The sequence below is a fragment of the Pelobates fuscus genome, chromosome 4 (assembly GCF_036172605.1).
Source record: "Pelobates fuscus isolate aPelFus1 chromosome 4, aPelFus1.pri, whole genome shotgun sequence".
In the NCBI taxonomy this organism is placed as follows: domain Eukaryota; kingdom Metazoa; phylum Chordata; class Amphibia; order Anura; family Pelobatidae; genus Pelobates; species Pelobates fuscus.
The window spans coordinates 62,092,009-62,164,097 of NC_086320.1; the positions used below are offsets into that span (position 1 = coordinate 62,092,009).

Sequence of the window (72,089 nt, forward strand, 5' to 3'; positions counted from 1 at the left end):
CCGTTATCAAGCTTTAGGGTTTCCTAATTGTTTGGCATTTTAATTAAAGAATGCTACTCACACTGCAATTCTGATGTACTTTTTCCCAATGAAAAATAAGCCATGATTACTGGCGACTATTTACAGTTCACAAGAAAACTATTGCTTTATCTGCGCAGGGTAAAAGCGCAACTTACACTAGTTAGACATTCACCCAGTCTCCACTCCTTCAAAAAAATCTTTGAAAACACACTTCTTCAGGAAAGCATATCATTTACCGTATTTTTCGCTCCATAAGACGCACCTCACCATAAGACACACCTAGTTTTTAGAGGAAGAAACCCAGAAAAAAAATATTCTGAACAAACTGTCCCATAGTGTTTCTTACTATGGGACAGTTTGTACAGAATATTTTTTTCTCCCCTGTCCCATAGTGTCCACCCCTCCCATAGTCTTCTCCTCTCTCCCATAGTCTTCACCCACCCCCTCCCCATAGTCTTCATCCACCCCCTCCCCATAGTCTTCACCCACCCCCTCCCCATAGTCTTCACCCACCCCCTCCCCATAGTCTTCACCCACCCCCTCCCCATAGACTTCACCCACCCCCTCCCCATAGACTTCACCCACCCCCTCCCCATAGACTTCACCCACCCCCTCCCCATAGACTTCACCCACCCCCTCCCCATAGACTTCACCCACCCCCTCCCCATAGACTTCACCCACCCCCTCCCCATAGACTTCACCCACCCCCTCCCCATAGACTTCACCCACCCCCTCCCCATAGACTTCACCCACCCCCTCCCCATAGTCTTCATCCACCCTCTCCCCATAGTCTTCATCCACCTTCATCCACCCTCTCCCCATAGTCTTCATCCACCCCCTCCCCATAGACTTCATCCACCCCCTCCCCATAGACTTCATCTCCCCCCTCCCCATAGACTTCATCCCCCCCTCCCCATAGACTTCATCCCCCCCTCCCCATAGACTTCATCCCCCCCCTCCCCATAGACTTCATCCCCCCCTCCCCATAGACTTCATCCCCCCCTCCCCATAGACTTCATCCCCCCCTCCCCATAGACTTCATCCCCCCCCTCCCCATAGACTTCATCCCCCCCCTCCCCATAGACTTCATCCCCCCCTCCCCATATACTTCATCCCCCCCTCCCCATATACTTCATCCCCCCTCCCCATATACTTCATCCCCCCATCCCCATATACTTCATCCCTCCCTCCCCATATACTTCATCCCCCCCTCCCCATAGACTTCATCCCCTCCCCCTCCCCCCATAGACTTCATCCCCCCCCTCCCCATAGACGTCATCCCCCCCCTCCCCATAGACGTCATCCCCCCCCTCCCCATAGACGTCATCCCCCCCTTCCCATAGACTTCATCCCCCCCCTCCCCATAGACTTCATCCCCCCCCTCCCCATAGACTTCATCCCCCTCCCCATATTCTTCTCTCCCATACTGTTCCCCTCCCCTTGTCCCATAATTACTTACCTGTCTTGCAGCGTTGGCCGGCAGCACAGGGCGCACCGCGGTAGTGGAACTTGAATTTCATGTTCCGGTTTCCGGCGGGACTGAAAGGAAGTGCGCACTCAGCTTGTGCACACTTCCTTTCAGTCCCGCCGGAAACCGGAACATGAAATTCAAGTTCCACTACCGCGGTGCGCCCTGTGCTGCCGGCCAACGCTGCAAGACAGGTAAGTAAAGCTTCATATTCGCTCCATAAGACGCACAGACATTTCCCCTCACTTTTGAGGGGAAAAAAAGTGCGTCTTATGGAGCGAAAAATACGGTAATCTGTTAGCGGGTTTTCATTCTGCGGCCCCCCACTCCCCCACCCCATGACTCCTCTCCTGCAACTGTCAAAAATAACTTCTAGTAAATACTTTTCTAGCAACCTATTTCATTACCCCTACTTATACCTTTTGTGTCACTATACCCCACTCCCTCTAGCATGTAAGCTCATTGAGGAGGGCCCTCAACCCCTCTGTTATTGTGTGTCCATTTGTCTGGTTACAATTACGTGTCTGTTAGTCCACTCATTGTACAGCGCTATGGAATTTGCTGGTGCTATATAAATAATAAAACAATAATAATAATAGAGTAGTAGTAAATATCAGTAAATATCACAGATTTTTAAACAAAATGTAAAGTCTTTTTTTATATGCAGATTTAATTTTTTTTTTAGTAAATTGACTTGACCTGACAGTATTCGCAAAAATTATATAACAGAGCAGAATGTGAATGCAGGCATTGCCCCAAAAATGTTTCTATCAAAGAAATTCAACTTATACAGGGTTTTTCACTAAAGTGAGAATTTAAAGTCAAAATTTAAAGCCACAGTAAATGAACTGGAAGATAGATGACTTCGAAGAATTTTTCTAGTTCAGTTACTCTGATCTTAAATTTGAAATTGACGTAAAATTCACTGTGAATTCTTACTGAGTTTTGCTTATTCACATATTTGAAAATGCATTTTTTATCTAGGATTGCGCTATAATTTTTTTTTAAAATCACTAGTATACAAGTGTGGATTATAGATAATATAAGGGTTGCAGAAGATCAGTGTAAGGAACTGGTAGCTGTGGAAAGATGATAAAATGTTTCCTCTTATCAGTGATGACAGGAGAGAATGCAAAAATGGATGAAAAAGTACAAACACAATAGGCATGCCTTGGATAATGCTATTCAATGCAACTCTCCTTCTGTTGCGGAGAGTGCTAGAAAATTAATATCTCTTTAATTTCTTTACATGAAATCTAACAGATATTTATTAATCTCGTTCTCTCTTTCTTTCGTTGTTTCTCAGTTCTTTAAAACAAAACTTTTTGAAAAAATTAAAGATATATACAAAGATTATTCACTAAAGGGAGAATTGTCAGGAATTTAAAGTAAATATACAGTGAATTTAGTTAATTTCAGATTTAAGATCAAAATAGCTGAACTACCATTGATTATATTACTGTCAGATAAAGCAGCATGTCTTAATTATTCCTCTTGTCCTCACCATATATGACATTGCTTATAGTATCCTGTTTATTACTTAAAAATGTGCAGTTAAACCTCATGCCACAGTACTATGTCTTTTGAAATGCCTGTGTCTGCTATTGTGGCATCACAAGCTTGTCTGTCATACTTATGCACTACAAAAATAAAGAATAAAAAAAAAAATAGCTGAACTATGCTTCCAATTTGACTACTCTGGCCTTAAAGGACCACTCTAGGCACCCAGACGACTTCAGCTTAATGAAGTGGTCTGGGTGCCAGGTACCTCTAGGATTAACCCTTTTTTTTTATAAACATAGCAGTTTCAGAGAAACTGCTATGTTTATAATGAGGGTTAATCCAGCCTCCAAATCCTCTAGTGGCTGTCTCATTGACAGCCGCTAGAGGCGCTTGCGTGCTTCTCACTGTGAAAATCACAGTGAGAGCACGCAAGCGTCCATAGGAAAGCATTGTAAATGCTTTCCTATGCGACCGGCTGAATGCGAGCGCGGCTCCTGCCGCGCATGCGCATTCAGCCGATGACGTCGCGATCAAGATGGAGAGGAGGAGGAAAGCTCCCCGCCCGGCGCTGGAAAAAGAGGTAAGTTTAACCCCTTCCTCTCTCCAGAGCCCGGCGGGAGCGGGTCCCTGAGGGTGGGGGCACCCTCAGGGTACTCTAGTGCCAGGAAAACGAGTATGTTTTCCTGGCACTAGAGTGGTCCTTTAAATTTAAAATTTGCTTTGAATTTTTGACAGTTCTCACTTTAGTGAATAATTGTTATTGTAAGAATTAAAAAACACTTTAATTGATTTTTTTTTTACAATTTAGTAGATACACCTCAAAAAATACATGCATGCATTTATTGCTGTGTTTTAATAATCATGGGTATATCTAAAGCTTGCAAAAACTGCCGATCTGCTGTCTGCAACCTGTGCAAGGTCTCCTCTTTTTCCTCAGCGCAGACTTTGATTAATCAGAGGTTTCTCATTGAGCGGCAAAGCACGCACTCGTGTGAGTGACAGCCAGGGAGGTGTTTTTAAAATTAGTTATAAAAGTGCTGATTTCAAATAGAAATCAGCACTTTTACAAACTCCACTTAAAAGGAGCAAGCTGAAGTGCTCAGTGCTCTGTACGAAGTGAGTGATATTAGAAGCTTTGCTAACTCCTTTCAATAAAAAAAATTACACTCTTATGCAATGCTTAGTCAATTTGTTACAAGATAAATAAGATACCATACTCATCAAAATGAACACTTTCCTTCTAGAAAATCTCTCCAATTTTTAATTTTACACTCGCGTGATGGTCAGATCTGTATAGCGAATATATAAATTGCAAGAAGAGTGTCTTCTTCTGTGTCTTGTAAATCAATTTAAATTCATTGATACCTGCTGTAAGTCTATTTATATACAATTGCATCAATACATACCAGCAGTCGGCACTCTGTCTTCTAATCCAAGAAAAAATAAAAGCATTTTATTGAACTTTAATTCCATCATATAGGTCAACATTTCAGTTAATTTCAGGAACTTTCATAAGGACAATAAAATATACAACATAAAAGGATCCAGCTCGCAAGATTACCAGTTTTTGTTTTTAAAAATAACCTCATCTTGGCAAAATAGTTACAGTATATGACCATACATTGCAAAAGCCTGCCACAACGTTAATGTACCCCATTCTTGGCAGGTCCTACTCTAGCAACCTAATTCTTGCTCTTATGAGATTAATCCACTTACTTGGGAAATCCTTCTTCCTGGGACTCTCTGGAGTGTAAGGTTAAATAGGGCCAGGAAAGAGGCACCTGTGACAGTTATATACATAACCTTGAACTGCAGAGAGTCCTGGGAGGAAGCATTTCTCGACTAAGTGGATTTATCTCATAAGAGTAGGCAGTAGGCTGCTAGAGTAGGACCTGCCAAGAATGGGTTACATTGATTTTGTGGCAGGCTTATGCGCCTTTACTGTGTTTAGTTTGAGTGCCTAGCCGAAAAGAGTTCCAGGCACTCAACGACCAAGTGCCGCTGCCCATGTTCGGAAGACAAGATGGCCGCCATTCTTTTGTCATCCACGTGCATTCGGTTATACGAAATGGCAGCCACCCAGGGGAAGCATTCATTAATTACTTCCCTTGCGGTTTCTCACTAAGTTGCTGGTGTGAACGTTCTAATGGGGTACAGGGGTGGTCCTCGTTCTGGAGACGAATGGAAGGAGCTCGTATATAACAATTCTCGGACGGAAAAGCTAAAAAACACACGAAAGGGGGCAAAACATACGAAAATGGTGGTAGGTCCCGCCACACAAGGGATTCTTGGTAGGCATATGCAAATGAGTTCAACAAGGAGACATATTTTTGCCTCATAATTCCACTTTTTACATGGATTCCTTGGGGTATGTGTCTGATGTATACAACAGCTTTGAAACACAACTCAGAAAGAGGAGCAAAGCCAGTGAACCACTCATGGACAGCCATTTTATTGTTAATGGAACTCATCAGCATGAGGTTGATTACTGTCTTGCTATGGAGGCTTGGCGTTACTTGTAAAGTACATACCAATAGAGTAGTGGTGGGGGAAAAAGTGTGGACAAAGGGGAATTATGTATTGTTTGCCAACACTCCCTAGTTTTTGGGGGAGCCAGGGCAAGAACCAGACCAGTTGGGAGGAGGGCAGGGGTGTCACACAACTTTGCCTTGATAATAAAGAACTGCAAACCATCAGCGTGTTTATTTCATTGTGGTGCTATTTATTGCTCTTTTATAACTGCAGAAGAAAGCATGCACTCTCTGCTGATGGTCTGAAATGAATTAGTAATATAAAATAAATAAAAGAAAACATTTTTCGAACCCTGTTGTTCTAAAATAACAATTTTTTGCTTAAGTCAGAAACTGTTAAGGTTGTTTTTTTTCCCCTGATGCATTTCTACAAGACGATGCTCCTGTCTACATTTTTCTTAAAGGGTTATTTACTAAAACATAATTTTTCAAAATCAATTATACATCTATGCCACAATAGCTAGGTTGGAAACAAATTCACCAAGTGACGTTTGTTTTCATTTCAGTTGTTTTGTCCAAAAATTAAAAAATCACATTGAATTCTAGACAATACAAGCTTGTGACTAACCGTGTCTGCACTGTTTTTAGAGCCATATCAGGTTACATAATTACATAGTAACACAGGCTGAAAAGAGACGTGTTTATCAAGTTCAGCCTTCCTCACATCTATTCTTTGCTGTTGATCCAAAAGAAGGTAAAAAAAAAGTTTATTGAACAGAAATTCCCCACTGTGGTTTCTACCATTTCCCATGGATGTATTTTCAATCCTAGTGTAGGGAAACTACACTATCTCACTATCACACAATGTCTGCCTACGAAGCAGCACAGACAATTTTTTGTTTTTTGGCCTTTTACTATGTCGAACTGATACATTACAAAACTTGGCAGGCAGATTTGCAAGCGGCTGCAGTCAGCTGATATAAACAGAACGGAAGACTGTAAGAAAGACAAAAACATAATCTGGAAAAGTCTGATACTTGATACTGTAATATTTAAATATTTGAAATCTTATTGTACCTCTCTATTTTGTATTTTTTTGCCTGTTTAGTTGGCCCCGCACGTTACGTCTGGAACAATTAATGAACAGAATTTTATGACAAAAATGGAACTTGAATAGAATAGAAATATTTCAGATACTTAATGGAATACTATAGTATCAGGACCACAAACATGTATTCCAGACACAAACTATTTAGGTCCCCGCCCCCCCTCAGATCTCGGTTAAAATGTGATTTTACTCATCTTTCCTCCTATGTCGCGACGGTCTCACCTGAGATCAGCAAATTTTATAATCTCAGCTGACTACAGCGCATGCATGGCAAAATGATGCACTGTGTCAATCAGGATCTCTGTACAACACTCGACATGGAAGCACCTCTAGTGGCCGTCTGAGTTACAGACACTTGAGGTGTAACTAGCCAGCAATGTAAACACCTCTACTTTACCAAAGAGGAACAATAATTGGAGCCCTCTGATGAAATGTATAAATTAAAGCCAGAAGTTAGAATAAAAGAAGCTGATCCCTATGACACAATGCGGGATACTTATCAAAGTTTTTGAAAAATGAAGGTTACATTGCATTATTTTCTTTGTGTGTATTAAAGTGATCTAAAAAGTGATGTTTTTTTTAATTTTATAGTGGTGAAAAATTCTATCCCAATCCTGTCTGAAAAAGTGGCATAAATATTCATAAATCTATTGCAAAAACTGGTTCATATTCAAAAATGACAAGGCACAGAAAAACAAGAGTTAAAAACAATCAGAGAGATTTCATTATTTGTGCCAATAAATTGCTAAATATTAGATGGTAAGTGTTAATAACATTAGAAATCTCACCATTTAACTCCCCCAACATAATCTAGACATTTATGATTCCCAAAAGCACCAGTAACTGATGTGTACCTATTATTAACATGAAATTTTGCCATTCGGACATTAATTTATCACAGTTGGCTGTTTAGTAGATACATCTGGGGAACAAGAATCTATTCCAGGACAAGGACAGTACTTGAGTTCATATTTGTATGCTTTCAATAAAACAAATTATACTGCTGGAATTGCAAAAAAGAACAGACAATTCTAATGTCCATATAGGCACTAGCTGGCTGGTAACATAGAACACTTGGGAGCATTGGAGTTTGTTTTAACGTCTCCATGACAGCCTTGGAGTTTGCAATCAATGTATAAATAGAGGTCAGTGGGTGTTTGACCTTTATTTATACATTGATTGCAAACTCCGAGACTGTCTTGGAGACGTTAAAACAAACTCTGATGCTCCTAAGTACTCTCCGTTACAAGCCAGTGCTTATAGTGGACATAGTTATCTGTTCTATTTTGCAGTTCCAGCAGTAGAACTTGTTTTATTGACCTAAGCATTAAAGCATACACATATGAACTCATGTACTGACCATGCCCTGGAATAGATTCTTGGCATTCTTTAAATGTCCCCCAGGTTTATTTACTAAGCAGCAAACTGTAACAAACTAATGTTCGAATTGAAACATTTAATTTTAATAATTTGAATAAGAATTTCATACAATTCGGAGTTTAGCTAATAACGCTTTCTGACTCCCTGTGAAAGACGTGACAAATGATGTCCCCTCCTCCCCCCCCCCCCACGCATGCATACAGACATTTTGATTTAGTTTGTTTAGTATTTCTGAGAGAAGTGCACAGTACTATTGTGTTATTATATATGCACATTTCTTGAATCTGGTTTTAGCTTTAATTCATGTGAAAGACATAAAAATGGTTCTAGTCAGTGGCGTACTAAGGGTGGGGCAGGGGTGTGGTCATGACCAAAGCGGCCTTAGGATGTGTGAGCTGTGCGGCAGGGACAGGTTGCCATGGCAGACGCACAGGTATCACATGCGGACTCTGTGCGTGTGTGTGTGTGTGTGACTGTCTGCCTGTGAGTTTGAGTGTGTGACTGTCTGCCTGTAACTGTGTGTGTGTGTGTGTGTGTGTGTGTGTGTGTGTGTGTGTGTGTGTGTGTGTGCGTGAGACTGGCTGCCTGTGTTTATGTGTGTGACTGTCTGCCTGTGACTGTGTGTGTGTGTGTGTTGACTGTCTGCCTGTGTTTGTGTGTGTGTGTGTGTGTGTGTGTCTGCCTGTGAGTTTGAGTGTGTGACTGTCTGCCTGTGACTGTGTGTGTGTGTGAGACTGCCTGCCTGTAACTGTGTGTGTGATTGTCTGCCAGTGACTGTGTGTGTGACTGTCTGCCTGTGACTCTGTGTGTGTGTGTGTGTGCATGTGTGTGACTGTCTGCCTTTGACTCTCTGCCTGTGACTGCGTGTGTGTGTGTGTGTGTGTGACTGCCTACCTGTAACTGTGTGTGTGATTGTCTGCCCGTGACTGTGTGTGTGAATGCCTGCCTGTGACTGTCTATGTGGGAGTGCCTGCCTGTGACTGTCTGTGTGTGACAGTGTACCTGTGAGTGTGTGTGTGACTGTCTGCACGTGATTGGGGACTGCTGCCTGTGACTGTGTGTATGTGTGTGTGTGATTATCTGCCTGTGACTGTGTGTGTGTGACTATCTGCCTGTAATTGTATGTGTGCCTGTCTGTAACTGTTTGTGTGACTGTCTGCATGTAACTGTGTGTGTGACTGTGTGCGAGTGACTATGTGCCTGGGACTGGACTCTGAAGACTGTTGCTAATATTGTTGTGTAAAAAAATGAATTCTAATGTAAGGTGCTGAGCAGGGGCTTTAGAGGGATAGAACGTTTTTTGGGGGGAATTAGAGGTGCAGGAAGTTTATGGAAGGGGGTTGCAGGGATTTGTAGAAGGGGGGCCAAATGCTCTAGGTGTGTCCCTGGTTCTAGTATTGCTTTTCCCAGATATGAAGCTTAAATTATGTTATTGTGGATTTAAAATCTAACTGCAAAATGTAGGCCAAAATGTCGGAAAAACACCTAATTTGGAAATAAAATTGCTATGCAATTATTTTTTACTTCTTTTTGAAAACTGGTGTATAACTCTAATATTAATATACAACCGCAGTTTAGGATCAGTATAAATGGAAGAGGAACATATTCAAACATGCATACCGTCCAACACTGGAAGGTATGACTTGGGGACAGAGACATAATTTGCATCAACCAAAAAGGGCAAGGGTCTGTACATGCATGCCAGATTGCCTGACGAACTCCTTGGTCGGTCCCACTCAGGGCATACCATGCCAATAGCTCTGCTGAAGAACTATTTTCATAGTCCTGGTGCCCTCAACACACCACAAGCAGATCTAATGATGTGCTCACACGTTGCTTGCTGGTGTGAGTTCCAAAATGTCCTGAGGTGCAGGACACCTGGAGCAAAAGATGGATGGTGGGACAGGAGTTGGAAATCAGGAACGCCCAGTTGAATCTTGGACTTTTGGAAGGCATGAAACGTGTAACAATATTACTGAACTAAAATACGGTATACCAATACTAAACAAAGAGAACACAAAACAAAATAACAGAAAACAGCTGATCCTTGCTTTTAAATTAGTTGTTTTCCTACCGGTATAGTACTTATGTGCACCACTGCGTGAAATCAGCAAGAGGAACACTAGATACAGAAAGATACAATCCAATATGGATCAATCATGATAATAACAAATAGCAAAGTCTGTGTTAACACACATTACAGGTGTGAGCTGGATAATATTAGTATGACAAGGCATAACCTCAACAGATTAAATATCTAGCTGTGACAAGCTCTTTCCTCCAAGATTTGTACTTTTCATATCTGAAGCCCAAGCTGCTCATAGAAAGTTAGAGACACAGTCTCAATCACCTCCATATGGTAGATAACTGACATAAAATGGTAAAGGGACACTATAGGCACCCAGACCACTTCAGCTCATTGACGTAGTCTGGGTGCAGTGTCCTAGGTCCCTTAACCCTGCAAGACTAATTATTGCAATTATTAATTAACTGCAATAATTAGCTATGTGGGGTAACTCCACCTCTAATGACTGTCTACCAGATAGTCACAAGAGGGACTTCCGGGTCATTAGGCACCTTTTGGTCACCTAACTGACGTTGGACATCCTCACACTATGCATGAGGACATCCAGCGCCACTAGAATCCCCATAGAAAAGCATTGTATAATGGGGAAAGCCACCTGCCATTGGTGTGGGAGGTGCGGAGGCGGACCTATGCCAGTGTCGAGGCACATCGGCGCAGGACCCAGGTAAGTGACAAAAGGGGAGGGAGGGGAAACTATAGGGAGCTATCATGCCAGGAAAACAAATTTGTTTTTCTGCCAATATAGTTTCCCTTTAATGTTGCAGATTTGTAAGTAGATAATGAATGAATTAATAACTGCAAGACAGTGGGGTTTATCTGTTATACCCATGCTTGCAATTAACTAAAAAAAAAAAAAATTGCAAAATTTTGGCTAAAATAACCCAGGTGTGAATTCAGTGGTTAATATTCCTGATGTAGTGTCTACATTTTGTAGTTTAGTTTTGAATTTGTAGGAGCATGTCTGTTTCATATTGATACTGATATACTACAGATTGGCTCTCATCTTTTGTCAGTTTTCCAAATAATCTGTAGTTCTTTCACATGTGTGGTTTAGATAAGCATTTATCTGGGCGTGTAGCAATGCTTTAGTTCTCAAAAACAATATGAAAATGGTGACAACAACAAAATCGTGAATGTAAAAGATCTTATAATTAACTAACCCCCAAGCACAAAGCATTACAATATCAGCCAGATAAAAACTCAATTAAATTAAAAGATACAAAATACTGTAATATTACAACACACCCAAAAACCTGCAAATAGGTTTAATACTAAAAATGACCAATCACATTTTTCAGAGCTTCAAACAGGGCCATTTTGCCTTCCCCTATCCTCATTCTTCTTGTAGGGATGGTGAATGGGGTCAAGTAAATGTCTGGTTCTAGGACCCCTGTCTAAGCCCCGGACCCTAGGTAGCTGTCTAAGGTCTAATTTTGACCAGTTATAGTGCTGCTCTAAAAATCCTATAAATTGCCTTATATGTAACAATCAAAAAGTGTTTCACAGGGAGTGCAGAACAAACTAAAAACCCTTGTTAGTTACACTTATATAAAATGTATTCCAATGTTCTCATACTGTATAAAAGAAAAAAACATATAGCCATAGTGCATACTAACATAAAAAATTAAGCCCTGTGATCAAACTACCACTGCTCTTTTGGACAGCAATGACTATAGTAGACATCAGCCCCAATACATACAATAAAAACCAAATAAAAAAGTTACTTGCGCTCTATGGTTTGGGTGTCTTTATAATGATTAATTAATTATGAATCTATAATTATTACCTTTTTTGCATTTAGCACCAATAGTAACTTAATAAACAAACAGAGTTGTTAGTAAATTTCACAACTGCACAAATATATTAGTTCTACTCTTCTATTTAGCTCATTAAAGGAAAACGATAGCGCCGTTAAGGATACAAGCACGTGTTCCTGGCGCCATTGGGTTCTTCTCACTATTTAGGTGACCAGTTCCTTTTCCCCGCCTTACGGGTTTAAAAAGTTTTAAAGGTGCAATTTACTTACCTTAAAAAGAGAGGGTCCCTTCACCCAGATCACTTTGTTGAGATTAAGTGGTTTGGATGCCTTTAGTGTCCCTTTACAATTATTAATTAATCATTAAACTATAATTATTCCTTTTTTGTTTGCATTTTGCTCCAATAGGAACTTAATAATTAAATTGGGTTGTTAGAAAATGTCATGACTGCACAAATATATCGTATATATTTTAGCACATTAGTTGACCACATGTAAAACATTTATAGTAATGTGCTCTTTTAATTTTTTGGGGGGAGGAAAGTGATCTTTAAAGGACCAGTTTGGGCAGCACAACAACTTCATTAAAGATTAATTTGTTATGGTGCCCGCAGGTTCCTATCGCTGGCTGATCTTAAAAGGTACCATAACAATGACAACAAAATTAAGCTGTTATGGTTCCTGGCGTTGAACCGTTCTTGAACAGCTTAACCCAAAAATCTGTGTTCCGGAGCCAAATCTCTCTGTCTCAAATTCTTTAAACCGGAAGGCTGTTGCAGAATCGCGCAGTGGCACCGCTGATGGGCTGAGAGTGGTCAGCTCACATGTCTTATTATATTAATAATAAGTCATTTGTACTTCATCTGTTTGCTTTCTACTGTAGTAAATTGACATTACATCTTCCGAAAAATTTGCAAATAAAACAAAGCAGATTGGTATAAATCTGAAATAAGCAAAGATATATAAAATACAAAAGAAAACACAACAGCAAAAAAATGAATATAAAGTGCTTTTTATGGCTAAAACCACAGTGCCATCTAGTAAACTGCTAGTGGCATTGCAGCTTCTATGGTTTCCTACAGAGCAGTTTTGCTCCTGTACGCAATCTCAGGAAAAGCAGTAAAAATACACCAACTAGTAAATAGAGTTTTGGCCAGAAAAAAAAAAGACATTGGACTCAATGGACTCAACTTATTATTTATTAAAGTGAAAATTCAAAGTGAAGTTCAAACCTTTCCCAGTTTGGCTATTTTGACTTTAAATTTGAAATTCACTATGAATTCTCACTTAAGTAAGTAAACCTGATGGGCAATACTCCAAGCACCAGTCAAATCCTCCACATTCCGTCTTCTCCTGCAGTAGAATCTGGATTAGAGCAAAGAAGAACTACGTTGGATCACGCACATTGGCTGAGAGGCTCACCAGAGCGCTCTCAGCCAATCAGCAAAGTCCTATTTTGTTGTGGTTATTCTATAGAAAAATCCAGCTTCTTCTGCCATAAAGGACCGTATGCAGTAGAGATGCCTGGACCAAGGTAAGTTGTCAAGCTTACTAAAATGGTTTGATTACTTACTGTGGGTTGGCGCAAGGGTACTCCAATCATCATAACCACTACAATGGACTGCAGTGGTTATGGTGCTTGGAGTGTTCCTTTAACCATTTCACAGTAAAAAATACTGAATTTTATTTGGAATTCATTGATCCTACCAACACAGTGACCTTGATGTGCCCAAGGGCACACTATGTCTAGCAGGTGATGATAACTGTTACCAACTTAATTATATAGTCAAACCATTCTAGCCATTGCGTATAAAATTAAGATGCAACTGATAAAAAAATAACCATTTCAAATGAAAATAAATTAAACACTACTCCATAAATAAAGAACAACCAATAACAAGACAGTACAAACATGCCATGTAGAAACTTAAGTATGGGGCAAAAGAGTAAATTGTCTTTATATCTCTGCTTTCAATCAGTGTTGTACCTTGACATAACATGCCTAACTTGTTATGACAATTGTTTTGTTAGTTTTTTTTGTTTTTCATAAAGGGAAATGGATCATGAATTTCGAATCAATGGAAATTAATCAAAATACTAATCTTCATAGTATACTGTCAAAGATGTTGTACTCCATATGAATGAATGCCCCCTCTATTTATTTTATTCTAAGTCAGATATGACACTGTGCAGACATGAAACAAGTCTAGTTTATAGTAAAATATAACAGAGACTATTTAAGGGATAATTATCATTAAATTCCATTATTACTGGAAATAAAAATAATTAATATTCATAACATATTTTTTTTGTGCATTATTTTGTAATGAGTACATGAAAATATATTTAAAAGAAGAAAAACTACCACAACAAGAGACATAGTCTTAAATTAGAGAGGCAAAGGTTTAAAAATAATATCCGGAAGTATTACTGTACTGAGAGGGTAGTGGATGCATGGAAAAGACTTCCAGCTGAAGTGGTAGATAGTCTCTTATTCAGGAGGTAGGTTCAACTGTGGTTCCTAGGTTCTTTATACTTGGGGGGGGTCTTAGGTCTCCGTATGTGGGTGAGAAGAAAACAGAATAACCTAATAGTGCAGTAAGCCACCTCTAATGATTAAATTAAATGATAAAAAAAAGTGTGATATTACAACACACCCAAAAACCTTCAAATAGGTTTAATACTAAAAATGACCACTCACATTTAAAAAGGCCTGTTATTAAATAATAGTATTGCACTCACATTTGAGAGAGCTATAGCCAGGTCTAGTATGGATCGCCTATAGTGGTGTAATCCCCACTATTTGGGATATGGTGCTAGTGGGTCTTGACTGGTAGTTGTCTAGATGCTTGGAGACAGAAAAAAAAAGCCACAGATAGTGCTCTCAGTAAGACAATACTAATTGTATTAAATATAAAGGTTGTACTTACAGACGTAGAGCATGCTCACTGCTCTGTGATGACAGCGTTGGTGGTATAATCCCCACCTGTGGATATACTTGGGAGTAGTAGTGGATGGAATAAAAATAAGAAATAAAATAATTATTCTTGTTAGAAAGCCAGGAAGTGTATATGAATAAAGGGTACAATAAAAATGTTGTAAAACCAAAGTCCTTTATTAGATCAGATAAAAAAAATATATATATAAATTCCATAACACGTTTTGTCAACAGACTTTTTCAAATGGATTTCCCCTAATGTATTAAAAATAGCTGTTGTCATAATTTAACACATCACAACTTTTAACAATATAGCCCAGCAAAGTAAACTGCAGGAGATTTGCAAATATTGTTTGTTTCAATGAAATCAAAAGACATGACAAAGCAGTAACTATTGAATTAACTTTTTCTTCCTTTTAATCTGTTAAGACAAAATTTGTTGTTTCCATTTCCCATTCACAGTAAGTGGGTACCCTTTTGTGCAAAGTCAGCATACTGCCATGTAGAACACAGAGATATCATATAGCACAGCTCAGGCATAATGGAAAGTAGCAATGTCAGTTCTGTTTGTCCTGCTATCAGTAAAAATTTGTGAGAGGTGGATAGAAATAAGGATGACTGGGCATATCTACATGAGGCGTAACTTGGCTAATTCTCCTTTAAAATCAGGGAGGGATATTTCTTTCTCAGAGCCTTGTACATCTTCTATTTGAAGCCTGAGCTACTCATCCCTCTAACAGCCGCCATGGTTCACTGGACAGCCGAAGAGAAAGCCACCATCACCTCCGTATGGCAGAAAGTTGACTTGGAAAATGACGGCCACAATGTCCTTTCCAGGTAAAGATATATGATGTCTTATGACACTGCTCGCAGGTCAGGTCACTTCTAAATTTTACATCACTTGTTCCATTTCAGGTAAACCATGTTAGAGTTATTCGGTAATCTGGAAATTCTGGGGAATCCACCGGGGAACTGATAATGAGTAAAATGGGAATATAATATTGAACTTGACTGTTTTTGCAGCTTAGCTATCTGAACCCATAATTTTTGGTTCCCTTGATTGCCATTTTTTGAATAACCAAGTAGGCTTTATTTACATAGTTACATAGTTACATAGCTGAAAAGAGCTCTGAAATCTTTCCTGACCCCAAAATAGCAGTCAGATGTCTCCTCTTTACTAAACAGTGGCCTGTAGGGAATTGAAACACAAATTTAAAAGCTAAAATAGCCAAGCAGTAACTGTAGCTGAGATGAAGATTTTTTTCTTATTTTGAACTTTTTAAATTTTGGTCTAAATTTTAGAGTTTTCAGTTCATTACAATTCACCTTTTTCTTAAAGTTGCCTGGTGAGGGAGTTTTACTGTGTCTGACTAATCTTCAACAAAGGGCCCCCTTTTTCCCCCTTTTCTCATCTTCTCACAAATTAATTTCTCCCATTCACAAATCTATCTCCTTAAGACACACTTTTCTTTAAACCCCTTAAAGACCAGTGAAATGTATTTCATGCAGTATTCCGAATCTGATCCTTAAAGACCCTATGCCAGTAGAGAAAGCCCTGTGTATTTACACTGTATCTCTATACAGCTGGACACAAATTGTGAGAATACAGGATGTTGAAAGGCTGGTTTGTTATGAAGGAATCATTCCATTACTGGTCTCTAAGGAGTGAATACCTATACCTTCCATCCAGTTCCATTTCTCCCCTGTCAAGCTAGATGTTTATCCCTTCCATTTACCTCTCTTCACTATCAATATCCCATTGCATTTTTCCTTTTTTTTCCTCGTTCAATCCTCCATGTTCTTCAACTACCTCCACTTGCACTCCAAGGTTTCTCCAAAATACATGCTTGTACTCACATTCCTTTCCAATCCCTTCTTTTTTACTCTTCTCCCCTTTCTAGACACAATTTCGAAAGAGGAAAAACTACCACAACAAGAGGACATAGTCTTAAATTAGAGGGGCAAAGGTTTAAAAATAATATCAGGAAGTATTACTTTACTGAGAGGGTAGCGGATACATGGAATAGCCTTCCAGCTGAAGTGGTAGAGGTTAACACAGTGAAGAAGTTTATGCATGCGTGGGATAGGCATAAGGCTGTCCTAACTATAAGATAAGGCCAGGGACTAATGAAAGTATTTAAAAAATTGGGCAGACTAGATGGACGAATGGTTCTATGTTTCTATGCTTCTAATTTCCTCTTTCTGTCCTTCATCGTTATCTCAAGCTCTTCATCCCTTTGACAGTGTGTCTCTTTCATCCTTCTCTCTCTTTCATTCTGACTTACCTTCACCAGTGTCCTCTGTCTGCTTATTTTATCTTTTCTGGCTATACTCCTGCTCTGATCTCTCTCTGGAGATTTGTAAACATCCCCATTCACGCCGTGTTCCATTCATAATGTGATAGATAAAAAGCAAAACCAAAGACAGTGTTTGAATTGAAATGTTGCTGATGTATTGTTAAAAATCATGTGTTCTGTGGTTCCATTCAGATAACTAGGCCCTGCAGAACAAATGCTGGCTTTTCAGATGTTCTACATGAGTTTGTCTGTCTGTTTGTCCATATTGATTTTAGTCTGAAAAAAATGATTACAGGGACTCAAAAGGGATTTGTAAAATATAGACTGAAATTGTAGAGATGGAAAAATAACTGGGTTGAAGATTATTTCCCAATGACTTAATTAAATCATCAGTTCCTGTTTAGTGAATAAAGCCATATTAAACGCCTCTATATATTAAGGACATACTTTTAAACACACCTAAAATGCAATTACCCTAACAGTCAATAAAAAAAAACATATATTTAAACCGCGTGAATAACCATGCATTAATATTTCTGCACATTCTTTAATAATAATATATACAATTATAATACATTTTTCATGTCATATTTAAAGAAGTACAGTTAAAACACTGTATTAGCAGACTGGCCAGGAATGTATAGATCTCAAAATCTTTTAATGTAAAACATTATAGCATCTGGTTAGTGCTGTTCCATTAAGTACCATGGGGTTACACACTCCATAAACTTTCTGTAATTGTGAATTGTGGTGCACATAGCTTTAGAATCAGTTTAGGTAGTGTTCATAAACAGGGATATGCACTACTGTGTGAAATATCTAGAAATCATTGTGAATTCAGACTTGAAATGTTTGGCGAAAATAGCAAAAATTAAACATAACTGATTTGGAGAATTTTCTAGGGATTTACCCTCTGAATTTTTTTTATTTTTTTTTTTACCTCTAGTACGCTTACCAGTTTTAAAAGTACAACGGGACACTCAGACTAACCCACGACAACACACAAACGCAATGCGGTGTTGTAACAATAAAATGTTTCTCTCTCTCTCTTCAGGTTGTTCATTACATACCCCTGGACCCAGAGGTATTTCAGTTCTTTTGGGAATGTTTCCGACGAAACAGCTATTGCTGGAAATTCCAAAGTACATGCTCACGGCAAGAAGATTCTAGGAGCTCTCGATAATGCAGCCCACCACTTGGATGATATTAAGAGCATTCTCCATGACCTCAGTCACACACATGCCAGCGAACTACATGTGGACCCAGAAAACTTTAAGGTATTGTATAATTATTATTATTATTGTGATTACTATTATTTAGTGTTAATCTATCTGTCTACCTGTCTATCCTTCTGTCTATTCTATCTCAGTTGTGGATCTTAGATCCATCCTAGTTTTCAATCCCATGTCCTTTTCTCATGTTCTCCACCCTCTTCGATCTTGTGTCTCAGGTTGTTTGCCATTTACCAGATATTATGTTGATTTCATATTTCTATCCTTCACCCAGTACTTCATTTATATTATCTATCCCATCATGATGGTTATTTACGATGATATCTGTCCTATATACACCAGATCAATACAACTCTACCTCCTTCACTGGGAGCTACCTAATGTTGCCACTATAGTTCTTGACATTTGCTGATATAAGCATCAGATGTCATCTCAGACATTTCTAGTACTAGTCATGGCACCCAGGATCAGAGTAGGCAGTTGCCTAGAGGGGATTGTTTACTAGGAATGCCTGCTCTGAATACAAATGTAAATTTAAAAAACCTATATTTGATAAACTTGTTTTTTTCCTACTTGGCAATTGTGCTTTATATCTCTGAGATGTACGTTCTGATTCTCCAAATCATGTAGAATTTGGCACCTGCTGGCACTTGAGATATAACTTTTGCCCTAGTGGCACCCAGGCCATAGATTGACTATCCGTGCCCTCGTTTTCCATTAATGTACGCTATGGTTCACTGTAGATATTGAAGTTACATAGAATATAAATCTTATTTATTTATTTTTTTTAAATCATTGTTTGCTTCTGTTTACAGCGTCTCGGTGAAGTGTTTGTGATCGTTTTGGCTTCTAAACTAGGATCTGCTTTCACTCCTTCAGCCCATGCAGCCGTACAGAAATTCATTGCAGCGGTAGTAGATGCTCTGGGTCACGGTTACCACTAAACTGATTGTACCCATATCTGGGAACAGAGGTGTACCTAGGTTACATGGTTACCTGGGGAGGAAATGTATTTTGATCCCCCTACTCCCCATTAGTAGGCTTCTGCCTAGGAATGTGTATATTCAATGTAATGTTTCAAATAAAATATATTTGTAAAGAAAACAGCTACGTATTCATTTGTTTCTTATCAAAACCCCTTATACTTCGAACATTGAGATGCAGTTAACAATTTATGTAAAAACAAAAACATAAAATAAAGACTTTTTCTTAATTCTATAGCTATATTTGTCTCAAAATGAAAAGTGCGTTACTGAATCACCTGTTTATATATTACTTGTGTATGGATATTACTGGCTATGGAATAATCTGAGAATACACATTACTATCGTTTGGAGACGTTTTGATGTTAAAGTTATTTTTGGCAGAGCAATTTTTACCCAAATCATACTCTTATAATGCTTGATTATCAAGCTCTTTGTAGCTAGCTCTAATAAAATGAGACCCATAGAAGGGAAATTTAAACAAGTCAATATCTATATGTTTTTTTTTTATGTATGCAAAAGTTGGTTTATTCAATAAATAGTGAATTGCATTAGGAAAGCATTGTTCTCTACATGTTTTAATTTTCCAGTAAAGGTTACAGCCTGCCATACTTTCTATGCAGAATACAGATTAAGGAACAGTGCACACATACAAATACAATTTTAAAATGTATTTTTTTCTTTCTTCATAACAATTGCAGGTGTGCCCCAATTCCCTTTATGTCCACACTGTCTAGATAAACAGAATGTAACATAAATTATGAGCAACATTTGTGCCCTAGAGCACGTGAGTTGATCCTGACTTTTAACCCGAGTACAATATCACCAGCTTTAGTTTGCATATACTAAATACACACAAAAAACAGTGTGCCTTGTATGTTTGCCCTTTTTAAACATTACAGCTCAGTCACCTTTCTTTATAAAATTATTTGTATTAAAATGTTAACATTATATTAAGATAGTAATACAAATTTTATTGAAAAAAAAAGGTAAATAATTATAATAAGGGGTAATAAGGTAGAATTTGTTATAGTATCAAACCAAAATATTTCTTGTTATAGTGTATTTCTATGAATTGCCAATACAAAATAAAATGAAAAATCAAGAAATAAGAAATAAAAGAAAAGAAAAAGGAAACAAAAAAGTAATTTTCGGTCACTTGTCATATTATATTATAAATGATATTCTAGTCTGATATTGTCTTCCCATTTTGACCATTCATGTTTTAATAAATTAGGTTTTTTAGTTGAATTAGGAAATATCAATTCACATATCTAATACATAATTTAAAATGTATTTTGCAACAGGGATAATATTATTCTTCCAATAACGTAGGATAGAAGATGTGGCTGCAATTCATAGGTGACCAAGCATAAGTTTCTTAGTAGTAGGTATGTTGGTGGGGAATTTTTTTAAAGAAACAAATCACATGTGAAAGAGTTTCAATTATGTTTTTAATGGTATTACTTAATTTATGTATAGGATCCCAGAAAGCTCTAATTTAGGGCTATTCCAAAAGATATTATTATTATTATTATTATTATTATTATTATTATTATTATATAGCGACAACAAATTCCGTAGCGCTATATGTGCTCAGTCACTTTTTATACAGAATATTTAGATTTATATTTTTGATAAACCAGTTATTGGATTTTGCAGCATCCCTTTCTCAATTAACTTCTTAAAGGAACACTAAAGACACCTAAATTACTTTAGCTAAATAAAGCAGTTTTAGTGAATAGATCATTCCCCTGCAATTTCACTGCTCAATTCACTGTAATTTAGCAGTTAAATCCCTTTGTTTCTGTTTATGCAGCCCTAGCCACACCTCCCCTGGCTATGATTGACAGAGCCTGCATGAAAAATAAACTGGTTTTACTTTCAAACAGATGTAATTTACCTTAAATAATTGTATCTCAATCTCTAAATTGAACTTTAATCACAAACAGGAGGCTCTTGCAGGGTCTAGCAAGCTATTAACATAGCAGGGGATAAGACAATCTTAATTAAACAGAACTTGCAATAAAGAAAGCCTAAATAGGGCTCTCTTTACAGGAAGTGTTTATGGAAGGCTGTGCAAGTCACATGCAGGGAGGTGTGACTAGGGTTCATAAACAAAGGGATTTAACTCCTAAATGGCAGAGGATTGAGCAGTGAGGGGCATGTTCTATACACCAAAACTGCTTCATTAAGCTAAAGATGTTCAGGTGACTATAGTGTCCATTTAAATACATTTTATTCCACATAAATACAAAAAGAGCAATGCAACTAAAGAAAAAAAATGTCTTACATGTTACCATGAATATAAATAATGTATGGGCAGCATGCAAATTTAAAACACCTTTAGAAGAACACATACATTGTATTAAACAAATGTAAACGTAATCCTAACAGGAGACATTCATTATTGAGCCATAATGCATTAAGTTAGAAATATGGTGAGTATGCGAAGATATTGCTAAACCTGTCTCTCAGAAGGAGTTCAAATGGATTTTCAATATTCCTTTCACACACTCACCATGGGATTCAAAGTAGAAGATAAATAGGGATTTTTAGTATTCAAATCATGTGAAAAAAAGTTATGCATTAATATTATTATTATTATTATTATTATTGCCATTTATATAGCGCCAAACAGATTCCGTAGCGCTTTACAATATTATACATACTAGCAAAAAGATTAAGCACTGGGATTATAGACCGTTACATCTATCTCAAATATTACAATGAGGACAAGGCAAAATGTATATATATATATATATATATATATATATATAAAACAATAATACATAAACTGGAGAAGAAATCCAATAGACATTTGGGGGAGGGATAAGTGATGGAGAGAAATACAAAATACATTCTGCCTTGCAATACTAACCTACCCCCCTGCATTCATGCACAACCATGTACACTACACCCAGGGCCGGTGCTAGGATTTTTGACTACACAGGCGAAGATGCATTTTGACGCCCCACCCCACGCCTCTCCCCAAAAAATAAACAATGCATCTTCACCTCTTTGTCTCGTAGCCCCCTTTTGAATTTCTTAGCCCCCATTAGTGTTGCATATCCAACCTCTTCAATGTCTTACCCCTTTGTGCCCTTTAGTGTGTCTCCTACAACCCCTCTTATGTATTTCTTACTTCCCTGCCAGCCCATTTCTGTCTCTTTCTTCCCCTCAGCCCCTATCTATCTCTCTTTTTTTTCCCACATAGACATGGATACAGGCAAAAATACATACATGCACAAATACACAAACATACAGACACACAACCATACAAGCACACAGACATAATTATTCAGGCACACAGTCACAAAGATATACAGACACACAGTCATAAAAGGCACACAATCAAACAAACACAGTCATACAATCTACACATACAGGTACATTGTCGTGCAAACACAGACATACATTCATACAGACACAGGCACACACAGAAATACAGACATAAAGAAACAGAGAGGCATATAGAGACATACATACACAATTATACAGACAGGCATACACACACACACACTGACAGACAGATATATACACACACACACTGAGACATATACACACACACACACACACACACTGACACAGATATACACACACACTGACAGACATATACACACACACACTGACAGACAGACATATACACACAAACACTGACAGACATACACACACACAAACACAGACAGACACACACACTGACAGACATATACACACACACACTGACGGACAGACACACATACACACTGACAGACAGACACACATACACACTGACAGACAGGCACACACACACACTGACAGACAGACACACATACACACTGACAGACAGACAGACACACACTGACAGACAGACACACTGACAGACAGACACACTGACAGACAGACACACACTGACAGACATACACACACTGACACAGACACACACAGACAGACAGACAGACACACACAGACAGACAGACACACACAGACAGACAGACACACACACTGACAGACATACACACTGACAGACATACACACTGACAGACATACACACACAGACAGACCTACACACACAGACAGACATACACACACTGACAGACAGACACACACACACTGACAGACAGACACACACACACTGACAGACATACACACACACTGACAGACATACACACACACTGACAGACATACACACACACACTGACAGACAAACAGACATACACAGACAGACAGACATATACACACACACTGACAGACAGACATACACACAGACAGACAGACATACAGACATACACACACTGACAGACAGGTTCAGGAGGGTGGCTTACCTGGGATCTAAAGTGCTGCCTGAGGTAGTTGGGAGTTGGAGGAGCTGGTCCTGCCCAGCCCCCTCCTCTCTGCCTTCTCTCTGCTCTCTTCTTGGGGGGACTTCCTCCCATGCTGAAGTGAGGGGCCGGCGGTAGCTCTGCCCCTGCTGGGCGCCAGCCGCGCTGTGTGCTACAGAGGGAGCAGGGATATGACGTGTTCATATCCCCGCCCCCTCCACACAGTCCGCGGCACTGCCGGCTTGCGCTCGGTCACGCTACAAGAAGTGACCGGCAGGAGATGGGAGCTGTGCGCTTCCCAACCTCCTGCTGGTCACCCGGACTTTTGCGCCCTCCGGGCCGGTGCGCCCTAAGGCGGCCGCCTGAGCCGCCTGAGCCGCCTTATGGACGCGCCGGCCCTGACTACACCCACATTTCTTTTACACACACAATCCACAAAAAGCCATCATGACATTCACACACAGGCGCTGACATTCACACATAAATACATACAGTTTATTCATATAAAATAAACTGACATTCAATGCAAACACACCTCACGCATGCACTCACTGACTGCATAAAAATGTATAAAACCTCCACTCCATTCACACACACTTGTACTACTCACTAGTCGCACCATCCATACATTCACAAGTATTACTCACTAGTAGAGATCTGCATTCAAATCTTCAGACAGGTCAAACATATAAACACAAGTAGACAACTGCATTCATAAACCCTGATACTATATACAAATATAGTTATGCATTCACACATTTAGTCAAAAACTTCCATGCATTTACACTTCTTCCAAAACATTCAGACTCATTTGCATTTGCTTTTTTTGACACTACATACAAATGCACTGATTCTATAGACACGCTAACGCAAATGATTATTTATATACATGAACTCACAGTATAAACACATACAATTTCACACAAAACTGGGGGTTATGGAAAGCAATGTTTTTTCATTTACTATAGTTTAAAAAAAATAAACCTCTTAGTGGTACATAATATCATGATAGTAGTATACGTGAGATATAGTGTAGTGTGTATTTTTTTACCTCTACAAAACCATTTTTCATGCATACTATTTCGGTAATGGTTGGTATCAGATATTAGTAAATAACTCTCCCCTTATTACACCCATGTTTCAATCGCTTACAAAAAACTGTACAACCCACTGACCACCATGGAAAAGCTACAAAGACAACACATCACAAAGTATGACAATAACCCTAATTTCATGAAATATAGAAGAATGTTCAGAAAGGACATTTAAAAAATAAGTGAGAAAAAAGACAGATATAGAAACAAGTGGGGAAAAATGAGATCTGGATTCTGTTACCAGGGTTACCAGAGTGACGTTTATGTCCAGTTATTGAATAGTGATTCCCCCACTGAGGTCTTTTGGGAAAATGCGATTCAATAAGCAGAGGAAAACTCATCTCTGCCAATAGAATCTATCCTTAAATATCCACAATTATAAAAAAAAAATGTTTTTGTAAATATCTTTTTATTCATAGTAAGTTAGATATAAGAAGAGTAGAATAGGTAGAAGATAGGTTTGTTAAGACATGTAGATCTCAGTTAGGTATCATATCATCTGACATAATGAGATGCGCAGATCTCAAGCTGAACAATTAGTGATGTGACACGCATGTCACAGTGTAAGTGAGAAAGCAATCACTTGTAAAACAACGTATGATCCGTGGCAACCAGCCTCTATAACGACATGCTCGAATACGATTACTAGCGTGTTAAGTCTAGAGACCTGGGTTAGTAGTAGTAATCACATTGGTTGTTGGGGTGCCTAGACCATTTTCTTTTGTGGGGATGTCTACCTGCTTCCAGATGGCTGGTATTAGCGATTTTGCCGCATTAAGGAGATGTCTGGTGATTGACTTTCAGTATTTTGAGATGGTGATGGGCTTAGGTGTAGTACGGCTAGTTCCACGGTTAATTGTTGTAGTTCACCAATGATCTTAGTCATTGTGGTCTGGATCATCTCCCAATATAGGGCTATCTTGGGGCAGCTCCACCATATGTGTTTGACCGTTGCCTCAGCAAGGCCGCTTCTCCAGCAGATGTTAAATACTCCTGGGAACATTCGGTGCAGGAGGGAGGGTACCATGCTGATAATTTATAGGTGGTCTCTTGGTACCCGGTGTTGCCCAAGCTTTAATGGTGTAGTATTAAGACTTTATCCCATTGTGCATCAGTAAATGTTTTGTTGAGTTGTTCCTCCTAGCGCCTCTTGGAGGTCGTTCTGTTAGTTTTTTTCCCAGTAAGAGGTGTTGATATAGGACGGATATCGCCTTTTTCAAGGTGGATCTGTTTTCACATAATTCCTCAAATCATGTCTGTTTGTAGTAATGTCCCAGTTGTGTGTGTCGAAATTTAATGAGTGTGGTGGGGTTTGTTCCTACCAGAGTGTCCCCCAACTTGACTATGCCATCCATACCGAGAGCTCTATGGATGGGGATGTATGGGGTCCTGTCTATATATGACCATGACCATGTATGACCATGCGCGAGGTGGCAGTCCTCCCCATCGGTGTTTGTTATGCTGTAAAGGGATCAGAGGGCTAGGTATTGTGAGACGTACTCTAGTCTACGGAACGACCAGCAAGCACTGAGTACGTGGTAGATCGGTGCCTCCATCACCGCACGGTTTGGCGTCTTGGAAACCCCCCAACCACACTGCTACATGGAGTGGTGTATCTGCTCCATTCCAATCTAGGGTGGTCCATTGCTGAAGGAGAGGTGCCACGTGCCACTCCAGGATGCATTGGAGAGTCACAGCTTGGTGATATTTCTGAAGTCCACAATTATAAAATAATGAAATAAGAACAATCTCCTACTTAAAGAGGGATTGTTAAACTGTGATACTGGTAGCATTCTCCACCAAGCCCCCTTGCTGTAACAAGAATAATTTGGTGCTAAAGTCTCAGAATTAGCAGTGGTTTCTGGTGTGGTGTGGTATATATAATTTTAACAGGGTGATTTGCTTGGTCTTTGTCTTATTTGAGGAATTTTAGCAGCTCATCAATTCAATTTCTCTCATATAAGTGTTAGGTATGATTTTATAATCGGCAGCCATTTTATAATCAGCCGCCATTTAAAAGTCAGACACCATTTCATAAGCATTAGCCATTTTAAATCTGATTCTATTTTTCTAGTGTATTGCTAAAAAGCTGTTATAATCTTTTATAAAGACAGAAAAAAATATTAAGTATGAATTCTTTGTTAATTCAAGTGTTCTGTTGCATCTACGAACATATGTTCTCTAAAAGGGGAAGTATATGTCCAGCAAGATACTTTGAGGAAGTAACATAAATGTATATTCTGCAAGCTGATCAAATATTATAGGTTATGAAACAATGTCTACAATTAAATGAAAGATGTACAATTATATTTTAAGAAAGTAGTTATCTGGCAAAATATCAAATGATGTCTACCTTTGGCCATGACCTGTTTTTCCGTCAGTGATCCAAAATATTTGCTGAATTGCTGGCTCTGTGTAGTATGACGTAGTGTTAAGCAATCATATTCTGTTTTTTTATATAAACCGTGATTGAAGCCAATAGATTTTGAGATATGATTTGAGATAGTGTGTTGTGTATCAGTGTGTTGTGTTGTGTATCAGTCATTTCTCCAGAGTAGCTCGTAGATGTGTTTCGGCTGGTTGGAGTTCCAAGGACGGTCTGCAGCCATCAATAATCCCTGGGGAAGAATTTCTGTCCAAACAATAAGTATACATTTTATTTAAAGGATCACTATAGGGTCAGGAACACACACATGTATTCCTGACCCTATAGTGTTAAAACCACCATCTAGCCCCCCTGGGCCCCTCATGCCTCCATAAATATAGCAAAATCTTACTGTATTCAAGCTTGAAGCTGTAACTCTGCATGCTGTTTGACTCAGAAAAACAAGCAGTCTGCTGACATCTTCAGAAGTGGTAGCCTGATCCAATCACAGTGCTTCCCCATAGGATTGGCTGAGACTGACAAAGAGGCTGATCAGGGGCAGAGCCAGCATGTTTCAAACACAGCCCTGGCCAATCAGCGTCTCCTCACAGAGATGAATTGAATCAATTAATCTCTATGAGGAAAGTTCAGTGTCTGTATGCAGAGGGAGGAGATACTGAATGTGTGGATGCATTTTAGGCAGCCATGACCCAGGAAGGATCTCTAACAGCCATCTGAGGAGTGGCTAGTGAAGTTATGACTAGGCTGTAATGTAAACACTGCATTTTCTCTGAAAAGACAGTGCTTACAGCAAAAAGCCTGAAGGTAATGAGTCTACTCACCAGAACAAATTCAATAAGCTGTAGTTGTTCTGGTGACTATAGGTCCCTTTAACCCCTTCGCGACCAGTGATGGTTCAGGACCATCATCTGAAAAATCCCCTTGAGGACCGTTGACGGTCCTGAACCGTGACAACCTTAGGATGTACTTATCCAGGCAAGTGTAAAATCAAACAAAAAAAATGTTTGAAAAAATAAATAAATAGTTAATGTTAATTAATTTTTTTTTATTATATATGTGTATATATATTTGTGTTAGGTGCTTATGATAGTACAGAGTGAAATACAATAATTAAATGTAGGATAGTAAAAAGGGCAAGTCGGTTGTGGTGTGCCGGAACCGACGATGAGGTAGGCCTGAGAAAGAAGAGGTATACAAATAACAAACAGAAAATAGTGCGTAGGCGCTTCACTGAAATTTTGACAGTTCTGTATATAATAAAGATATGCAATAAATGGTGTAACCGGTAACCTAGTGCTTCCCCAATGCACTAAATTTACATAAGACGAAAAGAAACATTTACCAGTATATACACCTCCCCAATGTGATCACAGCAAAAATTTTTTGTAATATTACCAATATAGGACCAATATGGGACTGGACTGTAATGCAAACAGCGTGGAACTGGACTTGGGTATAAACTACAATAGAAAAACAATAAAAAACAACAACATAGTGTAAACTGTATAATAAAAAATGTGTAGTAGGTAAGTATGTGACTCTCACTCACATTCTCCAGAGCCGTACCAGGCTCTGTAAAACAGGCTCAGGGGTGCCAGTACTGGCTAACGATCCAGGTGATCCAGATAGATGCGACTCCAGAATTTGGATGCAAAATATATTTATTGTATAAAATTATTTTAAAAAGGTATAGGCACAAATGGGCATTATGGGGGTGGAACCCAAAACAGACAATAGTGTATATAGCAAAATTGGAGTTCCACTTACCCCTATCTTTTAGCAGCCCAGAGTGTCAAAAATACACATAAAATAACAAATATAAATATGCAGAAGATTGAAGCAGACGCGTTTCGGCTAACAGCCTTCCTCCAGTGCTTATCTTCATGTTCTGTTGGGTCTTCTTTTATAAGTCCTATCTGTCCCATTCACCTGGATTCAATTTCGTACCGGCGTCGCGTCACTTCCGGTTTCGCGGGTGACGTCACTTCCGGTTTTTCGGCCGGCTGGAACGCACGCTGAAACGCGGCGTTCAGGATGTTGGTTGCTCTTAATTGTTATAATTGAGTCCCCATAGCAACCTTAACCTCCATATTTGCAGGATATCATAACAAAATGAGAAAAATGAAAATTAAAACGATGATCTATAAATGGCTTACACATTGCAGATATTGTATTAGCTAACATCAATCTCTTTATGTTTAAAAGTAGAGCAATGTATTCTTAGAAGAACTATTTAATTACATACATTGAACAATGCTATGTGTGACCTCAGAGGCTTTACATTTAGATAGCAATTAAACAGAAAGCCAGTATAGCCTTCTAAACCTGATAATTCAAATAGAAAAAATTAAATAAGTTCTAAAAAATATATAAAAAATATGTATGTATGAATTTTATAAAAAATGTATAAACTCAAAATCTAAATTTAACCCCTTTGGGGATAGGGTATTAACATCAAAAATCCACTTGCCCTCTATCTTTGCTATAAAAGTGAGGACAATCCGCCTGGCAGGCCCATAGTGTCAGGGGTGGGGTCACTTCTGAGCAACTTGTCAGAATATATAGACAAGCAATTACAACCCTTGGTGGTTGTACAACCATCCTATTTACGTGACTCTATGTCACTGTTGGACTCCCTGGAAAAGATCAAATGGGATAGCAATATGCTATTGGTGACTTGTGACGTTTCAAGTCTGTATACGAGTATATCACACTTGTCCGGCTGCGAAGCAGTCGAGTATTTCCTTAAAAATCATAGCGAATTGAAGGAATTGCAGGTGGACTTTATCCTAGATGGAATTAGACTTATCCTCTGCAATAATTATTTTTCGTTTGATCACAAGTTTTTTTTGCAGCTTAAGGGGACGGCGATGGGGACCAGGTTCGCGCCCAGTTACGCCAATTTATTTATGGCGCATTTTTTAACATCAAAAATCCACTTGCCCTCTATCTTTGCTAGCTCTTTGACATTGTTATCACCCCTCCAATTTTTAAATTTCTTGAAGATGACAGTATATGACAGTAATGAAGAATCACCGCCATGTTTCTCAGTGAAGTGTGCTGATACACTATGTTTCATATACCCCCTCTGGATATTGCCCACATGTTCCGCAACCCTGGTTTTAAATGCTCTGGTAGTCATCCCAATGTATTGCAGACCACATGGGCACCAGAGGAGGTATATGACATTAGTGGAGTTGCATGTTAAAACCTGATGGATTTTAAATATTCGATTAGTAGAGTGGGAAGTAAATTCTGTCTGTTTTTGTTTGCTAAATATTGTTTTCTTACAAGCTGAGCAGGACTTGCATGGATAAAAACCCTTTTCCAGTCCAAAGAGGTTTTTTCCTTCCCCTTTGTCCCTAATGAAGCTTGTAGTTAGATGTTGCTTTAGGTTTTTTGCCCCTCTATAGATAATACGTGGCTTGTCACCAATAATTTCCTTCAGATTCGGATCTGATTTTAGGATCCGCCAATGTTTGTTGATAATATGCTTAATTTGCTTGGCATCTTCACTATAATTTAAAATAATTGGTACTTGGTCTGCACCCTTCCTCCCCTCACTAGACATCTTTTTCTTCAGAGTCTTATTTCGGTCCATCTTTTTAATAGAATTAATACAACTATCCAATTCCTTGGCGTCATATTTCTTCTCTACAAACCTGTCTCTCAGGCAGACTGCCTGTTCCTCAAACACTTCAGTATCACTACAATTCCTGAACAGCCTAAGGAACTGGCCCTTAGGGATACTTCGTAGCCAGGATTCATAGTGACAGCTGGACATTTCTATGTACCCATTTACGTCGACCTTCTTAAAGAAAGTCTTGGTTTTAATGGCTTCATTGTCCACATAGATATTTAAGTCCAGGAAGTTGATATTGGATGTACTGTACTCGCTTGTCAATTTAATGTCTGGATGTTGAAGGTTCAAGAATTCTAGAAATGGCCGCAGTGATTCTGCATCACCGCGCCAAATAAAAAAGATGTCGTCTATAAAACGACGATAAAGGACCAGGTTACGCGCCCAGCTACCTTCCTCCGTTAGAAACGGGTTCTCCCAATGCGCCATATATAAATTGGCGTAACTGGGCGCGAACCTGGTCCCCATCGCCGTCCCCTTAAGCTGCAAAAAAAACTTGTGATCAAACGAAAAATAATTATTGCAGAGGATAAGTCTAATTCCATCTAGGATAAAGTCCACCTGCAATTCCTTCAATTCGCTATGATTTTTAAGGAAATACTCGACTGCTTCGCAGCCGGACAAGTGTGGTATACTCGTATACAGACTTGAAACGTCACAAGTCACCAATAGCATATTGCTATCCCATTTGATCTTTTCCAGGGAGTCCAACAGTGACATAGAGTCACGTAAATAGGATGGTTGTACAACCACCAAGGGTTGTAATTGCTTGTCTATATATTCTGACAAGTTGCTCAGAAGTGACCCCACCCCTGACACTATGGGCCTGCCAGGCGGATTGTCCTCACTTTTATAGCAAAGATAGAGGGCAAGTAGATTTTTGATGTTAACCCTATCCCCAAAGGGGTTAAATTTAGATTTTGAGTTTATACATTTTTTATAAAATTCATACATACATATTTTTTATATATTTTTTAGAACTTATTTAATTTTTTCTATTTGAATTATCAGGTTTAGAAGGCTATACTGGCTTTCTGTTTAATTGCTATCTAAATGTAAAGCCTCTGAGGTCACACATAGCATTGTTCAATGTATGTAATTAAATAGTTCTTCTAAGAATACATTGCTCTACTTTTAAACATAAAGAGATTGATGTTAGCTAATACAATATCTGCAATGTGTAAGCCATTTATAGATCATCGTTTTAATTTTCATTTTTCTCATTTTGTTATGATATCCTGCAAATATGGAGGTTAAGGTTGCTATGGGGACTCAATTATAACAATTAAGAGCAACCAACATCCTGAACGCCGTGTTTCAGCGTGCGTTCCAGCCGGCCGAAAAACCGGAAGTGACGTCACCCGCGAAACCGGAAGTGACGCGACGCCGGTACGAAATTGAATCCAGGTGAATGGGACAGATAGGACTTATAAAAGAAGACCCAACAGAACATGAAGATAAGCACTGGAGGAAGGCTGTTAGCCGAAACGCGTCTGCTTCAATCTTCTGCATATTTATATTTGTTATTTTATGTGTATTTTTGACACTCTGGGCTGCTAAAAGATAGGGGTAAGTGGAACTCCAATTTTGCTATATACACTATTGTCTGTTTTGGGTTCCACCCCCATAATGCCCATTTGTGCCTATACCTTTTTAAAATAATTTTATACAATAAATATATTTTGCATCCAAATTCTGGAGTCGCATCTATCTGGATCACCTGGATCGTTAGCCAGTACTGGCACCCCTGAGCCTGTTTTACAGAGCCTGGTACGGCTCTGGAGAATGTGAGTGAGAGTCACATACTTACCTACTACACATTTTTTATTATACAGTTTACACTATGTTGTTATTTTTTATTGTTTTTCTATTGTAGTTTATACCCAAGTCCAGTTCCACGCTGTTTGCATTACAGTCCAGTCCCATATTGGTCCTATATTGGTAATATTACAAATTTTTTTTGCTGTGATCACATTGGGGAGGTGTATATACTGGTAAATGTTTCTTTTTGTCTGAGAAAGAAGAGGGCCTACCCAGGAAAAATAAGTAGAAAGGAAATAAATGTTAAAATGTGGTGTGGTGGGAGGGTCATTAAACACTGACCTCGAACGGTAAGGAGCAAGGTAAGGGGTGTGCCTTAAGTAGGCTAGGAGTGGATACCAGCACTTCCGACAAATCCAGGCCAAATTGCCTTAATACATGTGATATATAGACATGTCTATATATAATATATATAATGTCATACTATGTGTATATTAATATAAAAATACACTTATAATTAAATTACACATGTATATATATCATACATATCATAACTATATATATATATTATTATTATTAAACACAAATAATAGGTAAATTAAAATGAAAAAACTTAAAAATAATAAAAAATATTAAAAAATTATATATGTACCTATAAATAAATCAAAATAATTCAATATATATATATATATATCCATATACAAAATTACATAATAATGTCATAAATATAAATATGCATATATTTTTAAATTCTATGTGCGTATTTATGTAATATTTTTACATAATTAAGTCATTTTATTGATTGCCAACAACCCAGGCCAAAAGTCCAGAGAATTTAATAAGCACAGTATTTAACCCTGGAACTTTCTATGACACCCCAAAACCTGTACATGGGGGGGTACTGTTATACTCGGGAGACTTCACTGAACACAAATATTAGTGATTCAAAACATTAAAATATATCACAGCAATGATATAGTCAGTGAAAGTGACTTTTTTTGCGTTTTTCACACACAAACAGCACTTTTAACCCCTTAACGCCGTTACGGCGTGCTATGCCGTCACGGGTTAAGTGGGCTTTAACGCCGTTATGACGGCATAGCACGCCGTAACGGCTTGCAGCCCCAGGAGGTAAGTTATACTTACCTCCGCCGCGATCCGCTTCGGGAGGACTGCCTCACAGCCCAGGCAGCCCTCCCACGGCAAATCAGGCCCCCGGGGGCCATGGCCCCCTATAGCTGGCTGTGGATATGCCAGCAGGGGGACTGTTTGAAATATCAGACAGTCCCCCTGCTGGTGGGAAGTATAAAAAATAAATAAAAGACAAGTGTAAAAATAAATTAAATATATTTTTATATATATATAATATGTATATATATTATATATAATATATATATACATATTATATATATGTAACGTCATACAAAGTGTATTTTAATATTAATATAAGTATATATATTAATATTAAAATACACTTAGAATGACGTTACATATATATAATATGTATATATATTATATATATAATAGATGTACATATATATATTATATATAAATACGTATAATTAAAATAATAAATAAATAAAATAATAAAATAAATAAATAAAATATTGAAACAAAATTTAATATAAATTATATATGCATATGTAATTTCATTCTAACTGTATTTTGTTATTAATATATATATATCGGTAACAAAATACACTTAGAATGACATTCTATATATATCTATATATATATAAAATACAAATAACCGCAAATATATATATATAGATAAATACATATAATTACATAAAAGATTACATTAGTATACACGTAGAATTTAAATACCTATAAATGCATATATATTAAAATTCTACATGTATATTTAAATAATCTTTTAACGTAATTATGTGATTTGATTAATTAAAATTTGATTGACATGCCTGACAACACAGGGAGAAAGTGCAGAGAATTTAATTTGCAAGCACTATATTTGACCCTGTAACTCTCCAAGACACCATAAAACCTGTACATAGGGGGTACTGTTTTACTCGGGAGACTTCGCTGAACTCAAATATTCATGTTTCAAACTGGTAAATTGTATTACAACGATGATATTTTAAGTAAAAGTGAAGTTTTTTGCATTTTTTACAAACGAACTGCACTTTTATGGACTATATTATTGTTGTAATATGTTTTACTGTTTTAAAACACTAATATTTGTGTTTAGTGAAGACTCCCGAGAATAACAGTACCCCCCATATACAGGTTTTATGGTGTTTTGGAAAGTTAGAGAGTCACATATAAGGCTTGCATTTCATTTTTTTCACATTGAAATTTGCCAGATTGGTTATGTTGCCTTTGAGAGCGTATGGTAGCCCAGGAATGAGAATTACCCCCATGATGGCATACCATTTGCAAAAGTAGACAACCCGAGGTATTGCAAGTGGGGTATGTCCAGTCTTTCTTAGTAGCCACTTAGTCACAAACACTGGCCAAATATTAGTTTTTTGCTTTTTTCACACAAAAACAAATATGAACGCTAACTTTGGCCAGTGTTTGTGACTAAGTGGCTACTAAAAAAGACTAAACATACCCCACTTTCAATACCTTGGCTTGTCTACTTTTTCAAATGGTATGCCATTATGGGGGTAATTCTCATTCCTGGGCTACCACACCGTCTCAAAGGTAACATTACCATCTGGTAATTTCAATTTGAAAATGTAATGTTCTATATTTGACCCTGTAACTTTCCAAAACAACATAAAACCTGTTAATGGGGGGTACTGTTGTACTCGTGAGACATCGCTGATTACAAATATGTGCATTTTTTTGCAGTAAAACCTAACAGTATTATGACATTCACAGTTAAAATGTCAGACGGAAATGCAAATTTAAAAAAAAATCTTATTTTCTCACATTTTTTTTACTTTTATTCATAATAAATGATGTTCCATATATGAATAGTTAATGATAGATTAAAGCCCTGTTTCTCCTGAACAAAATGATATATAATAAGTGTGGGTGCATATAATTTGAAAGAGGGGAACTACGGGTGAACAGACATATAGCGCAAATTCCAGTTTTTGTTTACGTTTTGTTTTGATCAGAACGTGCACTATTGACTCCGTCCTGAAGGGGTTAATGATGATATAATTGTTGTGATACGTTTTACTGTTTTGAAACACTAATATTTGTGTTTAGCAAAGTCTCCCGAGTATAACAGTACCCCCTATGTACAGGTTTTTTAGCATTTTTGAAAGTTACAGGGTCAAATATAAGGGTCAAACATTTTTACATTGAAAATTGCCAGGTTGGTTATGCTGCCTTTGAGAGCGTATGGTAGCCCAGGAATGAGAATTACCCCCATGATGGCATACCATTTGCAAAAGAAGACAACCCAAGGTATTGCAAATGGGGTATTTACAGTCTTTTTCAGTAGCCATTTAGTCACAAACACTGGCCAAAATTAGAGTTCAATTTAGTTTTTTACTTTTTTCACACACAAACAAATATGAACGCTAACTTTGGCCAGTGTTTGTGACTAAGTGGCTACTAAAAAGACTGTACATACCCCATATTGAATACCCTGGGTTGTCTACTTTAAAAATATGTACATGTGGGATGTGATTCAGAGATTTATGACAGATAACAGTGTTACAATGTCACTATTGATACATTTTAAAAATATATATTTTGAAACTGCAATTTCCTATTTGTACTTATAGTCTAATAACTTGCAAAAAAAAATGCAAAAAAGTCAAAAACATGTTTTTTTTCAATTATTTACCATATTTTGTTATTTTTGTTAAAGTAAATTATATGACATTATACATATAATGGTATGTAACGAAAGCCCTTTTTGTCCTGAAAAAAACAATATATAACTTGTATGGGAACAGTAAATGAGGGAGAGGAAAATTACAGCTAAACACAAACACCACAAAAGTGTTAAAAGAGCCCTGGTCCTTAACGTACAACATCGCAAAAACAGGCCGGTCCTTAAGGGGTTAATAGATAACGAAAGGTAAACATTGTGACATGAGGTGTTTGAATGTCTGGGTATTTTATCACCAGTTCAGCCAGAGTTATTTTACTGACTCACACAGACACTCACATACACAAACATACACTCACACACACATTGAATCATAGCTTTGAATTTCATACACTTGATGAAAGTAATAGGGTTCATGGACATTGCTGCAGGATTAGAGAGAAACTTGACCTAATTAAATAAACAGGGGCAGGGACACCGAAATTACATTGAGGCTGACTACATGATATTTTCAAAAGAGAGGTTCTCAAATCATAAATCCATTATAAGAACAAAATGTGATGTACCCACAGCATTCAGCTGAGAAAGGGGCACACCGGTTCACAACAAAGATTTTTGACAATATTAATAGTTTTCCTGTATAGAACTGAAATGCTCTATGTTTCTATGAAATCACATACGATAGGAATTATGACAACAACGTCCTTCACTGAGGACTTTGCTACCAAAGCTGTGGAATCATATTGTAAATTGTTATGTATAAAACTGAATTTACATTTTATATTGTTTTTTTTTTTTTTTTGTTTATCATAGTACAAGGTAGACAAATATCCATAGTTACAATTTTAATTGTATTCTTCTCATGTGAATTCTCTGTCTTATTCTTCTTTCATATTGAGTGAACGAAGGCTTGCATAACCCTGACATGCACATGGTTTGTTGCTAATTAAAGATGAACCGTTGGTCTATTCACTCTCTTGGCTTAAATAAGACAAATGCAATTATGCCCACTTCTGTGTAATTTATTGCTTAGCGATCTCTGTCCTGGGATCACAAGACAGTAAAAGAATATGAAAAGCTCAGGAACAATCAAAATGGTGATATACAGCACTGGGATGACACAGAACACAGGGACATAAACCAAAGCTGTAAAGCTCTGGAATGTGATCCAGCGACCTGGAGGCAGAACTATATAAACTATTGTGGCAAGAAACAAAGCAAAAGGGGAGCGGGGCCTGACAGCCAAGATGGCTGGTCGCACACTCAGGGATCTCCCACACTGATGGGTAAAAGAACGCCGCTAAAGAGAGATCCAAAGCTGCCAGCGGCAAACAGGGAACGAATTGAACACGATAAGAGCAATCGACTGAAACCAGCCCGGCACCTGTGCGCCGCAGGAAAACTTGCGCCGGCCATGCGGCCTACACCAGAGCGAAGCCTGGAATCCGGGGGAGGCGGCCAATCTCCTGACCCGGGACGAGCTCGTACACGAGAGTACGCTTCAGCCCTGCAACCCCCCCCCCTCTGGACCGGTGGGGGTTATCCCGGTCCTCGCTGGGACCTATCACCCCAGCACTCCTGCCTACCCAAGCGAAGAAACCCGCACTCATACAGAGACGTCGAGGCCCAACAAAGATGGCGACGCCGCACACAAAGAAGCACTCGCCTCCCACGCCACCCACAGACACAATAGAGTTCTTTCACAAGCTCTGTACCTGCCTGTGGGTGAAACTTCAAGCCAGAACGCAACCCTTCACACTGGCGGCGAAAGAGGCTGCAGCCTGGATCCGTCCGGCGACTCGCAGTTGCCTGCGGTGGAACATACCACGTGGCCCCGGAGTGGCCGCCCGGCGGGAACAGAGAAGAGGAGCAGGGTGGCGGAAAGCGACACAAGGCACCGTCCTCAAGCCTGAGCACGGAACCCGCCGGTGGGCCCGACCCGCCCATCACCCAGCGGTCCCAGCAACAACCGCACCGCAAGCCACAACCCAGCGCAAGGGGACTGGCGGAGCCAACAGCAACACAATTTATGCCACAGGAGGGTTGGGGACCAACCAGCAAGAAACCTACCCATGGCCTACAGAGGGGAGAACACCGAAAGGGCGAGCGCCCTACCGCAACAGCACATCCATCACTCAGCCAGGCGAGCGGGTTACCCCCGGCCCAGTTGCAGAGAATGTCTTTCCCAAATGGCTCATGTGCGGGGTCGGTTGATCCGGGACTGGTCCTGGTGTATCCGTCAGAGGCATCAGTGGATAACCCAATCCCAAGGGGAAAAAACTTTCGCTCATATCATTTGATATCATATGTTTACCCAGACCTAGCAACCTACAACCTAGGGTCATATATTTGTTACACTAAACCATACCGTTTTCATGTTCTAACACACTCAGCAGGCATACAACTAAACGACCAGCTAGCATAACAGTAGAATGTTACCTAGGCTAGCCTAATAGTCAGCAAATCTATTCACTGCGCCTTTAAGACCCAAACGACACACTAATGTCTTCTCTTGTATTAACCTGTGGAAAACAAACTAGCATAAGTAAGCTGCAATGTAAACCACACTATTAGCACAAATCGTACTATTAATATAATTAATATAGAACTGTTAAACGTTGACCGTCCTACTTTATTTTATTTTACTATTGCTATTTTCATTGTTTAGCCAAGCTTAAAATTGAAAAAATGTGCAACTCCTCATGCCACTGTCAAACTAATGTACATCTTGTATTACGCTGATGTGGCGTATGTCACTAACATGTAACACCCTACACAACAAAAATAAAGAATTAAAAAAAAAAAAAAAGAAACAAAGCAAAATAAAATAACATAAGAGTAACAGGGCTGTACACGGGAAATGGCACCTGATCAATGGGACACTGGGGTAAATCTAATCTTGAATAGGTATACAAACAGAATGTCAGGGTACGGACAGTGACCTTCAAATACCATGTTTGGTCCCTAGATGGCAGACAGCCTTGATCACAGCTTTACCACACCTGCAACTAGAAATCATAGCACTGGGGACACCAGGGTGAAGTTAAGCTGCTAACAATTACCTATTCCTTAATTGCATCATTTACACAGTAATATATTCTTCGGCTGTAATATATACCAATATAAATTCTGCAAAAACACTTTAACTTGACTCAAATTTCCTGTTAATTGTTAGAAAATAATTGACACAATTGAATACATCTACTGCATTTTTACATTTGTGGCATTTTTGTATTCTAACCGTCATTTTTGGAAAATGCTCCATTATTTCAAAGCCACAATGTTGCATAGTTACATAGCTGAAAAGAGACTTGCGTCCATCAAGTTCAGCCTTCCTCACATATGTTTTTTCTGTTGATCCAAAAGAAGGAAAGAAACCCAGTCTGTAGCGCTTCCAATTTTGCAACAAACTAGGAAAAAATTCCTTCTTGACCCCAAAATAGCAGTCAGATGTCTGCTTGGATCAAGCAGCTATTACCCCACTAATTAGAAATTATATCCCTGTATGTTATGTTTTTGCAAGTATTTATCTGATTTCTGTTTAAACATCTGTATAGACTCTGACAAAACTACCTCTTCAGGCAGAGAATTCCATATCCTTATTACTCTTACTGCAAAAAAAACTTTTCTTTGCCTGAAATCTCCTTTCTTCCAGCCTATATGTGTGACCTTGTGTCCTATGTATAGCCCTGTTTATGAATAGATTTCCAGATAATGGTTTGTACTGGCCCCGAATATATTTGTATAATGTTATCATATCCCCTCTGAGGCGCCGTTTTTCCAAACTAAAATGATTTACATTTTTTAACCTTTCTTCGTAACTAAAATGCTCCATTCCTTTTATCAATTTTGTAGCTCATCTCTGCAGTTTTTCTAGTGCCATGATATCCTTCTTTAAAACAGGTGCCCAAAATTGCACAGCATATTCAAGGTGTGGTCTTACCAGAGATTTATAAAGAGGCAAAATTATACTTTCATCCTGAGAATTTATGCCCCTATTTATACATGACAAACCCTTACTGGCCTTAGCAACTGCAGATTGACATTGCATATTGCTACCTAATTTGTTGTCTATAACTAGCGATGTCGCGAACACAAATTGAATTCAATGGGCAGGCGAATTTTAAAACCCACAGGGACTCTTTCTGGCCACAATAGTGATGGGAAAGTTGCTTCAAGGGGACTAGCACCTGGACTGTCACATGCCGGAGGGGGATCCATGGCAAAACTCCCATGGAAAATTACACAGTTGATGCAGAGTCTGGTTTTAATCCATAAAGGGCAGAAATCATCTAACATTCCTAAATCACAATGGATATGGATTGACACCTGACATATGACATATTGACACCTTGACATATGGATTGACACCTGTCCTCAGAGCCCCTGATACACACTGACACAGAGCAGAATAGGGACTGTTCCCCCTACATAGGGTCACTTGGCAGATATGGATTGACACCTGTCCTCAGAGACCCTGATACATACTGACACAGAGCAGAATAGGGACTGTTCCCCCTACATAGGGTCACTTGGCAGATATGGATTGACACCTATCCTCAGAGACCCTGATACACACTGACACAGAGCAGAATAGGGAGTATTCACTAAATGCCAAACATTGTTATACAGGGGAATATTCAGTAAATAAGGATAAGGGGTGGTCTACTGTCCTCCCCCACTGGCCCCCACCCCTGCGCGGTGGGTGGGGGCCACAAATCACAATGGGGGGGACCTACTGTCCTCCCGCCCACCCCCACCCATGAGTGGTGGGTGGGGGCCCTAAAAAGAATGAGGGGGGGACCTACTGTATGATGTTGTATCAATCAGGTAGTGTAAGGGTTACGCCCGCTTCACAGTGACAGACCAAACTCCCCGTTTAACGCACCGCAAACAACCGCAAACAGTACATTTGTTCAACCGCAAACTCCCCATTTGCACAAGGTTGGATACCAAGCTAGCCATGTCCGTTCCTTGTCCTCACTGATGTCATTGAAGGTCTCTTCCTCAACCCAGCCACGTACAACACCAAGGGTCCCCGAAAGTATGCTAATCAACTGAAAAAAGAAAAAATCTCCCAAGAAGGAGATCTGGCATAGGAAAAGGTTAGACAACTATAATAAAGTGATACCTACAAATCCTAGTGAGCATAGGTGTATAATAGAGGGAGAAAGGGAAAGCAGAGCAATGCTTCCTAATACCGTATCATACAATAAAAACAAGGTGTTGGAAAAAGTGAAAATCTGGTGCTGCTATCACCTATGTGCACCACTCAACACATATACAAATAAAACAAAGTGAAATATAAACAGGTGAGAGCACTCTAAAATATTTAAAAGGTTTTTACCAATACTTCATAGGACTTATTCCTGAAAATGAGATAAAAAGACCATAGGGTAATACAGTAAAACACTAATATTAAAACACCTCTTATTGGTCAAACTCACATTTGTCTGAGTCACTTAAAAGCTGACTCAGACTAAACAGCAGAGAAGAGCATCTGTATTGGTGGATATCTGTTCGTCATGGCGCAAGGATGACATGGCGTCATGACGTCATGGCGCAAGGATGCCAAACAAATGCGCCGAACAGGTCTGTCGAGTACCAATGACGAATGCGGAAGTACTTTACCGGAGGGAAAAACGGCGCCAAAACTTTAGATTTAAAAACAACGGAATGGAGAAGAGCAGAATCACCGCTTCTGAAGAAGGCTGTAACGCCGAAACGCGTCAGGTGGCGATATTTTTGGTGGACTCATCCTGTTTTTAGAGAATTTGTTATTTGTGTGCAATAAAGTAACCTTAAAGTGATCCTGCATCCTGGGTCTTTTGGAGTGGTTTCCGTGTGGCACTAAAGGAAGTATCCCGAATTCTGAACAGATATCCACCAATACAGATGCTCTTCTCTGCTGTTTAGTCTGAGTCAGCTTTTAAGTGACTCAGACAAATGTGAGTTTGACCAATAAGAGGTGTTTTAATATTAGTGTTTTACTGTATTACCCTATGGTCTTTTTATCTCATTTTCAGGAATAAGTCTTATGAAGTATTGGTAAAAACCTTTTAAATATTTTAGAGTGCTCTCACCTGTTTATATTTCACTTCCTAATACCGTGGTTAGTACCCTTTGTTAAAGTAAATTGAGTAATGGACAAAAGTCTTTATTGTATCATTTATAAATAACAAAGGGATACTATACTCATTCCCCTATAGTGGCTAATTGTGTAATAATGGTAATACTATTACCTATTATATAATATTGGCAGGGGCAAGGAAATTCCCTCTAAATAGATGGGTATAGGCAGAGAGTATGGAGACCGGAGTGATAAAGTGTCAATAAGGTGATATAAAGTTAAATGTATCACAGACACACAGCCATCCTTTCTCTTAGCTAGTTTCCAGAAATGCTGGATAGGTAGAAGGGCTATAAAGACTCATAGAGGTCTAAGAAGAATCCTCTAAACTAGCCCTAATCTCCTTAAACACCTTCAAGGGTGTTCTAAGCTAAAGCTCAATCTAAACGTTTAGATGACTGCCTGATTTCCCATCACAGATGCTGGCTAGGAATAACACTGTGCAAGACAAAGAGTGGGTCTAAGTGCCCATAGTGCAGTAAAGTGTCCCTAGTGAAGGGAAAAAGAGAATAACGAGCTGGCGCCCAAGAGAATAACGAGCTGGCACCCAAGAAAATAACAAGCTGGCGCCCTATCAGAGGGCGTGTATATGGCATCGATTTTAGGAAGCGGGCGATGGAAAAAGATGCTTGGTCGGTCCTCCTACTTCAAATTTGGGGCACTGCGCGTGCACTCTAATGTGCCACCAGATAAGAGTGGTGTGTTAAGTAGTACTATTCCTATCAGTTTAATCCCTGTTATGTGCCTTTTTTTTGGTTTGGTTTTTGAAGCCACAGTGCAGCACCAAAATGCGGCCCGAAAAATTAGGCATGTACACATGCCTGAAAAATTAGGTATTGTTGCTGCCGCTGCTGTAGCAGCGGGCAGAAAAATTGATGTTTGTTTCCCAGGCAGAAAGTGCCCTAAAACATTGCGGCTTGAACCCTAGTTGGTGGCGGATAAGTCACGCAAGTCAACCGGCATTCAGAGCTAAAATACAGCAGCGTGTGGACCATTTTTAGCCCAAGGCAGCTCATCTCATCAGGCCTTTTTTAGTCGAATGTATCGCCCACTGTCAGTCCCTTCGGGATCAATCCCTCATTCATCTTAATAAAGGTGAGGTAATCTAGACTTTTTTGACCTAGGCGACTTCTCTTCTCAGTGACAATACCTCCTGCTGCACTGAAGGTCCTTTCTGACAGGACACTTGAAGCGGGGTAGGCCAGAAGTTCTATCGCAAATTGGGATAGCTCAGGCCACAGGTCAAGCCTGCACACCCAGTAGTCAAGGGGTTCATCGCCGCTGGATATCTGCAAAATGCGCCATGGCCGTGTAGGAATGCCTGAAATGGCCACACACCTTCCTGGCCTGCTTCAGGACGTCCTGTAAGCCTGTGTACTTATGCACAAAGCGTTGTACGATCAGATTACACACATGTGCCATGCACGGCACATGTGTCAACTTGCCCAACTTCAATGCCGCCAACAAATTTGTTCCGTTGTCACAAACCACTTTGCCGATATCCAGTTGCTGCGGAGTCAGCCACTTTTCCACCTGTGCGTTCAGGGCAGACAGGAGTGCTTGTCCGGTGTGACTCTCTGCTTTCAAGCAAGTCATACCCAAGACGGCGTGACACTGCCATATCCGGGATGTGGAATAGTACCTGGGGAGCTGGGGGGGTGCCGTTGATATGGAGAAAGACGCAGCAGCAGAAGAGGACTTAGCCGAGGAAGAGGATGGAATAGGAGGAGTAGAGGAGGTGGCAGCAGGCCTGCCTGCAAGTCGTGGCGGTGTCACCAACTCCTCTGCAGAGCCACGCATTCCATGCTTGGCAGCCGTCAGCAGGTTTACCCAATGCGCAGTGTAGGTGATATACCTGCCCTGACCATGTTTTGCAGACCAGGTATCAGTGGTCAGATGGACCATTGCCCCAACACTGTGTGCCAGACAGGCCATTACTTCCTTATGCACAATTGAGTACAGGTTTGGGATTGCCTTTTGTGCAAAGAAATTTTGTCCGGGTACCTTCCACTGTGGTATCCCAATAGCCACAATTTTTTTGAACTCCTTAGACTCCACCAGCTTGTATGGTAAAAGCTGGCGGGCTAATAGTTCAGACAAGCCAGCTGTCAGACGCTGGGCAAGGCGGTGACTTTCTGACATTGGCTTCTTACGCTGAAACATGTCCTTGACAGACACCTGACTGTGGGCAGATGAGCGGGAACTGCTCAAGGCGAGAGACGGAGTGGCGGATGGTTGAGAGGGGGCAAGGAGGACAGCAGTGGTTGACGTGGCTGAAGATGCTGGACCAGGAGGAGGATGGCGGCTTTGAGTTTGTGTGCTGCTTGTACTCATGTGTTGATCCCATAGGCATTTGTGATGTGCGATCATGTGCCTACGCAAAGCAGTTGTACCTAGGTGGGTGTTGGACTTCCCACGACTCAGTTTCTTTTGGCACAGGTTGCAAATGGCATCGCTGTTGTCAGAGGCAGACACACAAAAAAAATGCCACACTGCTGAGCTCTGCAATGACGGCATTCTGGTGGTGGACACAGCATGCGTTGATTGGCGTGCTGTCGGGCTGACCCCGGGTGCCGATGCATGCTGTCTGACTGTGCCACTAGCTCCTTGCGACGACCTCCCCCTGCTTCCAACTCGTCTCCTCCTCCTCCTCTCTGTCTCCCCATCTGAACTTTCGCCCTGTTCTTCTTCTTGCCGAGCGGGCACCCACGTGACATCCATGGACGCATCGTCATCATCAACCGCTTCACTTGTATCTGACAACTCAGCAAAGGAAGCAGCAGCGGGTACAACATCATCATCATCACACCGTATGTCCATGTGTGTAATGCTGCCTGCCTGAGACATATACCTGTTATCTACATCCTCTGGCAATAATGGTTGCGCATCACTCATTTCTTCAAACGGATGTGTAAATAACTCCTCTCACATACCAAGTGAAGCAGCTGTGGTGCTAGTGTTGGTGGTGGCGGCAGGCAGGTGAGTGGTATCTTGAGAGGTGCCCGAAGCTAAGCTGGAGGAGGATGGTGTGTCAAGGTTCCGAGCGGAAGCTGTAGAAGATTGGGTGTCCTGTGTTAGCCAGTCAACTGTGTCCTCAGAACTTTTCAAGTTCAGGGTACGTGGCCTCTGAAAACTGGGCATTATTCTAGGGCAAAAGGGAATCACAGCACCACGACCACGATGACCCCTGCGGGGTGGCCTGCCTCTGCCTGTCATTTTTTTTTGGATTAGTGGTGCTATGCGTGCAAGCTACTGTGAGACCAGATATGAGTGGCAATGTGCACTGGCAGAGGCTGGCAGAGTACACGCTGTAGGCCTGACACCCGCTTGAAGACAACTAACTGCTATTCAATCTATAACAGTGGAAAAAGTTTTTTGGTTATAAATGCACGCTATAGTGACACCAGATATGAGTGGCAATGTGCACTTGCAGAGGTTGGCAGAGTACACGCTGAAGGCCTGACACCCGCTTGAAGGACACTGACTGCTATTAGCTTACAGTGAAAAACTTTTTTTCTTTTTAAAGGCACGCTATTGTGACACCAGATATGAGTGGCAATGTACACTGGCAGAGGTTGGCAGAGTACACGCTGAAGGCCTGACACACCCGCTTTAAGGACACTGACTGCTATTAGCTTACAGTGAAAACCTTATTTCTTTTTAAAGGCACACTATAGTGACACCAGATATGAGTGGCAAAGTGCACTTGCAGAGGTTGGCAGAGTACACGCTGAAGGCCTGACACCCGCTTTACGGACACTGACTGCTATTAGCTTACAGTGAAAAACTTTTTTATTTTTAAAGGCACGCTTTAGAGACACCAGATATGAGTGGCAAAGTGCACTGGCAGAGGTTGGCAGAGTACACGCTGAAGGCCTGACACACCCGCTTTAAGGACACTGACTGCTATTAGCTTACAGAGAAAAACTTTTTTTCTTTTTAAAGGCACGCTATAGTGACACCAGATATGAGTGGCAAAGTGCACTTGCAGAGGTTGGCAGAGTACACGCTGAAGGCCTGACACCCGCTTTAAGGACACTGACTGCTATAAGCTTACAGTGAAAATGTTTTTTTCTTTTTAGAGGCACGCTATAGAGACATCAGATATGAGTGGCAAAATGCACTTGCAGAGGTTGGCAGAGTACACGCTGAAGGCCTGACACCCGCTTTAAGGACACTGACTGCTATTAGCTTACAGTGAAAAACTTTTTTTCTTTTTAAAGGCACGCTATTGTGACACCAGATATGAGTGGCAAAGTGCACTTGCAGAGGTTGGCAGAGTACACGCTGAAGGCCTGACACCCGCTTTAAGGACACTGGCTGCTATTAGCTTACAGTGAAAAACTTTTTTTCTTTTTAAAGGCACGCTATAGTGACACCAGATATGAGTGGCAAAGTGCACTTGCAGAGGTTGGCAGAGTACACGCTGAAGGCCTGACACCCGTTTTAAGGACACTGACTGCTATTAGCTTACAGTGAAAAACTTTTTTTCTTTTTAAAGGCACGCTATAGTGACACCAGATATGAGTGGCAAAGTGCACTTGCAGAGGTTGGCAGAGTACACGCTGAAGGCCTGACACCCGCTTTAAGGACACTGACTGCTATAAGCTTACAGTGAAAAACTTTTTTTCTTTTTAGAGGCACGCTATAGAGACACCAGATATGAGTGGCAAAATGCACTTGCAGAGGTTGGCAGAGTACACGCTGAAGGCCTGACACCCGCTTTAAGGACACTGACTGCTATTAGCTTACAGTGAAAAACTTTTTTTCTTTTTAAAGGCACGCTATAGTGACACCAGATATGAGTGGCAAAGTACACTGGCAGAGGTTGGCAGAGTACACGCGGAAGGCCTGACACCCAGACGCTTGCAGACAACTAACTGCTATTAGCTTACAGTGAAAAACTTTTTTTCTTTTTAAAGGCACGCTATTGTGACACCAGATATGAGTGGCAAAGTACACTGGCAGAGGTTGGCAGAGTTCACGCTGAAGGCCTGACACCCAGACGCTTGCAGACAACTAACTGCTATTCAATCTATTACAGTGAAAAAAATGTTTTTGTTTTTAAATGCAAGCTTAAGCTATTGTGACACCAGATATGAGTGGTGGCATTGGGCAAGTGGGCACAGTATCCACTGTGAGCCTGACACAGAAGCTGGCAGGCAGGCAACTGCAATTACATTACACAGAAAAAAAAATAAAAAGCAGATTGATGTTCTAGCCCTAAGTTTACTCAATGATGACGACTAGGGGGCGTATCGAACCGCGCATGTGTTCGCCCGCCGTGGGGAACGCGAACACGCTATGTTCACCAGGAACTATTCGCCAGTGAACAGTTCGGTACATCACTATCTATAACAATTCCCAAATCCTTCTCGTGTGTGGTTATCCCTAATTCACTACCATTTAGGGTGTAAGTTGCTTGTGCATTCTTCCCCCCCGAAGTGCATAACTTTGCATTTCTCTACGTTAAATTTCATCTGCCATTTTAGTGCCCAATCCCCCAATCTATCCAAATCCCTCTGCAGCAAAGCAATATCCTGCTCACATTGTATTACTTTACAGAGTTTTGTGTCATCTGCAAACACCGAAACATGGCTTTCAATGCCCATTTCAAGATCATTTATAAATATGTTAAAAAGAACCCTGAGGGACACCACTTAGCACCTTAGCAAAATTTACCATTAATGAAAACATTTACCATTAATGACAATGTTATTCTACTACTTTGAATTTAGTGGTCTTCTGAAATAGAAATTGCTGTGAAAAATTGCGGAATTAACAATAAAGAAAACCATCACTTTTTAGATTAGTTGTGCAAAAAGAATGACGGAATTCATCCACCACGTTTGAGAATTCTTTGATTCCCTCCTATTTCTAAAAAAAACATTAATTACAGACAGTTCCCAGAATACTGACAAATATGAGTAATTTATTCCAACCAGTGGGAAGCCACTAAAATTGTGGAAGAAGCCATTTTAGATCTCAATTTGGATAGATTCTTGTTGACCAGTTTGAACCAACTTGCATATGTTTAAAAGTGGAAGCCAATTATACCAGCTTTATCAAAAATCCTGGTTAAAAATAAGGTTTTCATAAACTTTCCTTAGGTGACAAAAAATACAATCTTTTTTTTTTTTATCCCTGAAACAGGAAATAATTCTGTTCTACCACTAAGTGGTAAAATGTCCCCTGGGTATATGAGAATAAGACAAGGAGAAAGCCATGTCAGATAATCTACTGAAAGAGTCTACCAGCAAATAATATTAATTTAGTTTAACCTCACATCACTAGCTTCTGACTTGAGCTGTTAGCATTTCATTAAAAATAAAACCTACAGCTAATTTTTCTTTCTACAAAGAAATACATTCGTTTTCAGTTCGCCATGTCTCATTTACAACAAAGACTCAATGCATTTTTTTTAAAAGGTTGTCATCTTCTATGGATTCTGAAAACAGTCATGAAGTCAAATCATAGCTACGAGACTGCCTGCCTGAATGTAGAATATGTCAATGGAGTTGGCTTATTGAAGTTTTGTTTTTGATAGAAATGGAACGAAAAGCATTTAAAAAAAAAACAATACAAAGCAGAAAAAAAAACGTACTTTGATCCAGATGAAACCAATGGGTGCTTGTTTATGATTCACAGCCATCTTAAAAAGTCAAAGCCATTATTATATGTCATCATTATCGTAATGGATATGAGACCACCACCATGCCTACCTAAAACATTCACAGTTGAACAAAGGATGACACCACCAAACAACAACTGCTACCTCAGAGAAACACTGCAAAATAGACCAAAGGAAAAACAAGAAAATGAGCTAGATATAATTAGATCTACCTTAGCATATGTCTAATTTATTGACAATATGACACTGCCCCTTCAATGCCTTTCATCATGTACTTGAAACAGCAATTTCTTTATGCTGTGAATCAATAATGTTCCAGATTTAATTTCCTGCAAAATAATGATGTGGCTAGTAGCAAATAATAATAAACAGGCTTATGGAGTCTTTAAAGAGACACTATGTTTATGTTTCACTACACTCACCCTTTAATCTACCAGGCAAGCCTGCCTACGCTACCGTACCCCTAGCTTAAGCCACCCGGTGGAGCGGAGCTTAGCCCTAACACTCGACACACTAGCCCAACAAAATACAAGCAGTGGACACCATCAACCAACACTACACATATCAGAAAACTCACTCTACCATTGTAAAACCTGACAGCTGACCAGTTCTCACCTCAAGCTTTTGAACCAGCAACGTGCCACACACAAAACTTACACATAAGCTATTGGTAACAGAGTCGATCCCTCATATAAATATAAAAAAAAGTGCTAGCATCAACATGTACCCCACTGTAATACTTGTTATTGATAGTATGTGGAATGCCGTTGGGGTACCACATACACGTTGTGATATCTTTATGCACTGAAAAATAAAGAATTATAAAAAAAAAAAAGAGACACTAAGCACTAGGACCTCTATAGCTAAATGTTATTAATTTGGCGCAAGAAGATTGTCCCTGCAGCCTCAGCAGTGTAATCACTGATTTTTCTGAGAAAAGGAAGTGTTTACAGTGCTGCCTTGTGCAGTGGTATAGTGTGGGTGGAGACACAGGGTCGGTGGTATAGTGTGGGTGGAGCCACAGGGTCGGTGGTATAGTGTGTGGGGAGCCACAGGGTCAGTTGTACAGTGGGTGGAGCCCTGGGTGCAGAGTTCTTATGGGTGCAAAATTTAAAAAGTAATAGACTATACACATTACTTGAAGTGGATTTTACAAATTTCGCACCACAACTATCAGTGCTACACACATCAGGGACACGAGGAGGGTAGGGCAAGAGGAGCAAAGCTATCTAGGCACTGGTTAAGAGACTTGGAGAGTGCTAATGGTTTACAGGTTAGGTGTCACCATACTTGCATTGCCCCGGGTGCTGGCAACCCATGCTAGGCCACTGGCTCAATGCCACCTCTAGTGGCTGTAATTCTGACATTACGCATCTCTATTGACGAATGGATGGGTGGGTGGATGGATAAGTGGATGTTCGCATTGATAGGTGGGTGGTCGGATGAATGGGTGGATGGATGAATGAATGAATGGGTGGATTTATACATGGATGGGTAGGTGGGTGGTCAGATTAATGGGTGGATGGATATGTAGATGGATGGATAGATTGATGGATGGAAGGTGGGTGGTCAGATGTATGAGTGGGTTGGTGGATGGGTGGGTGGATGGATGGGCAAGTGGATGGGCGCATTGATAGGTGGGTGGTCGGATGAATGGGTGAATGGATGGATGGATGGATGAATAAATGAATGGGTGGGTTTATACATGGATGGATAGGTGGGTGGTCGGATTAATGGGTGGATGGATAAGTAGATGGATGGATAGATTGATGGGTGTATAGGTGGGTGGTCAGATGGGTGGGTTGGTGGATGGATGGGTGGGTGGATACATGGATGGATAGGTGTGTGGTCGGATGAATGGATGGGTGGATGGATGGATGAATGGATGGATGGATGGGTGGATGGATGGATGAATGAATGAATGTATGGGTGGATGGATGGATGGATGAATGAATGGATGGGTGGATGGATCCAAACAAACAGTCAGAGAGAGTCAGATGAGCAGACAGACAAGCACATTATGTTAGTTAAAACAAAAGACCCTGTTGTATTTAGGCATGCCACAATACCAGTTTCGGGAAATATGCGAAAAAAGTGCAGTGCTTTAGCAATCTTGTACGAGAACAAATGCAATATAAATGCTAATTCTACCAATTCTGGGGAAAAGGAGTTACATAATGCGTAAGCAACAACCTAAAAGATTTGAAGTGAGGTTGGAGCTTGTAAATCATGTTGCATTATTTCTCACATAAGACTTCACTATTCATATAAAGTGTTTAAATCATTTCATAGCATTTGAACAGGATACATGCTATCTTTCTTTAAATATGCAGCTATAATATAACTTTTATATCTAATGAGGACAGTTAAGATTATTTTAATTCTAAAATAAAGATGAATTATTCATTACAGGAGTTCGTGGTTTATAATAACAATAATTTGTATTATAAGAAGGAACTATGAAATAGACTGTTTTGAAACAACAGAAATTTTCAGAAAATTGAAAGGTTGACCTACGATATTAATTGTAGAGGGAGCAACGGAGCGCCACCTACTGTTAACTCTGTAGACTAGACTGAGTTATTGAGACACAAATCTGTTTAGAGAGTGTTTTTTTTATATATATATATATTTCATTATCTCCTTTACTGAAATAATTCTTGCAAACATTATAATTTTAAAAAGTTATATCATGCTGTGACAATGAAAACATTCTAGGGTTAAGAGTGGGATCAACCGTAGTCTGACAAATGCTAGCAAAAAAGCTTCTGTCTATCATACCCTGGACAATTATATTGCTGTTGTATATAAAAGATAACACACTGTCTAAAAGCTTCTGTCTAACATACCCTGGACAATTATATTGCTGTTGTATATAAGAGATAACACACTGTACTCTGTGTTCCATGCCGGTAATTTGGATGAAAAAGAGAAGCTTTGCTCGCATATTATTTTGTTCTCTCCTAAATTTAGATTCCATGTTTTTGTAAATTGCAGGTCTATGAAAGAGAATTCAAAAGGTATCTTTGGGAATGCAAACGAGATTATGAAAATAAAAGATTGTAGTTGACTTGCTAGGGCTACACTGAAAATCTAGAGCTATTTTATTTGCACATATCACTAATATCTATAAATTCAAGTACCCTGGTTTAGAAAATTCTCAAAGCAAGTTGGAAAACGGCCAACGAAAAATATTGTCTATTTATGAGATAGACTGTGTGACTTCTAAATATATTTACCCCAGCAATCCTATGCCTGCCCTTGAGCTGACATATTTCCATATCTCTTCCCTACTTTGTATTGCCAGCTGCTGCTCGCTAAAGTGCCGGTTGTTTAGTATCACAAGTAGCAATGGGTTGCCGCTACAAAAAGCCAGTTGCACAAGATCCCTGGAGGCACTGGGACATACTCCCGTCAGTGCCAGACTGAGGATTTTCATGTAGATGGCATAATTAAGGGCTTACATTTCTTGAAAAAAATGTTGTTGTGTTTCTGATATCGGGTTGTTCATTTTGAATAAGCAACTCATTGTTTGCAATACGTATCTTAAGCATATTCACAAACTCTTTATCTCGTATTGGTACATATGTTACTTTTGTGTTTCCCAATTGTGATTTATTATACCAAATGAGGTTTTGGTATTAGGATTTTCTTTCTAAGATTATATAGTTCGAATAAAGAAGGGTTATATTTGTGCAATATTGCCAAATTCGCATTACGATCATTTTTTATCAAGCTACACTCCGAATCACACAGTTGGGAATCTACCTTACTGGCACCCAAGTAGAATACATTGATTAGGTTTAATTGAGTTACTCCTTGCCGTTTGATATTATGTCCTGTTTTGCTGATGATTGTTTTCTATGCTTTATAACCTTGCCAGATACAGTCATATTTTTTTATGCCTACCTTATGATCGCATGTGTTATTCAGAATCTCTGTGAAAGTGGCTTCTTGGAACATCACAGTTCTATATCAAGTTGCCTCAATAAGCCTCTGCGTAGGTTGACCATGACCATATATTTTATTTCTCAATTGGCTGTATGTATGCTTACATTATGTGCTTCAAAATAAAGAAACATTTAAAACAAAAAGGCAGTTGCTAATAGATCCCGTTAATCTCTGTGGGAAAAAATTAGCACCTCAATGCAGCACTGTCTCTACTTTTAATGCCTGCAACTAAGCCTCCAAACTGACTAATTGATAGCGCAAATGTAATTTTGCTGTAAGTAAAGGAGCGATGACGGACTGTCAGTTTCCCATTGATGAACCTAGGGCTGATCTATAGTATCTACTATTATTGCTACATTGAAATATTCAAGCCAGGAAATGAATAATGATTTCTGACTCTGCTGTATGAGTGTCAGAATTGTAAGTCTCATAGTATTGACATTGGAATTGTGAGTTTTAGTGCTAAATAGCCCAACTTTCAAAATATGCCTTTTGAAATACCCTGGGATGTCTTCTTTAAGAAATGGTATGGCTTTATGGGGTATTTGGATTATATAGCCTGGTAAAATACTCTAAAATGGGACATGGGCACAGCGTAAAAATTTAAAGTTTGAAAAAAAAAATGGAATGGCTGTGTCCCAAATGTGCCCCTCCGATGTCCACATATACCTGGCAAAGGTACATACGGGGGTATTTTTGTACTCCGCCGACATAGCTGAGCAACATATAAAGTATTATAGAGTGGTGGTACACATAAGGTTTGCAAAATATACTGTGCAAACTCACTTTGTGTGTCAAAAAGGCAGAAAAAACGCTTATTACCACTACACCTGGTACAAGCTAGCGGAAAAATTATCCCACGCTAAGGTTCAAAATATGCCTTTTGAAATACCCTGGGGTGTCTACTTTAAGAAATGGTAGGCCTTTGTGGGGTAGTTTGAATTTAAAACTTACGAAGATGCTTGGAAATTGCACATAGGCCCAGCGTCAAAATTCAAAGTTCTGTAAAAACTGATATGGCTTGGTCTCCAATATGCCACTGTAGCTTCACAAAATAGTGCCAAAGACATTCATTGGGGATGTCTTTTTACTCAGAAGACTTAGCTGAGCATAATTTGGGGGGTTTGAACTTAGTGGCACATATGAAATGTACAAAATGCCCAGCAAAAATGCAATCCGTATGTAAAAAATGCACAAAATTATTTTTTACCACATAATTTGGCATGTAATGGTAAAAAAATGGGGGCATGTTAAGGCACAATATGCACCTTATGAGATACCCTGGAGTGTCTACTTTTACAAATGGTAGGCCTTTGTGGGGGTTTTTGAACAGTCAAACTGTTATAATACCCCAAATGGAAGCATAGGCTCATTAAATCCGTCTCTCAAAATTCTACTGTGAATACTGAAAAGGACAGGTCTCCTGTATGGCACTGTAGCTTCACGAAATAGTGCCATAGACATACAATGGGGGTGTCCTTTTACTCAGAAGACTTAGCTGAGCATAATTTGGGGGGTTTGAACTTAGTGGCACATATGAAATATACAAAATGCCCAGCAAAAATGCAATCCGTATGTAAAAAATGCACAAAATTATTTTTTACCACATACTTTGGCATGTAATGGTAAAAAAATGGGGGCATGTTAAGGCACAATATGCACCTTATGAGATACCCTGGAGTGTCTACTTTTACAAATGGTAGGCCTTTGTGGGGGTTTTTGAACAGTCAAACTGTTATAATACCCCAAATGGAAGCATAGGCTCATTAAATCCGTCTCTCAAAATTCTACTGTGAATACTGAAAAGGACAGGTCTCCTGTATGGCACTGTAGCTTCACGAAATAGTGCCATAGACATACAATGGGGGTGTCCTTTTACTCAGAAGACTTAGCTGAGCATAATTTGAGGGGTTTGAACTTAGTGGCACATATGAAATATACAAAATGCCCAGCAAAAATGCAATCCGTATGTAAAAAATGCACAAAATTATTTTTTACCACATACTTTGGCATGTAATGGTAAAAAAATGGGGGCATGTTAAGGCACAATATGCACCTTATGAGATACCCTGGAGTGTCTACTTTTACAAATGGTAGGCCTTTGTTGGGGTTTTTGAACAGTCAAACTGTTATAATACCCCAAATGGAAGCATGGGCTCATTAAATCCGTCTCTCAAAATTCTACTGTGAATACTGAAAAGGACAGGTCTCCTATATGGCACTGTAGCTTCACAAAATAGTGCCAAAGACATACAATGGGGGTACCGTTGTACTCAGCAGAAGTAACTGAACACATAATAAAACTTTGTACAGGAATAGCACACACCAACTTTACAAAATACACATGAGAAGTTCTTTGTTATACGTTTGTGTGCGAAAACCCCCCAAAAACACAATTTTACTCCAATATTTAGCAGAGGTTGGCGGTAAAATGGCTACGTAGAAAGTGTCAAAACAACCTTAGGTAAATAGCCTGTGATGTCTACTTTATATAAATATATACTTTTGTGTGGCAATTTTGTTTTATTTTATGGCTATTAGGCTTACAAGACAAACATACCAAATTCTAAAATCGCTCCACATTAAAATTTTATTTTACTCCTTGTGCTTTGTGACCTGTAACTACCAAAAAAAACTGAAAATCCCAGACACATTATATATTCTGTAAATCAGAACAAATAAATGAATTTATTTTTAATTACTTTCCTTAACCTGCACTAATTATGCACACATTATGATTGCAAAAACTGTAAAAAAAAAAACAATATTTTTCATTTTTTTGTATTTTTTTTATAATAAGTAAGCATTTATATATATATATATGTTATATCAAATTAAAGCCCTTTCTGTCCTTTAAAAAACAGTATATAATATGTGTCGGTGCAATAAATGAGAGAGATGCAAATTGCAGTTGAACGCAAACAGCAAGAAAATGCAAAAATTGCTTGTGTCATTAAGCGTAAGTCAAGCTTCTGAAGCTCTGTCCTTAAGGGGTTAAGTTGAGCGGGCACCCTTAACAGAAACTTTCATTGCTTCAGTAAAATAAGACGTATGGTAATAATAATAAACAGTCGAACCATGCTTGTCTAGTTTAAAGTCGTTTAAGTAGAGGTAGAAGCTGGCATAATATATGTAAATGATACAGGCATCACTTAATAGGCAGTAGTATAGTAGCGCTGTATTAACCCCTTAAGGACTGAGCCAAATGTACAAGTTGTGAACAAAACAAAACGTAAACAAAACCTGGCATTTGCGCTATATGTCTGTCCAACCGTAATTCACCCTATGTACAGGTTTTATGGTGTTTTGGGAAGTTACAGGGTCAAATATAGCACGTTACATTTGAAATTGAAATTCGCCAGATTGGTTACGTTGCCATGGAGACTGTATGGTAGCCCAGGAATTAAATTTACACCCATAATGGCATACCATTTGCAATAGTAGACAACCCAAGGTATTGCAAATGGGGTATGTCCAGTCTTTTTTAGTAGCCATTTGGTCACAAACACTGGCCAAAGTTAGCGTTAGTATTTGTTTGTGTGGGAAAAATGCAAAAAACGCCAATTTTGCCCAGTGTTTGTGACTAAGTGGCTACTAAAAAAGACTGGACATACCCCATTTGCAATCATAGGGGTAATTTTCATTCTTGGGCTACCATAGGGTCACAAAGGCAACGTAGGCAATCTGGCGAATTTTAATGTGAAAAAAATGAAACACAAGCCTTATATTTGACGCTGTAACTTTTGAAAACACCATAAAACCTGTACATGGGGGGTACTGTTGTACTCGGGAGACTTCGCTGAACACAAATATTTGTGTTTCAAAACAAAAGTAAGTAAAAAGTATGGCAGCAATAATATCGTCCGTGTAAGTGCTGTTTGTGCGTAAAAAATGCAAAAAAAAATCACTTTTACTGGCGATATCATCGTTGTAATACATTTTACTGTTTTGAAACACTAATATTTGTGTTCAGCAAAGTCTCCCGAGTAAAACTGTCACGATTCGGGGAACCCAACACGCTAACACACACACAGACACACACACAGAAAGTGTGCAGTACCGGTCCTTAGAGTGGCCGGGTTGAGCACACACAGAATAGTCAGGAAACAAGCCGAGTAAGGGGAACCAGAAAACAGAATAACGAGAAACAAGCCGAGGTCAAAGGGTAGGAGAAAGTCACAAAGTCAGTATAACAAGCCAGAGAGTACGTAACCAGAAAGCACACGTTCAGAATCAATACTATAAAGCAAAGACCACAACAGGGCAGGGAGGAACAGGAAAGGTAAGTATTTAAACCAGAAGGTTAATTCTGATTGGATAATTTCCAATCAGAATTAACAATCACACGTGGGAGATATCTAAACCTCCCACTGTGATTGAGGTACTGTGCCTTTAACGCCGGGTCAGGTGACTGACCCCGGCGTGTAACAAATTGGGCGGTCTCCCAGCGTGCAGCGTCATGCATGCTGCCGCTGAGGGACTTGGAGGAAGACGTGGGCGGCATCCGTGGCTGGGAGGATGCCGCCCGCCGAACACATGGCAGGAAGGGGACCGCGGACTGCTGGAGGGTGGGTGCCGCGAGCGGACTGCAGCCTCCCCTCGCAGCCACCCGCGGGATCCTGACATTACCCCCCCCCTCGAAGACCGCCCGGAGGGCGGGAAGCAGAAGGCTTCAAAGGAAACCGGGCATGAAAGGAGCGGACCAAAGAGGGAGCGTGCAAATCAGAGCTCGAAACCCAAGACCGCTCCTCAGGACCGTACCCCTTCCAATCCACCAGATATTGCAGCCGACCCCTAGAAACACGAGAGTCGAGAAGGGCAGCCACCTCGTACACGTCACTGGGGACTGCGCGAGGGGAAACGGGCCGCCTGAGGGGACGAGAGAACCGGTTACACAGCAAGGGTTTCAAAAGCGAGACGTGAAACGTGTTCGGAATACGCATGGAAGGAGGCAGGTCAAGGGAGTAGGAAACGGGGTTAACCCTACGTAACACCTTGTAGGGACCAAGAAATCTGGGAGCAAATTTCATCGAGGGAACCTTGAGACGGAGGTTCCTGGAGGACAACCATACCCTATCACCCGGAACATAAGAAGGGGCCGCAACCCTACGGCGATCAGCAAACCTCTTCTGAGCAGCTGCTGAACGAGACAGCGCAACATGGACCTGATCCCACATCTTCCGCAAAGAGGTGAGTTGCTGGTCCAAGGCGGGCATTCCCTTGTCGGAGAACGCACCGGGAAGGACAGAAGGCCGAAACCCATAAGCAACCTCAAAAGGACTTAAGCCAGTAGACGAGTGAGACACCGTATTCCTGGCAAACTCAGCCCACGGAAGGAGGTGAGACCAGTCGTCCTGGTGCGCATTAGTTAAGCAGCGCAAATACAATTCCACAGACTGGTTAGCACGTTCGGCTGCACCATTAGATTGCGGGTGATAGGAGGAAGTGAACGACAAGGAGACCCCCATCTCAGCACAAAAGCCCCTCCAAAACCGAGAGACAAATTGAGGACCCCTGTCAGACACGATATCCTGAGGAACCCCATGCAAGCGGAACACTTCTTTGGCAAACACTTGAGCCAACTGAACCGCAGAAGGAAGCTTTCTAAGTGGAATAAAGTGCGTCATTTTAGAGAACCTATCCATCACAGTCAATATCACTGTCTGACCATCAGAAAGAGGAAGGTCTACAATGAAATCCATTGATAAGTGGGTCCATGGTTTCTTTGGTATAGACAGAGGCAAGAGTAGACCCGGGGGTCTCACATTAGGGGACTTACACTGCGTACAGACCCGACAAGCCTGTACAAAATCTACTACGTCCTGCTTAAGTGAAGGCCACCAGAACTGTTGAAGGAGGCCCATATAGGTTTTGGTTACCCCCGGATGACCAGCAGTTTTGGCGGTGTGAAATAAAGTTAACAGCTTTTTTCTGTCCTTTGTTTTAACATATAGTTTACCAGCCGGCGTCTCAGGGGGTGCTTGGGTTTGGTATGTCTTAATACTATCAAGAAAAGGAGACGAAACAACCAAACGGGTAGCAGCTATTATCTGAGACGCAGGAACAATAGGTCCAGGAGTCGGGTTAACAAATTCTAAAGGTTCATGCTGTCGGGAGATAGCGTCAGCTTTGGCATTACGGCAACCAGGTCTATAGGTTATGACGTATTGAAAGCGTGAAAGGAATAGAGACCATCTAGCCTGCAGGGCAGATAACCTTCTAGCGTCAGCTATATAGGAGAGGTTTTTATGATCAGTAATAACCATGATTTTGTGTCTAGAACCCTCTAATAAGTACCTCCATTCCTTAAAAGCTAACACAATAGCTAATAGTTCCCTGTTCCCAACATCGTAATTCTTTTCTGGATCGGACAACCTTTTTGAAAAGAAACAACAGGGATGGAGGGGTTCGTCATGTGATAACCTCTGTGACAGTACTGCTCCCACACCCGATTCAGAAGCGTCTACTTCCATACCAAAGGGAAGAGAAGGATTAGGGTGGTGCAGTACTGGAGCAGAGGCAAATGCCTTCTTGAGAGTTTCGAAGGCCTTAAGGGCTGGATAGCCTTAAGTCCTTGGGGAAGTGGCCAGGACAGTATGGCTTCCAATTTAGCAGGATCCATACTGAAACCCTGTTCAGTAATTATATATCCAAGGAATTGCACAGAGGTTTGATCGAACAAACATTTTTCTAACTTACAGTAGAGTCCGTTCTGTAATAATTTCTTGAGCACCATCCTAACATGATTATGGTGTGACTTCAAATCAGGGGAATACACAAGTATGTCGTCAAGGTACACCACGGCACAGACATGCAAAAGATCCCTAAGGACATCGTTTATGAGGTCCTGAAACACAGCAGGGGCATTACACAGTCCAAAAGGCATGACCAGATATTCGTAATGCCCACTGCGCGTATTAAACGCTGTTTTCCACTCGTCATTCTCCTTTATACGGACGAGGTTATAAGCTCCCCTGAGGTCTAATTTGGTGAAGAACTTAGAACATTTCACACGATCAAACAACTCAGTGATGAGGGGGATAGGGTAGGCATTTTTAATCGTTATGTTGTTCAGACCCCTGTAGTCTATACATGGCCTCAAGTCGCCCTCCTTCTTTGCCACAAAAAAGAAACCAGCACCAGCAGGAGAGGAGGACCTTCTAATAAAACCTTTACTTGAGGATTCCCGTATGTACTCCTCCATGATCTGGTTTTCTTTCTCAGAAAGAGGGTAGACCTTACCCCTAGGAGGCATAGTACCCGGTAACAGGTTTATGGCACAGTCATACTCCCGATGTGGGGGTAGCTTATCTGCCTCCCTTTTTTCAAAAACCAATGCAAGGTCTGCATATACAGAAGGGACAGAAACAGAAAGTGGTTTAGCCGTGGGCACATTGAGTGAACAAACAGGACGTACATGAGCCATACAATCTCGTTGACAAGATTCCCCCCAGGAGAGTATATCTAAACAACCCCAGTCAAGTACCGGGTTGTGCTTAACTAACCAGGGAAAACCCAGAACGATGGAAGCAGTAGGGGAGTCAATTATTTGGAAGGTTAACCTTTCCTTGTGCAAAGCACCCACAGACATAATGATTTCTTGGGTTTCATGGGTTACCAGAGGTTTCTCAAGCGGTCTACCATCTATGGCCTCAACGGCCAAGGGTGTGGCCTTTTGGATCAAAGTCAAGGTTGCGGTTTTGGCAAAGTTCTCATCCATAAGGTTGTCTGCCGCACCTGAATCGATCAAGGCTTTAGTTGTTATGGTGGTTTTATTGACCAAAAGAGAAACCGTAATAAACGGTCTGGAGATGGACACATGAGGGGACAAAGTCATAACACCCGAGGCCGACCCCTCTCTAGGCCTTAGGTGCTGTAGTTTCCCTGTACCTTAGGGCAGGCATTACAGTGGTGCCCCCTCTTTCCACAATAAAGGCATAACCCCTCCCTTCTACGGTACGCTCTTTCAGCCTCAGTTAACCCCGTAGCGCCCAATTGCATGGGTTCAGGGGATGGTGGCCTAGGAGCGGGTAGTGCTAGTAATGCAGTACTGGGTAGAGCAGGTAACACCCGTGTATACAGCCGTCTTTGACTACGCCTCTCTCTAATACGGTTATCAATAAGGATCACATAGTCTATAACATCATCCAAAAGAACAGGCAATTCCCTGGATGCTATTTCATCCAGTATGTAAGCGGCCAAACCCTCCTGAAAGGCTGTTACGAGGGCGTCATTGTTCCAAACCACTTCAGCTGCTAGAGTGCGGAATTCGATAGTGTAATCCGCTACAGATCTATTACCCTGTCGTACCCTAAGCAGAGCTTTGCCAGCAGAAGCAACCCTACCGGGTTGATCAAATGTGCGTTTGAAAGCGGTCAAAAAGTCTGCAAAGGACATTGGGGAAGCATTCTCCCACATGGGATTAGCCCATGCTAAAGCTCTCCCTGACAAGTGGTTTATCAAAAAGGCTATTTTAGATCTGTCAGTGGGATAGGAACGTGGATTCATCACCAAATGGATGTCGATTTGGTTGAGGAAACCACGACACAATGCTGGGTCACCGCTGTAGCGCTGTGGCGGCGTCATATGCACTACATGAGCAGGAACGGGTACCGGAGTGGAAATGGGCTCGGGCACAGCAGCAGCAGCCTCCTGAACAGCAGGCTGCAAGTGTGCAGTACGAGCCAGTGTGGTTTGCAAAGCTTGAGCAAACTGATCCATACGGTGGTCCAAGCCATCCATTCTAGCCTCCTGATTAACTAGGAGCTGTGGTATGTCAGCAGGTTCCATTATGGCCCTGTTGTAATGTCACGATTCGGGGAACCCAACATGCTAACACACACACAGACACACACAGAAAGTGTGCAGTACCGGTCCTTAGAGTATCCGGGTTGAGCACACACAGAATAGTCAGGAGACAAGCCGAGTAAGGGGAACCAGAAAACAGAATAACGAGAAACAAGCCGAGGTCAAAGGGTAGGAGAAAGTCACAAAGTCAGTATAACAAGCCAGAGAGTACGTAACCAGAAAGCACACGTTCAGAATCAATACTATAAAGCAAAGACCACAACAGGGCAGGGAGGAACAGGAAAGGTAAGTATTTAAACCAGAAGGTTAATTCTGATTGGATAATTTCCAATCAGAATTAACAATCACACGTGGGAGATATCTAAACCTCCCACTGTGATTGAGGCACTGTGCCTTTAACGCCGGGTCAGGTGACTGACCCCGGCGTGTAACAAATTGGGCGGTCTCCCAGCGTGCAGCGTCATGCATGCTGCCGCTGAGGGACTTGGAGGAAGACGCGGGCGGCATCCGTGGCTGGGAGGATGCCGCCCGCCGAACACATGGCAGGAAGGGGGCCGCGGACGGCTGGAGGGTGAGTGCCGCGAGCGGACTGCAGCCTCCCCTCGCAGCCGCCCGCGGGATCCTGACAAAAACAGTACCCCCAATGTACAGGTTTTATGGTGTCTTGGAAAGTTATAGGGTTAAATATAGTGCTAGCAAATTAAATTCCCTAAACTTTCGGCATGGGTTGTCAGGCAGGTCCCGCTAATTGTAATTAATTAGGATACCTAATTATGTAAAAATATTACGTAAATATATGTGTAGAATTAATATATGTATATATATATACATATGTGTATATATACGTATATATATATATAATTTTTTTTTATATTTTTATTTATATATTGGTATATGTATATTTATATATTGGTATATATATATTTATGTATATAGATATATATATTATTTCGTTCTACATGTATTTTGATATAAATATATATATATATTAATATCACAATACAGTTAGAACGAAATAACACACATCTATATATTTTTTAATTATTTCTTTTTAGTTATTTTTTTAATTTAATTTTTTTACGTATTTACACATTTTTTTTATATTATATATAAATATATATATATTAAAAAAACGGATGGCGTACAATTACACCCGGCGGCGTTTAGAGCTGCTTTAAAAAGGACGTAATTGTACGCCCTCCGGTCTTAAAGGGTTAAGCAGAGTAAGTATGTTATCAGTTGAGTCCTGCCTTTTATTGTGGCCAGCCTGAGGCACACCTGTGCAATGATCATGCTGTCTAATCAGCATCTTGATATGCCACACCTGTGAGGTGGATGGATTATCTCGGCAAAGGAGAAGTGCTCACTAACACAGATTTAGACAGATATGTGAACAATATTTGAGAGATGTAGGCCTTTTGTGTACAAAGAAAAAGTCTTTGAGTTCAGCTCATGAAAAATGGGGCACAAAAACAAAAGTGTTGCGTTTATAATTTTGTTCAGTGTAGAACAAAGCAATTGCACCCTATTGCTAACTTTAACACAGCATATATTTTATAATAATACCATCCGTCTAAATCTTCTCAAACCCTATTCTTATGTTAGTAGTGTTTGTTTGTTTTTTGTTTTTTTTCGTACAGTTGGGACATTCGGTTACAATTTGGCTTGAATTATTTTAAAATTAGTTTACAGATTGCTGGAGATCCGTATAAAAATATTAGGTTTCTATTCAGCTTAATGCAGTTTCAATCAGGTAGACAATGACTAAACAGTGAAAATCAGCGGAATTTAATAAACCCAACTGAAGAAAATTGTAATTGCTGTATCTCTCGTGCAGAGGCATCTCTTGCTGGCATTTCGGTTGTGAACTGCTCTTATCGGTGGGATCAGTCTGATATACAAATGATGTCGTTTTCTCTGTAATGGTACAAGTGAGCAAAAATATTTTTGAGCCCTGATCGGGGACTAACCTAAGGGCAAGCTATTGAGTTTCTCTAAGCTCTTGTCAATTCTCAAAGTTCTTATATTCTCTGTTTTTTACATAATCAAAGAACCTTCCTGCTAAAACATTTTGATCAGTATAATCACTGGATTTGTATGACTTACCTAGGTTCTAATCATTATACCCAGAGATAATTGAGTTTTAATTTATTGGATATCTTCATCTGTTGTGAAATTTTCATTTCATATGCTTGCCATTACACTAATTGTCTCTGTTCCTTATACATTATCTTATCTTTTGATACAGCTCTTAAATATTTTTCTTGTTCTCAGATACAAATGACTGCATGCATATAAGCATATCAATTAAACTGTGACAGCCTTCCCTTCCCGCACCCTGATTCCTCTCCTGAAACTGTCATCAAAACAAAACACTAAGCCCTCAGCGAATGCTATCCTCCTAACCTACTTTTCTACCCTAGCCTTACCTTTTGTGTAACTATACCCCACTCCCTCTAGCATGTAAGCTCATTGAGCAGGGCCCTCAACCCCTTCGATCCGGTGTGTCCGACTCGTCTGGTTACAAATACGCGTCTGTTAGTCTACCCATTGTACAGCGCTGCAGAAGTTGCTGGTCCTTTATAAATAATAATAATATGGTTTGAACTCTTTTTTTTTCTTTTACTTTTTTTTTGTTAACTATGGCATTTAATTTGTAAATAAGATAAAACTAACACATGCATAGAACAGACTTTCGCACACATTATCTGGCTAGCTTTGGATTTTAATTTTTAATAAAAAATATAATTATTTGTATGCCATCTATGTTATTAGAGGTTTATTAAGTTTTTTCAATACTGGAATCTAGTCAAGAGTCATTTGACCTTTGATTTTATTTGCCACTTGATCATCTATCAGTTGTGTATATATATATATATATATACAGAAAAGGTGAAAAGCGATGCATGAATATTTCTGATTGGATGTTTAACATTCTGTATGCAGACAATGCATAAGATTTATAAGAAACACAATATTATACTTATTTCTTCCTCTTAAATGGCAAGCTGGGAAGGGTGTTAGTTAAATATACTGAACAATATTGAATTGTTTTCTTATGTGGCACAGGAAAAGAACAATAATAAATAACTTAACAGAAGAAAAACATAATAGATAGTGTGGTCAAAGAAAAGAATAGATTAGTGATTTTTCTAATAAAATAGATATTATTTCCCTGAAGGATTAATGTACTTTTCAATTACGTGTTATGTTTTTTAAAATCTTGGTTGACTGACAAAAACATAATTTTCTCATAATTATTTTGCTTCTTGCCAGGCTGGTATTCATTGCATTTCACTATAATTTCTTGTTCTGATTGAAAAGGTAGGAATTCAAAAGGCTACAGAACTTGCCCCAGTGGGATTCTTTGTCAGCTGAAAAGAAAGGCAATGGTGCCATATGTAATAATGTCTAATTGCTACGCTTGCTATAAAACTACCTACTCATCTCATTCATCCAACTCGTCCATTCAAGTTTGAGTAATATTAAAACAAATCAAACAATAAATAGCAAGTCCCATGGACCACATATGTACCCCAATATGAAATAGATCTGCGGATGTGTGACTGATCATTCCCTTTGACCCAAATGTCCTTTGTCACTGATCAACAGGTACTTGGTAATACATTACACATGTAATTCGAAATAGTGCCATTGTTAATTAATCATTTTATTATCAGTCATTTTGAGAGAAGATGCTAATACTCTGTTGTGTTTTTTTTTACATTTTACTATTTTGGCCTAACATTTAAAATGCCTTGGCCCATTCCCAGCAATTCCCATTTCATATTTTAACTCTGCCTATCCTATGGGGTTTATAACTTTCATTTCATCATCACTACAAATTAACTTTTAATGGATAGAAAAATTTATGACATGAACTTCTGCTCATAATTTATTGATATCGTATGAAATGAATAGTTAATATCAATGTCCAAGTTTGCACTCACCTTTAATAAATAAACAAACTCCTCTGTAAAACTGTATCACCCTCCTAGTGTGTGCTGGTTTTTAAATAGGTTCTTAAAAATAATTAGAATATGCATTCGGAAAAGGAGGGAAATGAAAACAGCTACTAAAATATTTTGTGCCCCTAGTTCATAAGGTATGGTTGAGAGCTAGTTCAGCACCTCCTATATCTGTCTCTCAGGATAAAACGAATGCAGCAAGGATAAGAGAAATGTAAAAATAGCAGTATTATGTAAGCATCTGTTGACGTCAGGTACTGCCATGTTAAAGCATCTCACAGGGAAGTCAACAGAAGCATATGCACTCCATCAAGGGAAACAAATTAAGTTCTGAAATGCAGGTCATATTAAACTAAAATTGCTTGTTTTGCCTGTGTTAACCATGCTGCTTTGTACAAGATCACATTGTATCCTTGTCTTTCGATTATCTTGACAAACTGTATATATCACCAGTATTGTTAGTTATCGCTTTATAAATGTAATGTGGACATTGCAATTTTGCGGTTAAACCCCTATTGTGCCAGTTTGTATATAGGGGAGCTTATTCACTGGGCAAGAAAATGTAGACAATTGTGAAGTCTTTTCACAATTCTTTGTTTCTATGTATCAGTGTTCCTGTATGCGAATGTGTCTTTTATCCATGTATGTCCATGTATGTGAGTGTGTGTATTTTTATGTGTCTCTGTAAGTGTGTATCTTTTGTGTTTTTTTGTGTCCCTAGATGTAAGTTTGAAAGAAAAGTCCTAAATTAGTTTTAAGGGCTGGAGTAACCCTTTTAAGGTCTACATGTATCCCTGCTTGGGGCAAGCTATGTTAGACTAGCACATTGTTTAAATTACAGAGTAAAACAGAGTTGTGTTCTGAGTACACAACTCCGTGTCGTGTACAGAGTAAAACAGAGTTGTGTTGTGAGTGTGTGTCTTTTAATGGGTGACTGAGTATTTTCTGTGTTCTTTTACATGTTTGTGTCTTAGTTTGCGTTTTGTATGTAAGTGTATATTTTAGTTTGTATGTTTTATATGTTTGTGTGTGCTCTTGTATGTGAGTATGTGTTCTTGTGTCTGGACGTTTGGCTGTGTGAGTGAATGTATTTCGAATAAGATATGTTTGTGTGAATATTTAGCTATGTATAACAATAATCATAATACTGAAACTAACATACAAAGCCCTTGACCATTCCACCCGCCTTCATAATTCCTCTTTTACCCACACCTTTCCTCAGTCACCCTGATTTGCCAATGGCCTTCTCTTCTCCCATGTTAATTATAACATTGCTAATTCTCACCTACAGGGTTTTTCAAAGGCTGCACATAACCTAGGGAATAACCTACCTCATCCAACACTTTCACTAAAGCTCTAGTCCTTCTAAATAGCAAGTCCCATGGGGGATAGGATGGCTAGAAGGTTGGAGGAGATTTTAAACTAGTAGTAGGGGGGGAGGGTCATAGCAATCTACAAAATGGAGATAGGACAGAAAGGAGATGGGCTTTAGAACAGTATAAGGAGGGTGGAGACGGGGGGAGGGGCAAGCTCAGAACAGAGAAGCTATGTAATGTTGGTAATTCACAAAATAAACAAGAGACGCATGATATTAAATGTATGCTTACTAATGCAAGGAGCCTAAATAACAAAATGGGGGAACTAGAGGCATTAGCATACACTAAACAATATGATATAATAGGCATAACTGAAACATGGTGGGATGAGACACATGACTGGGCAGTTAACTTAAATGGGTACACATTATTTAGGAAGGATAGGAAAAACAAGAAGGGTGGTGGGGTATGTTTGTATGTCAACCATGATTTAAAGCCAAATCTTAAGCAAATTGAATGCGATGAGGAAAATGTGGAAGCTTTATGGGTAAATATCTGCTTGGGGGAAAAGAAGGGAAACCAACTATTGGTTGGGATATGTTATAAACCACCTAATGTTAATATTGACGAGGAACAACAGCTGTTTGAGCAAATTGAGAAAGCTGCAAATCTTGGTAACACTTTAATTATTGGAGATTTTAATTACCCAGACATAAATTGGGACATAGGGACTAGTAGCTCAGCAAAGGGAATTAGGTTTTTAAACTTGTTAAATGACAACTTCATGTCACAACTTGTACAAGCACCAACTAGAATGGACGCTTGTCTGGACCTGGTTTTAACAAACAACGTTGATCTTTTGACCAACATTCAAGTAGGTGAGCACTTGGGAAATAGTGATCACAATATAGTGTCCTTTGAAATAAACTCAAAAAAACAAAAGCACATGGGGTATACTAAAACATATAATTTTAAAAAGGCCAATTTCAATAAGATAAGGGAAGCTTTACAATATATTGACTGGCATAAACTCTTTAGTGAAAAGAACACTGAGGATAAATGGATCATCTTCCAACAAATATTAGAAAGGTACATTTCTCAGTATGTACCATTGGGAAATAAGTATAAAAGAAACAAATTAAAACCAATGTGGCTTAGTAGAGAAGTAAAACAAGAGATTAAAAATAAGAAAAGGGCATTTAAAGCATTTAAATCAGACAAATCAGATGCATCTTATAAAAGATATAAGAAAGCAAATAATGCGTGCAAAAAGGCAATTAAACTTGCTAAACTTCAAAATGAAAAAATGATAGCTAAAGAGAGCAAAACCAACCCCAAAGCATTTTTTAAGTACATAAATTCCAAAAAACCCAAAAATGAAAGTATAGGTACACTTAAAACTGAAACGGGGGTGTTGGTTAATGAAGACCAAGAAAAGGCAGGAATTCTAAATAACTATTTCTCCTCCGTATATATTAAAGAAGAACCCATGGCAATAGATGTGCAAATGATTGCTACTAAAAACTTGCAGAATAATTGTAATTGGTTAACTCAAGACAATGTGCTGCAGCAACTAAAGAAAGTTAATATAAACAAAGCTCCAGGGCCTGACGGTATCCATCCACGTGTACTTAAGGAACTAAGTGTAGAAATAAGTGAACCTCTGTTTTTAATCTTTCAAGATTCTTTTCTTTCAGGAAGTGTTCCGGAGGATTGGAGGAAGGCAGATGTGGTTCCTATATTCAAAAAGGGTTCAAAATCCTTGCCTGGAAATTATAGACCTGTGAGCTTAACTTCTGTGGCTGGTAAAATATTTGAAAGGTTATTAAGGGATAATATTCAAGAATTCCTTGAGAAGAATATGGTTATCAGCAAAAATCAGCACGGTTTTATGAAGCACAGGTCATGTCAAACTAACTTGATTGCTTTCTACGAAGAAGTAAGTAGAAGTATAGATCAGGGTGTTGCAGTGGATGTGATCTATTTGGATTTTGCCAAGGCATTTGATACAGTTCCACACAAAAGATTAGTGTTCAAACTCAAGGAAATCGGTCTCGATGAAAATGCTTGTTCTTGGGTAGAACATTGGCTTAAAAACAGAATACAAAGAGTTGTCGTTAATGGTAAATTTTCAAGCTGGACAGAGGTGGCAAGTGGTGTCCCTCAGGGGTCTGTTCTGGGACCCCTTCTATTTAACATTTTTATAAATGATCTTGAAGACAGCATTGAAAGTCATGTTTCAGTGTTTGCAGATGACACAAAACTTTGTAAAATAATACAATGTGAGCAAGATATTACTTTGCTGCAGAAGGATTTAGATAGACTGGGGGACTGGGCACTCAAATGGCAGATGAAATTTAATGTTGAAAAATGCAAAGTTATGCACTTCGGCGTAAAGAATACACAAGCAACGTATACCCTTAATGGAAGCGAATTAGGGATAACAACACACGAAAAGGACTTGGGAATTGTTATAGACAACAAACTATGCAACAATGTGCAATGTCAATCAGCAGTGGCCAAGGCCAGTAAGGTATTGTCATGCATGAAAAAGGGCATTCATTCTCGGGACGAGAATATCATTTTGCCTCTCTATAAATCACTGGTAAGACCACATATTGAATATGCTGTGCAATTTTGGGCACCTGTTCTAAAGAAGGATATCATGGCACTAGAAAAAGTGCAGAGGCGGGCTACAAAATTAATAAAAGGAATGGAACATATCAGCTATGAAGAAAGGTTAACAAATTTAAACCTATTTAGTTTAGAAAAACGTCGCCTGAGAGGGGATATGATAACATTATACAAATATATTCGGGGCCAATACAAACCATTGTGTGGAAATCTATTCACAAACCGGACTTTACATAGGACACGAGGCCATGCGTTTAGACTGGAAGAAAGAAGATTTCGTCTAAGGCAAAGGAAAGGTTTTTTTACTGTAAGAACAATCAGGATGTGGAATTCTCTGCCTGAAGAAGTGGTTTTATCAGAGTCCATACAGATGTTCAAACAGCTACTAGATGCATACTTGCAAAGACAGAATATTCAAGGATATAATCTTTCAATGTAGGGTAATAACTGCTTGATTCAAGGATAAATCTGACTGCCATTCTGGGGTCAAGAAGGAATTTTTTGTCCTAGCTTGTTGCAAAATTGTGCTTCAAACTGGGTTTTTTTCTTTTTTTTTTTTTTTTTTTTTTTTTTTTTTTTCTTTTCTTTTGGATCAACAGCAAAAAACAGGTGTGAGGAAGGCTGAACTTGATGGACGCAAGTCTCTTTTCAGCTATCTAACTATGTAACTATGTAAAAGTTCCTGAAAATGTATCTCTTTAGGAAAGATTCTCCTCTTCTTGGTACATTTTCTCTTTGGTTCCTAGGCAAATAACTAGCTCTTCCAGAGTCCACTTCACTATTTACCTTCCACCGCACAACTCTTCCACACACAACTTTATCACAAGTTCCACCAGGCACATACACATCACCGTCTCCTTCCCATCTAGCACATTCTTCCTCTGCTCCTTAACCCACTTACTTATAAAGTGTAACCTCTTTTGAGCAGGTCCATCTTGACTTTCTATTTGTCAACATTATTTTGTCTGTCTGTGCATGGGAAGGCAATAGAGGTTGAGCACATAGGTGGACATGGAGGATAACAGATTTGTGAAAGGCACGTTCTCTTTAAAATCATCGAAGATCTGCAGTACGAGTCTTGTCCCTACTTAAAAGGACAATGCCTATGTCAAGCTGCCTATGCCTGACTTGTATCGAGACAGTTCAGTGTAGCTGAAAGAAACAGTATGTGTTGTCTGCTACAAACTAAATCTTAGGTCCGCAAGTGATGGCTACTGTTGAAACAATAAGAGTAGTGTGATTTGGATGTGTACAATCAATGCACTCATCCAAACAAAGAAGGCAGATGTCTTTGTTGTCTGTGTATATCAAGAGGATTAGTGAAATTGAATTTGTTCAACAAAAAAGAACTAAGAAAACAATAGGCTGTTTATGCAATGCATTTATTTCAGTTTTTTGTTGGAAACATTTTTTCAGCCTGCAACATAGTCTGTTTATCACAATGTTAATTACATTTTATATCTGTCTTTCATGTGGTACATGTAGTGATCAGCCACCACATAAAAACGACCTGCCTAATATTGTGTAGGTGTTTCTTGTGCTGCCTATGATGTGTCAAGGCATGGACTTTACAAGATCTCTGAATGTGTCCGGTGGTATCTGGCACCACAACATTAGCAGCAGATCCTTTAAGGTCTGCATGCTGCGAGGTGGAGCTTCCATAGATTGGATTTGGTGTTCCAGCATATCCCACAGATGCTCAATTGTTTTAAGATTTAAGGAATTTGGCGGCCAAGGCAACACGTTGAACTCTTTGGCATGTTCCTCAAACCATTCCCGAACAGAGGCAGAGTGCATTATCTTGCTAAGGAACCACTGCCATCGTGGAACACCATTGGCATGAAGGGATGGATGTGGTATGCAGCAATCTCTAGTTAGGTCATACATGTCAAAGTAGCATCCACATGAATGCCAGGGCACAGGTTTTCCAGCAGAACGTTGTCCAGAGAACAACGCCTCTGACGGCCTGCCCTCTTCCTATAGTGCATCATGCTGCCATCTATTCCCAAGGTAAACGACACACACTCACCCGGCCATTCACCCGATCTAAAATAAAACATGATTCATCTGATCAGGCAACCATCTTCTACTGCTTCATTGTTCAGGTCGGGTTCCCACTAAAGGTGCTTTTGGTGGAGGACAGGGGTCATCATGGGCACTCTGACTTGCCTGCACTGTGTGTTATGACATCTTTCAATCATGACCAGCATTAAATGTATTCAGCAAATTGAGAAACAGTAGCTCTTTTGTGTGATCGGACAAGAAATGCTAGGCTTCGCATCAATGAACCTTGGTTACTCGTACACAGGTTGTCTTTTCTTGCACCACTTTTGTAGGTACTATCCACTGCATACCGGGAACACCCCACAAGACTTGCTGTTTTGGAGATGCTCAAACCCACTTGTCTAGCCATCCCTATTTGGCCCTTTTAAGAGTCACTCTTACATGAAATTCAAGAACTGACTGTTC

The 72,089-nt window shown here is 39.7% G+C and overlaps 1 protein-coding gene across 1 annotated transcript; it reads left to right on the forward strand.

Moving 5' to 3' along the window:
• The first annotated feature begins 15,393 nt into the window (after window positions 1-15,393).
• LOC134607767 (hemoglobin subunit beta-3-like) lies at window positions 15,394-19,364 on the forward strand. The gene is made up of 3 exons (XM_063450315.1): window positions 15,394-15,568; window positions 18,083-18,305; window positions 19,076-19,364. The coding sequence occupies exons 1-3, from the start codon at window positions 15,477-15,479 to the stop codon at window positions 19,202-19,204; spliced, it is 444 nt and encodes a 147-aa protein (XP_063306385.1). The 5' UTR covers window positions 15,394-15,476; the 3' UTR covers window positions 19,205-19,364.
• The last annotated feature ends 52,725 nt before the right edge of the window (window positions 19,365-72,089 follow it).

Excerpts from the sequence above, each read along its gene's own strand:
- LOC134607767 (XM_063450315.1), top strand. The coding sequence starts at position 15,477 with ATGGTTCACTGGACAGCCGAAGAGAAAGCCACCATCACCTCCGTATGG. Across the intron at positions 15,569-18,082 it reads GGCCACAATGTCCTTTCCAG|GTTGTTCATTACATACCCCT; the intron begins GTAAAGATATAT and ends CTCTCTCTTCAG. Across the intron at positions 18,306-19,075 it reads TGGACCCAGAAAACTTTAAG|CGTCTCGGTGAAGTGTTTGT; the intron begins GTATTGTATAAT and ends TTCTGTTTACAG.